Consider the following 72,089-nt stretch of genomic DNA (forward strand, 5'->3'; position numbering starts at 1 on the left):
GGATAAGGACAGAAGGCTAATGCGTGTATGGGTTGTAACTAGTAGTTAGGGAGCTCTTGCGTAGTCGGGTTAGGAACCCTAGGACTGTGTCCATTGGTAAGAGCCGCTAGTGTATGCTACTACTAGGTGGGTGACCTTTTCTTATTCCTTATTTCCTATCTCTTATTTTCGTATTGCTCCCATTTTTTGTGTCTCTCTTATTTCCACTTTTACTATTTCCTATTTCTTTTTCGATTACGCTACCCATCCAGTTTCATGTTTTACTATGACCTTGATACCTATTCTTCATCTTGAGCCGGGGGTCTATCAAAAACAACCTCTTTATTTCTTCGGAGGTAGCGGTATGAACTGCGTACATTCTACCCTTCCCAGACTCCACTTGGTGGGAATACACTGGGTTTGTTGTTGTTGTTGTTGTATTTCATTATATATAATCACTTTTTTATTGTAGTTTTTATTTATTTTTCCCTTTAAAGTTATTTTATCTAGAACTACTTAATAAAGTTTCAATTATGTAGGATTTTCATTATATGCAAGGTTTAAATGTTTGTAGCAAAAATAGGAATAACATTTCTAGGGAATGTAACCGTAAGATTTTCATAACACAGAAGATTTAAGTGTTTAGTGTAATTGACTAGGGTCAATAATTATAAATTATATGATTTTTAGGATGTGTTGATGTCTGCCATTTCTAAAATGTTTTGAGCTTTGATTATCTTTATTGATATATTTTAAAATTAAATATTTAAATATGCAGTTTTTAAATTTATTTAAACATACTCCCTTTCGTTTTATTTTATTTTTCACAATTTAACATGACACATTAATTAAGAAAAATAATTAATAACATGGCTAGTTTACGATTGTATCCCTATTAAATAATATTTATATTTTAATTTGAAGAAAAATAATTAATGAAAAAGGTAAACATGGAAAAAAATTATCTCTTTTTGATTTGTGGAAAATGATAAGTAAAATGAGAAATCAAATTAGAAAATTTGTGACAAGTAAAATGAAACGGAGGGAGTAATAAATAATAAAATTACTTAATTAGAGGTCTCATTAATTACAATTTTAACTAGTGATTCACAAGTTATCAAATCGGCTTAGTATAGGGGCACAAGACTACAACATTAGTCCGTGAGTATTCTTTTAGGTTGATGTTAACCAGGGTCATCAAATTATTTAAATTTTTATTTTATTTTTTAAAAGATGATAGCTAAGAAATATGTAAACTTTCACATTTTTTTGGTAAATAAACTATTTTATTTAACCAAGTGAACATTTACAACCAAGAAGCTATAAAACTTCAAAATTAATGCGTGACTCTCTTGGGTTGTTATAAAATAGGATTGACACTTATGAATCATATGAATTTTATGATTTATATAGAGTGATGATTTCTACCATATCTAAAGTGTTTTTAGTTTCAAATGTCGTTATTATATTATTTTTAAATTATTTTTAGATATTTATTTAAATATATATTTTAAATTTATTTAAACATGATAATTTATAAAATTATTTAATTATAAGTCATAATAATAACAAATATAAGTAACGATTCTCAAATTATCAAATCGGTGTAACATATGATCGCAAGACTACAATATTAATGTGTGACTCTCTTGGGTTGTTGTGAACTAGAGTCAACACTATGAATAATTTGATTTTTATAACTTATTGATGTCCACATCTAAAGTGTTTAAGTTTTGACTACTGTTATTAAAATATTTTCAAACTATATTTAAAATATCATTCAAATATGCAAAATTTTAGATTTAAAATTGAACTAATAAAATATGCCCAAGTATAAGTAATGATTCACAAATTATCAAGCCAACCTAGCATAGAGGTGCAGGACTACAATATTAATCACGACTTTCTTAGATTGATATGAACTAGGGTTGATACTTATGAATATATATTTTTTACGATCTCTAAGATACATTGATGTCTTCCATGTTTAAAGTGTCTACAATTTTAACTTTCGTTATTAAATATTTTCGATTAAAATTAAATTTTTTGTTATTATGTTTACATAAAATTAAAATAGGTATTTAAATAATTGTCAGACATAATTTGTAAGATATTTCAATAACAACAACTCAGCATACTTTAGACCTGATAAATGTTGTCACATTATAGAAATCATACATATAGTTCACATCTGTCGAACCAAAGATAGTGAGATATAAGTGTTGACCATACAAGTCTTTCGCCTTTATGTTACGCCAATTTGATAAATTGCAGATCGTTATCTATATGTATTACTAAATTAACCTCCAATTAATTAGTTTTTAATTATTATATTTAAATAAAATTAAGCTATATAATTAAATATTTTTTAAACATAATTTGTGAAATATTTCTATAACTACAACTCAACACTCTCTAGAATTTGTAAATGTCGACACATTATAAAAATCATGCATATAGTTCATATGTGTCAAACCAAAAAGAGTGACACATAAGTGTTGATCGTACAAGTCTTTCGCTTCAACGTTACGCCAATTTGATAAATTATGAATCATTACTATATTTGTTACTAAAACGACCTCTAATTAATTAGTTTTTAATTATTATCTTAAAACAAAATTAAACTATATATCTGAATAATTTATAAAAATAATTTGTGAAATATTTCAATAACGACAACTCATCATACTTTAGAACTGGTAAATGTTAACACACTATAAAAATCATTCATATTGGTCATATGCGTCGAACAAAAAAGAGTGAGACACAAGTGTTGATCCACAAGTCTTTTGCCTCTATGTTACGCCGATTTGATAAATTATAAATCATGACTTATATTTGTTATTAAAATGACCTCTAATTAATTATTTTTTAAGAATTATGTTTCAAAATTAAAATATACATTTAAATAATTCTCAAATATAATTTATAAGATATTGTAATAACGACAACTCAACATACTTTAGACCTGATAAACGTCGTCACATTATAGAAATCATGCATATAGTTCACATCTGTCGAACCAAAGAGAGTGAAATATAAGTATTGATCATACAAGTCTTTCACCTTTATGTTACACCAATTTGACAAATTGCAAATCTTTACTTATATATATTACTAAATTAACCTCCAATTAATTATTTTTTTATTATTATATTTGTCATACCCTATTTTTACCTAAAGTCAAAACGAGCACGACATTATGGACTCTAAAAGAATAAATTTTGTACAGAGTTGCCACCTAATTTTTAAGGAAAATTAGAAAACCTATTTAATTATTAACAATTATGACATTATTTTAATCCGTAAAACCAATTTAGATTCTAGGTAAGGGTTCAAATTATTTCGAAGGGAAGGTATTAGGCACCTTTCAGAATCCACAAATGTAATTCCCGACCAGACTTAAATTTTTTACAAGGCGAAGGAAAAAATCAATGCTTATAAATAAAATCTAAAATATACAGTAAAATAATATAAACTATTTGCATATAAAGAATGTATAAATTACATAAATAATTGTATATAAAAAATGTGTGAAGATGATCGGAAGTATATAAGAATATGTATGGAAACAAAAAAAAAAATGAATAAAAAAAATATTTTAAAGAAAAAAATTACGCAATATTTTTAAATGTATAAGTATGAATTAATTGATTACATATCTAAATTAATTTAATTTTTTGATAAATATTAATGACCTAAATTTGTCTAAATACGCGGTAAAGATTGTATAAGTTAAAGCATTCCCGCCCAATGCCCCAAAAATAAAGTTTTCAGTATGATAATATTTGTACAAATATAAGAATATAAAAATACAACACAAAATTTAAAATCTTCCTTGAATGCCACTCCCAATGAATTCTCCTAATAACCTGTATAAATAAACACTTGTAATAAAAATGTTAGTAACAAATAAATAATTATCAAACAAATAAGAAGATGTGTGTGCATATATGTATAAAAAATAAAAAATTTCAGTAAAAAATGTGGGCTCAGAAGATTTTAGGTATGTCATGGCTACAAAGTGGTTGCTCGATTTATTAGCCGTCCTAAATCATCTTGCCAAGATACGAATCATAAAACTTTTACGTTGTTATAAAAATTTTGTCATAGCCCAATTTATTTATTTTATTACGTATTTATATACTTAATATCCGTCTTTTTATTTGTGCAATCCTCAAAAATCGACGAAAAATTTCTTGATCGGTCAACTAGTGTAGTATTTTATTCATTATCAATATAACCGCAAAGTCAGTAAATAAAATGGATGAAATCCTCCAAATTTAGGGTCCGTTTGGCCATGGATATATTTTTTTTTTTTTGGAAATTTTTTTTTCGGAGTTGAAAATTATGATGTTTGGCCATGAAAATTTGGAAAACAATTCTGAAATTAAATTCCGAAAATGGAAAACAACGTTTTGTTGTTTTCCATTTTTTTCACTCCAATTTCAACTTCCATTATTATTACATATAACCCCAATCTTTAATTTTTTACACAAAACCCTCTTATTAACTAAATTTCATATTTTTTTAAAAAGACCAAATTCATTAAAATAATTAATTCAAGTGAAAATAATTAAGAATTTTTATCAACAAATTTAATAATATATAAAATATATTTATATCTATCAATCATATTTATCAAAATATATTTTTTCTCTATTCAATCGATTATGGTTAGATAAACTTATTTAGTTCGTGCTTGTGATATTTTTTTTTTCAAATTATAGAAGAATAACAATCATAATAATTAGTTTGTTGTTAATTATTTTATCAATTGAAGACATATATAAATTATTTTCTCAACATTTGGTTGTGTATTAGAAGGTAAATTAGTAGTTGAGTGATTTTGATAATTTTTAAAAGTTGACGGTATAAAATCATATTTTAAAAAGATTTTTCAAAAGTTTAAATTTTTTTAAAAAAAGACATGATCAAACACAACTCCAACTCCAACTTCATCTCCATCTCCATCTCCAACTCCAACTCCAACTCCAAAAAAAAAATAATTTTCATGGACAAATGGTTACTTAATTCCCAAAGAATGCGAACCAGTAGCAGAATATATAAAAAATTATGCCAAATCAATCCAAAATAATTCTGATAAAAAGGAAAATAAACTAAGTAGTCGTTTGGCCATGAAAACTCAAATTTTCTGGTATTGGAGTTGAAGTTGGAGTTGAAATTGGACTTGGAGTTGGAGTTGTCTTTGGCCATGTCTTTTTTTTAAAAAAAAAAAATTGACTTTTGAAAAAACTTTTTTAAATATGATTTTATGCCTTAACTTTTACAAACTATCAAAATCACCCAACTAAAATTTACCTACTCATGGAAAAAGAATATAATTAGCCATTATTACAAAAATAATTACATATACATGGCCATATTTAATGAATTTCAATTATGGCATATATAATATTTACATTAATAGCCGTTTTCTCATATTTGAAAATTTTAAATATGAATGTTATATTAACAGATAATAGCCGTTTTCTCATATTTGAAAAATTTAAATATGAATGTTATATTAACATATCACTGCTTCCTGTTTTTTAGATAACAAATATTATCTTTCAAACAAATTTATTTTTTTTAGAAATTTATTTAATTTATTTCCTTCATTTTTCGTTCCTAAAAAAATAGGAAATGATGAGTTGTTATTAAATTTTAGGGTGCCGCTAATTTATTTCTTTAATTTTCTTATAAATGAAAGATTTTACTGTGTGGAATAAATTATTTCTATGTAAAACATGTTTTGCATATTTATGGTATATTATATCATATACCATAAATATATAAATATGTTTAGTATGTTTCTTTTACTTTATATTTTTATATAGATATACATGGTATAAACTTTATATATAACATACTTTGTATATTTATATTATAAATATACTTAATATTTTTCTTAATACTTTGTATATTTATATACGTGTGTATATGGTATATACATGGTATAAATTTTAAATATAACATACTTTGTATATTTCTATTATAAATATAATACTTTATATATTTATGGGTATAAATATAATACTTTATATATTTATGGATATAAATATAAATTAACAGTAAAATAATGTCTTAAATAAGGGATAAAAATAATGATGAGAGAGAAAAAGAGATATATATTAATTAAGATAGCATTAAGTTTGAAATTATAATTATCTTATTCTTTAAAACTGCTACATACGTAATATTGAAAAAGTAATGTTATAAGGAGAGTTTTATGTAAAAATTTAAAATATTGGGATTATATGTAATAATAATAAAAGTTGGAATTAGAGTTGGAAAATTGTGAAAACAACAAAAACCTGTTTTCACTTTTCAGAAATTTTTTTCGAAATTATTTTTCAAATTTTCATGGCCAAACATCACAATTTCCAACTTCAATTTTTTTTTTTGAAAAAAAGAAAAAAATTCATGGCCAAACGGGCCCTAAATGAATTAGCAGAAGGCAACTCATAAAACAACAACAAACATGTAGTAGCTGTTTGGCCATGAAAATTAAAATTTTTCGAAGTTGGAGTTAAAATTGGAGCTGGAATTATGTTTGACCATGTCTTTTTTGAATTTTTTTTTTGACTTTTGAAAAAACTTTTTAAAATATGATTTTATGTTCTAACTTTTACAAATTATCAAAATCACCCAACTAAAATTTACTAACTAATGAAAAAGAACATAATTAGTTATTATTATAAAAATAATTACATATTTATGGTCATATTTAATGAAATTTAATTATGACATATATAATATTTATATTAATAATCGTTTTCTCATATTTGAAAATTTTAAATATGGATGTTATATTAACAGATTACTGCTTCCTGTTTTTTAGGTAACAAATATTATCTTTCAAATAAATTTATTTTTTTAGAAATTTATTTAATTTATTTCTTTCATTTTCCAATCCTAAAAAATAGAATATGATGAGTTGTTATTAAATTTTAGGGTGCCGCTAATTACTTCTTTAATTTTTTTATACATGAAAAATTTTACTGTGTATAAATAAATTATTTCTATGTAAAATTTGTTTTGCATATTTATGGTATATTATATCACACACCATAAATATATAAATATACTTAGTATGTTTCTTTATACTTTATATTTTTATATATGTTTTTATATGGTATATACACGATATAAACTTCATATATAACATATTTTGTATATTAATATTATAAATATACTTAATATGTTTCTTAATACTTTGTATATTTAATATGTGTATATGATATATACATGATATAAACTTTATATATTTCTATTATAAATATAATACTTTATATATTTATGGATATTAATATAATACTTTATATATTTATAGATATAAATATAAATTAGCAGTAAAATAATTTTTTAAATAAGAGAGAAAATTAAATAGGAGATAAAAATAATGATGAGAGATAAAAGAAGATATATATTAAATAAGATAACATTAAGTTGGAAATTATAATTATATTATTCTTTAAAACTGTTATATACTTAATATTGAAAAAATAATGTTATAAAGAAAATTTTACGTAAAAATTTAAAAGATTAAGGTTATATGTAATAATAATAAAAATTAAAATTGAAATTAAAAATTTATAAAACCAACAAAAATCTATTTTCTCTTTTCAGAATTTTTTTTTGGAATTATTTCTCATCATACACCACAATTTTCAACTCCAAATTTTTCTTTTTGTTAAAAAAGGGAAAGATTTACATTTCCAAACGGGCCCTTAGTGCACTTACCAGATCATCAGAGCACTATTCTTTCCGAAAATAAATCAAAACACAAGAAATAAACTATAGCCAACCAAATCAGGGTAACAAGATATGCAATAGCACATAAACCAGTAGAAACTCAATTCAAGGGAGTGTATTTTCGACGAACAACAATTATAAACGGAGAAGGAAGTGGCGTTGCTTCCATAGCTTTGGCCGGGGCAACGCCATATGTACAAAGCTCCGGTCAGATCGGGCCCAACAATGGTACAACAACAATGAGGGGGAGCAGCGGGTGGTGGAGGAAGATCCGAGGTTGAACTCCGGTGGTTGTTTGGTTGTGATTCCGGCCATATTTGGCCGGAGAAGATAGAAGAAGAGATTGGGGTATGTTGGTATGGTTGTCGGAGCCGTTTGGGGATGGAGAAAGGAGGAAGAGAGTGGTAATTTATGGTGGCTGGTCGGCGGGCTGGTGGATGTTTCGCCGGTGTTGGTGACTCGTGGTGGTGCGGCGCGGCTGGAGAGGGGGAAAAGAAGAGGGAAAGGGGAGAAGGGGACTGGTTGGTGGAGGTTACCGTGGTGGCCGGAGCTCCGGCGGTAAAGGGCGGCAAGGGAAAGGGGGGAAAAGGAGAAAAAATACGGGAGATGAGAGAGAGACTGACGTATGGAATCTGATATTTGTGTGTGTATTGTGTGTGTATATTGTGTATTTTTATTTTTTCTCAAAAATAATAAATATCCCTCCCGTTCTTTTATAATATAAAGTGACCCCTTTTATTATCCAAAAAAATGAAGAATTAACTCCTTTTTGTCTCCCTAATGCATGATTTAAACCACGGATTATTATCTTATGGATTTTTCACCTTTTAAACTAAAATATAAAAAAAAAATTATCCAAAAAATAAAAATCTCAATTCGCCATCTTAAGTGTCACCTTTTAAAAGTAACGAGACCTTAACTTGATTGATTTGTTTCTCTGTATATTAAAATAATTAAACTGACTCACATTTGCATGCAGATCATATTAAATAATGTATAAAGTAATGAATATCGATATATAATTACTGAAAAATATAAACAACAAATAAAAAGTATAATTATCTTGAAAAAAATATATTATGCTATAAATAATTAAAATTATATTATGCAATAAAAAATTACAATGCTGTGTACGTATGTAAATAACTGGGCAAAAAAAAATTAAAATAATAATAAAATGATAAGAATTCTAAAATTTATGAAATTAAAGATAATTATCAATAAATTATGTAAAATTAAAATATGAAAATAAATGTGTAAAAAATTTTAAAATAATGATGATTATCAATAATTTATTAACAATTGCAAAAATAAGTGAAAAATTGTATATTGTGCCATGTAACGATCAGAGAGCCTATATACGTTAATTTAAGTATGGAGAGTCAAAATTAAGTGTCAACAGTTTGCCCCTTTTCGTTTGAAGATAATGTAGAAGTCTTCAAACGAAAACGTTGATGTGTAGCCAATTTTGCTCGACAAAAAAATATTTTTAATAAAAAAATTCTAGTGAACTCCAATTTGGATTTGCCTACATTTTTTGAGTTGCTTGAGAAACAGGTTGGGTATAGCTCAAAAGCTATCCCAGTATGTCCTACTTTTGGTTGGACAAACCCAATACTTTCGCGAATTCTATGCTGCAAAAATGTACAAAACTAAAAAACAACAGATAAACTGGTAATTAAGCTGAATTTTATTTTTCAAGAAATGTAAAAATAAATAAACAAAGACATTACAAGATTTTAACCAAAGACAAGTAAAATATTCAATTAAAAATAAAAATTACATAAAGATCTTATTAGGGAGCAGATTAACCCAAAATATTTTATTTTAGGGTGGACGGACCTAATTTATCATCAAATGATATACTTGCAAGTGCATCAAACTAGGAAGTACTTCTTAATAAAACATAAACGAAAAATTTAACTTGATTTTCTTTTTTCCTTTTTAAAGAAATTAAAGATAACATGCAGTGCTTAACTAATTAAGAAAAATTGTACAGAAAAAGATAACATTTAGTGCTTAAATTGTAAAAATAAGTACATTGCAATATTTACAGGTAAAAACAAAGCATGCAGTGTTTAAATAAGAAGGTAAACGCATTGCAATGTGCAAATAAATGTAAAGATGACATGTGGTGCTTAAATTATAAAACAAATACATTGTGATATGTGCAAGAAAAAGCCAAGATGACATGCAGTGTTTAAATGATAAAATAAATATATTACGATAGTTGCGAGGCATGCGGTGCATAAATGATAAAATGCATTGTGATATGTCGTGCAGTACTTAAATAAAAAAAATAAATGCATTGCGATATGTGTCAGCAAAGACAAAATGATATGCAGTGCTTGAATGATGAAAATAAATACATTGCGATATTTACGAGGCATGCGATGCTTAAATGATAAAATGCATTGCGATATATGCGTGCAGTGCTTAAATAAGAAAAATAAATGCATAGCGATATGTCAATAAAGGCAAAGATGACATGCAGTGTTCAAAAGGTGAAATGAATGCATTGCGATATTTGCGAAGCATGCAGTGCTTAAATGATAAAACGCATTGTGATATGTGCGTGCAGTGCTTACATGACGAAATAAATGCATTGTAATATTTGCGAGGCAACAGTGTCCAAATGATAAAATAAATGCATTGCATTATGTGCGTGCAGTGCTTAAATGCAGAGCAATATGCGATGATAAAAGCAAGAATGGGATGCAATGCTGAAATGATAAAATAAATATATTGCGATAAGTGCGAGTAAAGGTAAGAATGACATACGATGCTTGAATAATAAAATAAATAAATACATTGCGATGCGTGCAAGTAAAGATAAGAATAAAATGCGGTGCTTAAATGACAAATAAATGCAGTGCGGTATACTGCCAACAAAGACAAAGATAACATGCAGTACTTAAATAATGAAATAAATGCATTGCAATATTTGCGAGGCATGCAGTGCTTTAATAACAAAATGCATTGCGATATGAGCCAGTAAAGACAAAGACGACATGCAGTGCTTAAATAATAAAATAAATGTATTGCGATGTGCAAGTAAAGATAAAGCTAGCATGTAGTGCTTAAAAGATAACATAAATGCATTGCAATGTGTGATGCATTGCAATGTGTGCAAATAAAGATAAAAAAAATGTGCAGTGCTTAAATGCATTGCAATGCGTGCAAATAAAAGTAAGAATAAAATGCGGTGCTTAAACGATAAAATAAACGCGTTACGATGCGTGCAAATAAAGACAAAGATAAAATGCAGTACTTAAATGATAAAATAAATGCATTGCGATATGTGTCAGCAAAGGCAAAAATAGCGTGCAGTGTTAAATAATAAAATAAAATACATTGCGAGATGTGCAAATAAATAAATACAGTGCTTAAATAACAAATGATTAAAAAAATACATTGTGATGCGTGCAAGTAAAGCAAAGATAGCACACAGTGCAAAAAAAAAGTAAATATGTGTAAGTAAAGACAAGCAAGTATAAATATTAAATTAAAAAAAAGCGTGTACACTGTCTTTTGGAGGGCAGACCGACCCGATTATCCTATTTTAGGGTGGATAAATCCATGTAAAAAAATAAATATTAAGCAAAGAAATATTTGGGAATGAAAGTATTCACATATTCTCGATGCTGCTTTCAAAATTGCCCCAGTATCAAGTTGTAAGATGCTGGGGAATGCAAGATCGTGTACTTGCTGGGGAGAAAGAATATTTATGGATTGTGACGACCGAACTCTGCGTAGAACTTCCTACATATCTCGAATGTTATGAGAATCAGGCCAATGTAGTTCGAAATAAGAAAATAAAGTAAATTTTGAGGTGGATTCTTAAAATTTGCTCCAGTGTATGATATATGGCTAACACTGTCTCTTTGAAAAAAAAAAACTTAAAAAGATGTACGACGTCTCCTGATTGTCTATGGGGACTTGAAAATGAATGAAGTCTTTGATTATCTATGAAGATTGAGGTACTCAGCTAGTGAGGTGACTGAAATCTAATAGCCTCTCGATTGATATGGCTATAAAAAATGTAAAAAATACTTAAATGGGCGCCTAACTACAAAATAAAATGCCGGTATTTAAAGGCATGTGTTTGAAAGAAAAAATCAAATATCCTTATTTGAAAATTAGGTACTTTAAATAAAAAGTAAAAATGCATTTATGTTAAAGTCGACACCTTGAATGAAAGGTAAAAAAGGATGTCCGTATGTTAAAGCGGACGTCTTTAAACAAAAGAAAAATATTGTATTTTTTAGTTAAAAATGCTAAAAGATGAAGAAGACACAATCGTGTTTTGACTTCAGTTGGTACCAATAATTAGTAGTGTGCATAAGAATTCTCCCATCTCCTTTTCAGCTAACCGAGATCAACTTCAGGGTAACTTTTATAGTTTCAAGTGGTACCTCAGATACGCCTAAGTATCGACAAGATTTGTTCGTCTTGTTCCAAATAAAGATTTTAAACTATGTCTATTCTTATATTTCAAGTGCCCAATCCAGAAAGAAAGTCTCATTTCGTACATATTTGAGTAATTTTCTTTTTAAATTTGGACAAATCTAGAGAAATACACTCACACACAGAAAGAATTCAATGCATGTAATTGTGATACTATAGGCTTGACCTCCATGTAAGTATCCACTAATGTGAGAACGCTTGAAATAGGATCTCGTAGTACTTTATATCAGCTTGTAACGTAGGCTTGAGGACGGGTAGAATAATACTTGGGATAAAAGTGACTAATCCCTCAATGAGCATTACACTGCATTTGTGCTTTCAACATTTGTTGTGCTTTGACGCATGATCTTTTAGTTGTGCTTCGTTGTCTCTTGCTTTGCATTTGCTTCGAGTTCTTTTGAATTTTGCGTTGGAGTTTTCCCCCACTTTTCAAGAAATTATATTTTTTTTATTTTTTTCTCTTTTTTGGGGGATTTTGCTCTTTTCGAAGTCATTTTTTATTTTTTGTTCATCTAATAACATATTCTTTGTCTTTTGCGTCTTCGATCTTGAATCTTCGTTCGTAATTTGCACGTATTTAATGCGCTCAAGGAGGTAGGGCAAAGAGAGGGATAGTGCATGTAAGCACTCAGAAAAGTATAGTCTTAGATGCGGTTGTCCAAATAAAAGGTCTTAGGCTAAAAAAGGGGAATGCTAGGGATTAATGTCATTTGGTGGGCTATGAAAGGCTCAATCGGGTCAAAAAAGGCCTACGGTCCTTTTTTAAACTAAGTGCAACTCAGAATTTTGCTTCAACAGACATCAAAGTCAAGTTCTAGATCAACAATGTAATGCAATAAATTAAGCTAAAGCTCGCCACATAATGCACATGAAACAATGAGGTTGGCTTCGTATTTGTCTTAAATGTATGCAAGAGAATTTTCAAGTGTTACTTAGATGTGATAAAAGGTACCAAAAGAACCTATGACTTACCATAAAGTCTACTCCTCCTACCCTATCAATCTGCTCTTTCTCATGCACACTCCTAACTGTATTGATATCAACTAAGTCAAAATTTTATTTTATTTTTTTAAAAAAGAATGGGATCGAACCCAAATAAGGGTTGCCTACGTATCTTATGAAAACAAGAATCAGGTCTGCGTAGTTCAGGCAAATTTGTGAATTAGTATGCGCCATGTATGATAAGAAAATAATGGTCATTAATAAAAATAATGTGAAAGACGATCAGGAAAGAACTGCTGGAAAGAACTGCTTTTAGCATCAAAATTATTCTGATCAAATGATCGAAAGAATGGATGTAAAGCATGAGAGGAGCTTGGACACAACTTCAGTATGCTGACAAAATTAAAAAGCTGAATATTGAAGGAATTATGACGTTATTTTATCGTAGTTGGCAGAATTATTATAATTGAAAAATATTAAATTCTTGCTTTAGAGAGTGGGGATCAATACGTCATAAATTTAATGGTTCACGACGTTCGAAAAAAGAAACTAGGTAAAATTGAGTAAAGATCTAAAGATAGGCCGGCTAGGCACTAATGTCAATGAGATTTGAATTTTGAGGAGCTATTAAATTGCGCTCTTGAAGGCTTTTTGAGAGCGTCTTTGAACTGTTTCAGAAAATTGCCCCAATTTGAATACCGGAGAAATTATTCTGAAACAGTGAAGAGCCCGAACCCTAATGCAGGGTTGCCTACGTATTTTGTCAAGACAAGAATCAGGTCAAAACGTAGTTCAAACGTATACGCAATTATTGACAATGTTACCAAGGTGCATCTTTTAACTAATTCGCACTGCAAAACAAAGGTTAAATTACATCTTCTCACTAAAGTATAACCAATTAATAGTAAATAGGCATAATTATTCTTTAAATATGTACAGAAACTATGATAGTGTGTTACTTTGGGTCGTAAACCCTTCGGACATTTGGATAAAACTAACTAACAATGCATGTACCTAAAAAGATGTTATTTTAGCTCTATTCTATGCTAACTAAGAGTGGGTAAACAAGGACTTGGATTTCCTATATGACAAGGTACATAGTCCCACGATAGTAAAACTCCCGCTTACCCCACGTATACGCCAACTCTCTAAAATAAGGTGATTTAATTTTTTTTTGAGAAAGTACAATCCACGTGTACAATGTGTGACAATCCACGTGTACAATGTGTGCTAGTGTCAGTTTTCCAAAATGGAGAAAATATGAGCGGAATGATAATTTATATAAAGCAATAAACAATCTATAAACAAATAAATAATTTAAGCCATATAAACATGATAAATCAAGACAATTAGTATGAAACAAATAACAATGTATAAAAACATAAATAATTACCTAAATTTGTAATGGTTAAAACTTTGTATTTCCCAGTAGAGTCGTCAAACTGTCATACCCTATTTTTACCTAAGGTCAAAACGAGCACGACATTATGGACTCTAAAAGAATAAATTTTATACAGAGTCGCCACCTAATTTTTAAAGAAAATAAGGAAACCTATTTAATTATTAGCAATTATGACTTTATTTTAATCTGTAAAATTAATTTAGATTCAAGATAAGGGTTCAAATTATTTCGAAGGGAAGGTATTAGGCACCCTTCAGAATCCACAAATGTCGTTCCCGATTAGACTTAGATTTTTTATGAGGCGAAAGAAAAAATCAATGCTTATAAATAAAATCCAAAATATACATTAAAATAATATAAACTATTTGCATATAAAGAATGTATAAATTACATAAATTATTGTATATAAAAAATGTGTGAAGATGATCAAAAGTATATAAGAATATGTATAAAAAGAAAAGAAAAATTGAATAAAGAAAAATTTATTTTAAATAAAAAGATTATGCAATATTTTCAAATGTATACGTATGAATTAATTGATTAAATATCTAAATTAATTTATTTTTTTTATAAATATTAACGACCTAAATTTGTCTAAATACGCGGTAAAGATTGTATAAGTTAAAGCATTCCCGCCCAATGCCTCCAAAATAAAGTTTTCACTATGATAATATTTGTACAAATATAAAAATATAATGCAAAATTTAAAATCTTCCTTGAATGTCACTCCCGACGAATTTTTTCAATAACCTGTATAAACAAACACTTACAATAAAAATATTAGTAACAAATAAATAATTATTAAAAAATTAAGAAGATGTGTGTACATATATGTATAAAAACTAGAATTTTTCAGTAAAAAATATAGGCTCGGATCAAATTTTAAGTACGTCATGAAATATGGGCTCAGACCAAATTTTAGTTACGTCATGTCTACGAAATGATTGCTTAATTTATTAGCCGTCCTAAATCGTCTTGCCAAGATATAAATCATAAAACTTTTACGTTGTTATAAAAATTTTGTCATCGCTCAATTCATTTATTTTATTACATATTTATATACGTAATATCCATCTTTTTATTTGTGCAAGCCTAAAAAATCGACGGAAAATTTCTTCATTGATCAACTAGCGTAGTATTTTATTCATTATCAATATAACCTCAAAGTCAGTAAATAAAAAGGATGAAATCCTCCAAATTTAATTCCTAAAGAATGCGACCCAGTAGCAGAATACATCAAAAATTATGCCTCATCAGTCCAAAATAATGCTGATAAAAAGCAAAATAAACTAAATGCATTAGCAGTAGGCAACTCAGAAAACAACAAACATTTAGTGCACTTAGTAGATCATCAAAGCACTACTCTTTCCGAAAATAAATCAAAATACAAGAAATAAACTATAACCAACCAAATCAGGGTAACAAGATATGCAATAGCACATAAACCAGTAGAAACTCAATTCAAGGGAGTGTTTTTTCGACGAACAACAATAATAAACGGAGAAGGAAGTGGCGTTGCTTCCACGGCTTTGGCCGGAGCAACGCCATATGTACAAAGCTCCGGTCAGATCGGGCCCAAAAATGGTACAACAACAATGAGGGAGAGCAGCGGGTGGTGGAGGAAGATCTGAGGTTGAACTCCGGTGGTTCCAGATTAGGCCGGAGAAGATAGAAGAAAAAATTGGGGTATGTTGGTGGGGTTGCCGGAGCTGTTTGGGGATGGAGAAAGGAGGAAGAGAGTGGTGGTTTGTGGTGGCTGGTCGGCGCGCTGGTGAATGTTTCGCCGGCGTTGGTGGCGCGTGGTAGTGCGACGCGGTTGGAGAGCGGGGAAAAGAAGAGGGAAATGGGAGAAGGGGGCTGGTTGGTGGAGGTTGCCGGAGCTCCAGCGGTAAAGGGCAGCAAGGAGAAGGGGGAAAAGGAGAAGAAAAACGTGAGATAAGAGAGAGAGAATGGCGTATGGGATCTGATATTTGTGTGTGCGTATTGTGTGTGTATATTGTGTATTTTTATTTTTTCTCAAAACTAATAAATCCCCCTCCCATTCTTTTATACTCCCTCCGTTTCACAAAAATAAGTGAATTATTGGAATAATTTTAGTGTTTCAAAATAAGTGAATGATTCACAATTCAAGGTAGATGTTGAATTTTTTTTTCAAATTTATCCTTCATTAAATGTGCATTGAAAATGATATATCATGTGCCTTTATTTTTTGAATAAGGTAAAAAATAAAAAAACATGATAAATTTATGTTTTTGCTTTTTTTCCTTAACATGTGTGTTAAAATTTAACAATTAATTCATTGTAGAACGGAGGAAGTAATATAAAGGGACCTTTTTATTATCCAAAAAATAAAGAATCAATCCCTTTTACCCCCTGATGCATGATTTAAACCACAGACTATTATCTTATGGGGTTTTCACTCTTTTAATCAAAATATAAATTTTTTTTTTCAAAAAATAAAAATCTCAATCTATCACCTCAAGTGTCATCTTTTAAAAAGTGACGAGACCTGACTTGATTGATTTGTTCTGTGTATTAAAATAATTAAGCTGACTGACATTTGTAGATCGTGTTAAATAATGTACAAAATAATGAATGTCGATATATAATTACAAAAAAATATAAACAACAAATAAAAAATATAATTATCTTGAAAAATATATTATGCTATAAATAATTAAAATTATACCATGTAGTAAAAAATTACAGTGCTGTGTTGTGTATGTATGTAAATATGCAAAAAAAATTAAAATAATAATAAACTGATAAGAATTTTAATATTAATGAAATTAAAGATAATTATCAATAAATTATGTAAAACTAAAATATGACAATTAATGAGTAAAAAAATTCTAAAATAATGATGATTATCAATAATTTATTAACAATTGTAAAAAATATGTGAAAAATTGTATATTGTGTCAGTTAACGACCAGAGAGTCTAAATGCGTTAATTTAAGTATAGAGAGCCTAAATTGAGTATCAACATTATGTATTGGTTATATAATTACTCATCAAACACGCTATGTGGGTCTTTTTACCGCTACATCTCTCCAATCGATGCATTGAATCATTGTTTCCTGTTTTCATTTAATTAAAAGCTATAAAAACGTCTGTTCTCAAGAAAAACCGTTGGTATACGCTAGGTAAGCCTTTTCTATTCCCACACATCGACTGACCATTGGGTGGGAATATAAAATACCACCTTCTATAGATCTATAAATACAGTGCTTATTTCTATGTAAGCCTTTAGTTATCCCTAAACCTTGGATAATCACATGTTATGGGGTTGGTAAAAGAAAATAATTAAATTTAAAAAGATTTTAACAGATAATAACATGTTTTGGGGCTGGTGAAAGAAAATAATTAAATTAAAAAAGATTTAAATAAATAATCTTGAACTATTGGTGACACTTAATAAACTGCCATCAATGTTGACCCATGTCAAATTCACGTAAAAATATACTTATTCTTTGAGGGTCCATCGATTCTTTTGATCTATCGTAGACTTACATCGTTAGGAGTGCATCGATTGATCTCCTGATTATTTGTAGACCACGGAGATCTATGTACACTGCTATAGATCATCACTTGGATGTTGTTCAAAAATGAATAAATAAATAAAAAGTAAATGTATTATGAGTTTCTACACATATGAAGAAGTGTAAACAAGTTACGTAATCATATTAGAGCTTATACAAATTAGAGATGGTGAATTAAGGAGTGTGTGAATGGATAATGGTTGAACAAAAAATATCCTAAGAGTAATGTTTGTCAAAGTACAAGTATGTTTTGAGGATGATGATTATTCAACCACTATTCATTCCACATACTCTTTTAGTTTGGGAGTGGTGATTGAAGGAGTATGTGGAATGGGTAGTCATCAAATAGAATCAACATCCTCAAAACATACTTGTCCTTTGACAAACATTACTCTTAGGATATTGTTTGTTCAACCACTACCCATTAACACACTCCTTAATTCACCACCTCTAATTTGTATAAGCTCTAATATGATTATGTGACTTGTTTACACTCCTTCATATGTGTAGAAACTCATAGTATATTTATTTTTAATTTATTTATTCATTTTTAAACAATATCCAAGTAATGGTCTTTACTAGTATACATAGATCTACGTGATTTACGAATAATCCATAGATCAATCGATGCTCTACCTAAAGTGTAGGTCTACGGTAGACCAATTAAATCGATGTACCCTCAAAGCACAAGTATATTTTTTATTGTATTATTTTCTTAAAACATGTTATTGAGGGTTCATCAATTACGAGTGTCTACGGTAGACTTTAGTATCTCGTTGATGACTGACATAGGTCATGATCTACGATAGTAAATTAAGTGTCACCAATAGTTACAAAAACACACAATTATTATTTCAACAGTAACAAATGGCCAGTTTTGTACTCCTTCAGTGTTAACACATCTTTTTACTTCATATATAATGTCCTTCATTCCTCATTATTTTATTGCATTCACTTTGTTTTTATTTTAAAATTCTACAATGTCTCAAGCATCTCAAACATCCAATTCTAAAAAGACTTTAATTAGTCATTGTGGAAATGCGGCTGTTTTGAGGACGTCACGCACAGACTCAAATTCAGGTCGCAAATTCTATAATTATGCAATTGCGAAGGTGAGTCGTGTATGCCTTTTTATATAGTTAAGTAAATCGTTATGTAATTATTATTTTTTTCAAGGATAATGGCGCATGCTCGTTTTTTAAATGGCTTGATGAGCTATCACCTTCAAGCAATCCATCAACGTTGAGTTCGAGACCCGAGACGTCAAATTTTTATGGCTTGACAAAATTTAATGTAATACCCTGCTGATAATGCTCAAATTACACTCTTGAATGGGTGTAAGCGATCGTTGTCAATATAAAACCCAACTAGGTTGGGGTCGAATCCCACAGGGAATAAGGTGTGAACATCAATTTGTTTACGAAATACTTTACTGGTAGTTTATCGTTTCCGAAAGTTGGGGATTTAAAGTTCACAATGTATCAATCTTCACTTTCTGAATTTTTAGAGTTGTTATGAATATAAATGGGAAACCAGGGTTATGATCACCAAAGGTTTCGGGTATTGACAGATACTAGGTAATGCTAAAGAACATCGGAATGAGTAGAACAACAGAATATCCCTGACTATGATACTATCTGACTTATCTCTCGACCTCACAAGACAATTTATTATCTAATTCTCTCAAACTTAGATAATTTATCTATATCCAATCGGATGTTATCTCAGGTAGATTAATCTAGTTACGGCATTAATCATTAAACAGAAGGTTGGTAGTTTCCGAGTCCCTGTTGATAATTCCCGTCCTCAAGTCTATTTCTCCGTTAGAAGTAAATAAAACATAAGGCATAATCTAATCTTTGCAACCACTAGATTTCAGTTAAAACCACAGAATTTTAAGATGTTCTACTACTCTTTGAATCCGTTAAACACTTAGCATCATATCAAACCCTTATCCTTGGATCCCATAACCCCGGCTAATCAAATTAGCCGCTCATGATTTAACGAAGGAAATCACAAGTTGAATTCATGATGATAATGATAAACTTACGAATAGATGGAAAACAACGAATAATTTCTTAAATTAAATCCCAAGTTAGAAACCTAAGAATAGTTGATAAGAAAGAAACTAAAAATAATTGGAAAAAGAGAACAATGTACGTGTTTCTTCCTTCAAAATTCTTGTTTTGAATAATGAAAACTTCCCTCCCTTAAAAACCCTAAAAACTGCTATTTATACTAAAGCCTAATTAAGGAAATAAAATAACAAAATCACAGCTGGGATCGAATTTAGGTGATGCCATATTGGTGTTGGTTGTCAGGCTTCTGATGACGTCTCATATATGTTGTCAGAAGTCATGCCATCTTGACCTATTCTGCCTCACTCTGATGATGTCCTATGAAGGCTTACCACACTTGTGACGGCGTGTAACAAATGTCGTCAGACCTTCAGCTTATTTCACCATGTTCTGCCTCACTCTGACGGCATATTCTGATGGCTTATCACACTTGTGACGACATATTGAGAATGTCGTCACTCTCATCCAGCAACTCTACTCCACTGTTCTTCCTGACGGCTTTTTCTGGTAGCTTACCACATCTCTGACAACTTGCAAGAAATGCCGTCATACTCATATCAGCTCACTTGTACTAGATTTTACTTATTTTGTTCATCTTTTCTATATTTTCCTCCCATTCTTGCGACAACTACAATATCACAAGAAAACGATCAAAAACAACCAAAAATTGCTTAAGACTTCGTAATTATTTAGAGTTAAAAGCCACAAATGTGTTAGCATTTGCTCACACATCAACACCCTCAACTTAAAACAATTGCTTGTCCTCAAGCAACGAAAACACAACTAAGAGAATACAACGAACATTCAACAGTCAACAACCAATTCTTAGCTCAAAACTCAATTTACCACTTCCAAGGTCAACCAACTCAAACTACTGTGCAATTTATTGAAAAGCAACAATGTAACACAAAGGCTTCTACCCATGGCATCACTAAGTGCCAACAATCATGTATGTAATGTACACTACCCAAACAAGCAAGTAACTTAGCAAGATACTAGTGTGCCCTCACAACAAAGAAACTCCCCTTTACTCTCATTATCAACAATCAAGGTATAATCACGGGGATAATCACAAAGACTCTCGCACTCAGAATGAATTTCAACCAGTGTATGCCAAATACCATATGCTTGCCTTTATCATCATTACCGAAGTGTCTAGACAGGTAAGCTAGGATCACTATAGGACTTTCTCAGGCTTGTAACGTAGGCTAGGGGCTGGTATGGTATTAAACGGCATTTAGAGTGACTAACCCCCTTGGCTCTAACTTATCTTGTGGGGTCAACTTATTAACCTCGTTCTCTCTTTTTTTATTTTCTTGATCACACTTTCAGGATGGGTGCACTTCTTTTTATTCCAACAGATTTTCTTTTCTTGTTTTTTTTCACCAACATCCAACCTTTTATTCTTTTTTTTAATTCTTTCTCTTCTATTTTATCCTTCTCCATACCTAACTTATATCACACACCCCTATGATAACCACCCTCAACTTAGGCTGTTTGCCTATATTGAGATACACAATGTCCAAGGAGGATCAGGGCCAAAACAGGTTCATTATGATTTTAAAAGGGAAGGTGATGGGTTTCATAGAATGAAAATGGTCAATTTAGGCTCAAACGGGGATCAAGGGATATAATGTAGTACATGGAAGGTCATTTAGGCTAAAAGTGAGTTAAATTCAAAAACGGCCTATGATCCTTTCCTAACCCCTATCTCTCAACCAAGACAAAACGAACTAGGCAAGTTTTAGATTCAGCAATACCACAGGGAACACAGTAAGATCTCACACACACTTGGCACACAAGCATTTCACTAACTACTACTTATCTGGTTCATGCAGTTATTCAGCTGTGATTGTTAAGCACAAAACTAATGCCCTAACCAGATGCTCAATAGTCATAATTTGAGGCAATTCACACAGTCATGTAAAACAAACCTTTAGAGAGGTGTTCAAAATAAATAAAAAAAATTAGTTGAGTACCTACAGAACTTGAACTACTCCTAGTTATTTGTAGAATATGCTACAACAACATGCTACCCTACACCCTCAACTTAAAATCAAAACAAAATAAAACTAAGGGTTTAGGGTGTACCTGGTAGAGATCAAGTACGGGGATCATGGGGTTTTACCCCCACATCAGTATCTCCAGTTGGGACACTTATATCTGGAGCCTGCTGCTGCGCTGGCTTAGCTACTACTGCATCTGAAGGAGGTGCACTGGATGAGGATCCTATGGATCTAGCTCGGAGCGCCCCCTCCCTTCTCAAGTGGTCCTCTAGGGACGCTTGTATTGCCCGTTTTGCGTTCGCTTTGTCAATGGCTGCTACCTCATCACTTGCTTGCGTCGTCTCTTCTGCTCCTATTTTCTGAGCCTTCTTCTTCTTCTTTGCCTTTTTCTCAGCTTTGCCCTCATTCTCATCATCTCCTTGTCTCTTTCTCTTTCCTTTTCTCTTTTCATCTTTATTTTCTTTATTTTTCTTCTTCTGGACAGGCTCCTCAGTAAGATCAAGCAACTCTAATTCACCTTTGGGCTCCTCAACCACATCTTCTATTACTGTAATGCACTGAAGCTGTCTAATCACTCCAAACTCTGTCTTCATCTGCTTAAACTCAGATCTAAACTGTTTAAGCTATGTAATCGACATTTATCTTTCTCGCACATCAAACCGATTCTCCAAGTCAAAAAACCTAGCAGGCAAGGACTCATAAGGCTCAAGTGCAGCCCTGATTCTCTTATCTACTGCAGTTGCAAACTGCTTGGCAAACTGTTTCAGCTGAGCCTCGCACCATTGAGTTTGTCTAGAAATTTTTCTGAAGGTTGACAAGTTGAAAGCAAGTCCTGCTGGTGCTGCAGAAGCTGATGGAGCTGACTCAGTTGCAGGCACTGAACCTGCCTGTGCTGAAGGTGGTGGTGGTGGTACTGCTGCTGCCTCAAGATCTTGTGCCTCCATAGTAGGCACTGAACTAGAATCTGGAATAGGAGGCTCAACTGCTACCTCTGATCCCCTCTCAAGCCTCAATGCAGGTAGATTTTCCTCACTTTTGATCGGGTTGTGAGTCTTTCTAGCAGCAATATACTCATCTACACCTGCGATCTTGGGCACATTTGCTGCTCTACATAGCTTAGTGATCAGACACGGGAATGGATATACAGTGTTAGGCCTAGACACCCGAATCTTTATTTCCTTAGCAATAATTTCACCAAAATCCAGGGATATCCCAGTCACTAGACTAGCAACTAGTACGGCCCTATTATCTCCTAGTATATATTATCATTTTCTGTAGGGATCAAGTGCGTGCACACTACGCCCCACCAGAACTTTGCCTCAGGTGTCAGAGAAGCTTTGTAGATTTTTTTATTCGGGTTAGTCAACCAAATAGGCTCTCCCTCCGCTATGTGAGTAGCCAACCATCTACGCTGATTCGCCTTATCTTTCAAACGGGCATAGAATGTGGGTGAAGTATCCTGAACATTAAAGTTTGACCCATGAAGAAACTGGTTGATTGTTGAGTCTGAGATACTCACTATCACTCCCGTCACTGTAATTTTCTCTATTAATGTCATGTTTGATATTCTCTCACCTTTCTTGCATCTGTTTTCCAGGTCCGCTTGGTAGTTTGCATAAAACTCCCATACTACTGTTGGACTGTATAAATCTCCTGTTCTGGTAGTCCACTCTAGACCATAATCTTGGAACTTTTTTATCACCTCCGAGTAGTTGATCAACCCTTTGGTAATGATTTGTTTTTCTTCAAATATAGGTCTCCAAACAGGTCTCCGCTGAGTTCTACACAGACCATCAAGATATAGCCTCTCAGCTCCTAGAATGAGCCATCTGACATTATCTTTAACCTCCAGGTTTTTGCATCTCACTACAGCTCTCTAAATTGGAGAATCATTATCACTTTGCTTTTCTGAGGATGGTGGTACTGATTCTATCTCGTCAGACCCCAGCTCTTCAGATCCAGCCTTCTTAGACTCAGGCTGTTCGGACTCGGTTTGCTTGGAACTCTCTTGCTCAGAGGACTCATTCTCAGGTGGGGTAGTAGTTTCAGTATCATCACTATCCTCCACCTAAACAGGTTTAGGTGGAAAAAATGCCTTTGGGCTTGGTTTCTTTCTCTTCCACCTGAGAAGTGGTTCTTCATCTTCATAGTCGGAGTCCTCATTAATAAGCTTTCGAACTACTTTTGGCTTCGCCACTTTCTTTGGAGTGTTAGGACTCTTTCTCTTGGGTGTTATTTTTATCCCAACAGCAAGTTAGATTCAATTTTCAGTGTTCTAAATCATATAAATAAACAAGATGCATCAGTGGTTTCTTAGAATCCCTGAAAAGGGTTCAATTCAGTTTTAGTTCAGAGGCTTGTCAGCATCTCTGGTAAGTCTTCGTATTTCTAAAATCTTACCATAGACGTCGTCAGCCTCAAGCAGTGACTACTGAAATTTCTCAACTTTTGATGACATTGTCTGGTAAGACGACACACCTATGACGACGTATCAGATATATTGTCAGACCTTAACAGAACCTCATCTTTTTTCCTTTAACGTATGATGACATTTGTAGTAAGCCATCACAGATGTGACGTCTACCATAAATGTCGTCAGCTCATAACACAATCCTTCAACTCTCTTTTTCATTATTTTTTTGACTTTAATTTTGACTTGATTTTAACTTAATTGAGTGCTTGAGCTGCTCTTTAGATCTTTTTTAGTTAGAACCCAGTGAAACCCTAGATTCAAAGTAGCTTGTAGTTCTTTAATCTGCTTAAGCTCCTTTGAACCAAGGTTGAACTTCTCCTGTAATACATACCCAAAAGAAAGAAAAGTTTAAAGCATCGAGCATACCTGATTGTCGACTTGCACACTTCCTTAACAATGGAGCTTAGTTCGTATGCAGTGTGAGCTTGAGGTAAGAGAATGTGGATGAGATAAGAAAGTTGGTCACTTTGCTTTCAATCCAATCTCTCAAGGGAAAGGTTTTTTTTCTTAGTTGTGATCAAGTTGGAGAAGGAAGGAAGATATTATGTATTCTAGCTAAGGAAGGAAATAACTAAACATGGAAACCAAATAAACTATCGGGAAGGTGAAAAGTTTAAGCCTGGGCCGAGTTGGATCCAACTTAACATCTGGGCCCGTAATACCTGACAACATAGAAAAATGCCGTCAGAGTTATGGTAACCCATGAGGCAATCTCGTCAGGGTTAGGTAGACACTTCTTCATACTAGACCTCTCTGACGTCATTTTTTGGTAAGCCATCACATGTGTGACATCTTACCATAAAGGTCGTTAGGGTCCTTTTTAGCAGATAATCTTGATTTCACCTTCCAGGTATTAAAAGCCTAACTATAAGAATAAAAACTAACCTAAAAATGAATGAAAATAAAATTTTGGGTTGCTTCCCACTAGCGCCTGATTTAATGTCGTGGCACAACTCAGTTATCTTGGCTACTCAGACTTCGCCAAGACATCATACCAATACCTTTTGTCATCTACATAGAATACATCCATGACTGCGAATATACTCATCTCTTTTTGATTCACTGTGGATGAGTGCATTTTAAACTTTGCTTCATTTTCGCCAACTCGAAACTTGAGCTCATTGAGCTCCAAATCAACTAGCACTCTCCCTGTGGCCAATAATGGTCTTCCCAGAATAATAGGTACCTCAAAATCAATATCACAATCTAGAACCACAAAATCCGCAAAGAGAATGAAGTCGACCACTTTCATCATCACGTCATGTAGAATACCCATAGGTCTTTTGATTGACCTATCTGCTATCACGAGTCATATATTTATAGGAGTAGGTGCCCCTACATCAAGCCTTTTATAGATGGCCAGCGGCATCAAATTAATACTTACGCCAAGGTCACACAAAGCTTTCTCAAATTCACGGGTCCTACTGTGCACAAAATAGTGAAAGCACCAGGATCAGGTTTTTTCTATACTAAGGACTGTGATGAAACAACACTACAGTGGTGGAGATTGTCACCGTCTCACAGCTTACTTTCTTCTACTTCATCGGCAGATCCTACATAAATTTAGCATAGCTCGGTATTTGCTCAAGTACCTCCATCAATGGCACCGTCACTGTCAGTTGTTTCATTATTTCCATGAACTTGATAAATTTTTCATTATCTTATTTCTTCTTTAACCTCTGCAGAAATTGAGGTTGTGGTCTTGGCATTTGTTTCCATACCACTTTCTCTTTCTTGTCGTCTTCTTTCTCTGACATGTCAATAAAGCCATCCACCTTCTCAGACTCCATTAGATTTCTTTCTTCTGATTCATTAATACTTACCTCCTTCTCCATGGCTTTGCCCATAGAAGGGCCAGATAATATCTTACCACTCTGAGTGGTAATCGCCAAACAAGAGCCATCAGTCCGCGGGTTTTGAACCGTATCACTAGGTAAAGTGCCCACTTTTCTCTGGTTCAGAGTAACCGAAAGTTGGCTCATCTATTGCTCCAACTGCTTAATAGAAGCAGAGTGTGAGCTAACTAACTTACTGAGGGTAGAAAAGTCACTTTTCATATTAGTTACCCCTAAGTTAGTAGCTTCAACTCCCTTCAACAGCTTTTCCATCATGTCCTCCATGGACATCTTACCAGAACTAGTAGATGCAGCATCCCGACTTCCAGGAGGAATATATGAACCAATCCTATTATTATTGTTTCTCCAATGTCCCTGATCCCTATCTTTATAATCAAGCTTGTCATAGAAAGTCCAACTTTGGTTCCCTTGGCTATTGCCTCAGAAACCCCCCTGATTACTCATATAGTTGGCCTCAGCATCAGCACCTGCAGATACGGTACCTTGAGCATCCACAACCTTAATCATTTTAGTCTTTTCGGATAGAAAATGCTTAGCCAGTAAGTCTATCTGCGTCTTTAAGTGGGCCATATCCTGATCTCGCTCCTCATCCCTTTTCGCTGTTCTGCAGTAATACCACCAGCAATCGTAGGGCTAGCCACTACAGAATCCCTAGTGTACCAAGCTCAACTTTTCTTGGTCATTCTATTTAGCATGTCAGAAACATCCAAAAAAGAGAGGTCAATGAATGAACCACCTGCAGCATTGTCGACTATTGGATTTGTCACAGAGTTGAAAGCTCTGTACAAGGTCTCCATCAAATGCAAGTCTGTCATATTATGGTTCGGACATTGTGCAAGTTTCTTCTTAAATCTTTCCCAAGTCTCGCACAGTGCTTCAGTTGGAAGCTATATGAAGTTGCTGATCTCGTCCCTCAAATGTACCCTTCTGGAGAGTGGAAAGATCCATTCTAGGAATGCATCTTTCAACTGTCTACAGTTGGTTACAGAATCAGGCTCTAACTTATTCAACCACATTGTTGCCTTTCCAGACAGAGACAATGGAAACAACCTCAATCTGATTGCATTCTGACTTACTCCCGGATTGTCAAAGGATTTGTAGATGGTGATAAAGTTCACCAAATGCATGTTAGGATCATCACCAGGAAAGCCTTCAAATAACCCCTTCAAATTCAGGAGTTTGATCATGGTACTTGTTATGCTGAACTTTACACCTTGTGCCAACGATGGCGGGATGATAGCACCCGTTGCACCAGCTCCGTCCATTCATTCATCATCATTATTAGCCTCATAGTGCATAGGCTGTTGACTATATCTACCTCGAGTTGGATGATTTCTATTGACGTTTCGCCGCACTAGTGCAACAACTTGCTCCGCTCTCCTTGGGTTTTGAGGATTCAGTAATTCCTCATCACCCAAGTCCTCATCATCAGGGTTTTGGTGATGTGCTTGTTGACTAAATTTTTCACATTCACCTGAGCCCTGGCTAAAGCAGCTGATCTTTCTGCTTCTTGTTGTTCAACCATTTTTCCAATTAGTTGAGGTTCCGGGTTGATTGGTAATAGTGGTGCACTGAAAATTCTCATTTTTGGCATAAACAACACAGTACCTACAATAAACAAAAATAACAAATAAACGTAAATCAAGGAAACTTAACTATCAGCAAATTTTTTCGCACACAATTTTCAGTCTACAACCGTATTCCCCGGCAATGGCACCATTTTTGATAATGCTCAAATTACACTCTTGAATGGGTGTAAGCAATCGTTGTCAATATAAAACCCAACTAGGTTGGGGTCGAATCCCACAGGGAATAGGGTATGAACGTCAATTTGTTTACGAAATACTTTACTGGTAGTTTATCGTTTTTGAAAGTTAGGGGTTTAAAGTTCACAATGTATCAATCTTCACTTTCTGAATTTTTAGAGTTGTTATCAATATAAATGGGAAACCAGGGTTATGATCACCAAAGGTTTCGGGTATTGACAGATACCAGGTAATGCTAGAGATCCTCAGAATAAGTAGAACAACAGAATATCCCTGACTATGATACTATCTGACTTATCTCTCGACCTCACCAGACAATTTATTATCTAATTCTCTCAAACTTAGATAATTTATCTATATCCAATCAGACGTTATCTCAGGTAGATTAATCCAGTTACGATATCTCATTAAATAGAAGGTTGGTAGTTTCCGATTCCCTGTTGATAATTCCCGTCCTCAAGTCTATTTCTCCGTTAGAAGCAAATAAAACATAAGGCATAATCTAATTTTTGTAACCACTAGATTTCAGTTAAAACCACAGAATTTTAAGATGTTCTACTACTTTTTGAATTCGTTAAACACTTAGCATCATATCAAACCCTTATCCTTGGATCCCATAAACCCGGCTAATGAAATTAGCCGCTCATGATTTGATGAAGGAAATCACTAGTTGAATTCATGATGATAATGATAAACTTACGTATAGATGGAAAACAACGAATAATTTCTTCAATTAAATCCCAAGTTATAAACCCAAGAATAGTTGATAAGAAAAAAACTAAAAATAATTGGCCAAAGAGAACAATGTACGTGTTTCTCCCTTCAAAATTCTTGTTTTGAATAATGAAAACTTCCCTTCTTTAAACACCGTAAAAGCTACTATTTATACTAAATCCTAAGTAAGGAAATAAAATAACAAAATCACATTTGGGCTTGGATTTAGGTGACGCTATATTGGTGTTGGTCGTTAGGCTTCTGACAGCGTCTCAGATATGTCGTCAGAAGTCATGCCATCTTGACCTGTTCTGCCTCACTCTGACGATGTCCTATGACGGCTTACCATACTTGTGACGGCATGTATCAAATGTCGTCAGACCTTCAGCTTATTTCACCATGTTCTGCCTTACTCTGACGGTATATTTTGACAACTTACCACACTTGCGATGACATATTGAGAATTTAGTCACTCTTGTTCAGCAACTCTTCTCCACTGTTCTTCCTGATGCCTTTTTTGGTAGCTTACCACATCTCTGATGGCTTGCAAGAAATGCCGTCAGACTCATATTAGCTCACTTGTACTAGATTTTCTTATTTTGTTCATCTTTCTTTTTTTTCCTCCCATCCTTGCTACAACTACAATATCATAAGAAAACGATCAAAAACAACCAAAAGTTGCTTAAAACTTCGCAATTAATTAGAGTTAAAAGCTTCAAATGTGTTAGCATCTGCACACACATCACCTATACTTTCCTAATTCAGATCAGCCCCTAGAATGTGTCCATAACACTTAGAACCTAAAAATAAAGTTAAGTGTTGAAGGATTTAGTCACTTTCGACTCCTTTAAACTTTGAGGATTTTTAAGTTGACCTTCCAGGCCCTGAGACAACGATTTTTGAGTTGAAGTATATTCAGGGGTGTAAATAGCATGTCTAGGGCAAGTTTTGGAATTTTTGGACTTGGATTGGAATTTCTGCAGCTCACTGCGATCCATCGTGTCATAGTGAGTATGGTGTCAAGAGGTCCACCGCATCGTGGTGGAGTGTAAAAAATCATTTGTCAATTTCCAGTGAGTCATCGCGATTCCACTGCACCCGGTGGTTATCATGATGACCTGTTTGGCGCGTCACGGTGAGGTCGTGATCGACATTCCAATTGTTGGATTTAAATCTCTAAGCGTAGTTTAGTCTTTTCCTAATTCCCCAAGTCATGAAAAATAGAAGATTAAACCTATTTTAAGCATATTATACTTATTTTTTACCAAATTGGTCTCAAAGAAAACCCTAGAGCTTCAACTTTAAACTTCAAGAAATCCAAAATTCACCGTTTCTTTTCCAAGATAACCAAATTTAAGATCTTCAACAAACTATCTTCAAGAACACAAATAGGAATTCAAAGTCAAGTGTCTTCATCAATTTAGTCAATTAAGGTATGTGGGGTTATGAACAAGGATACTCCTTTCATCCTTGTGCCCAAAACTAGTTTTTAAAGTTGAATTTACATGATTTACAATTTAGGGTTCATACCCAATTATCATTATTTGAAGATTATGATGTTATAAGTGATTTAAATATTGAATTGCATCTCCATTTTGTATGTTATGCGTGTGATGTGATTGTATATATAAACATTGAGAATTGAATTTTCAGTATTTTGACTAGAATTATTACAGAATTTCAAGATTTTGATTATTGAGCATGACTTGGTAATAATTTCACATGAGTTTAAAGCAAGGGTAATTAATTCCTAGTTTGAGTATTGATATTTCAAGAAGATAATGCTTTTAAGCACCTGTGATTAGTTCATAGTCAAATTTTGAGAAAAGATTTGATCTTTTGATCCTCAGCTTAGATATGGAATCCACATTATAATTTTATTACAGTTTACAGTAAATAGATGCAGAACTAGTTTTTATTATAAATCCTTATGCTAGTTTTAAAGGGAATTTCCTACAGATTGAGAAGTGTGGGTTTAGTGCATCCTACTTTCCAAGAATTACGAGCCAACGTAGGCACAGATTCAGATTATATTCCATTTGTATATGGATACAGATACAGATTGTGATCACCTAGCTTAGGTTATACTCCTTGACAAGATTATGAAACCTCTCCCCAGTGTGAGGTTTTTCCCTTAGGTGAACTAGATGTTGGACTCTATGATAGCTCACATGGTTTATGTCAGTTAGAAGAACCTCCATAACATCAAAATCTTATAGAAAAACTTTAGAATTTAAGTGTGAAGGCTCACAGTTTCATTTAGATATTATTTTACATCAGATATTAGTCATGAGATTTCAACTTTCAATTTACAGATATAAAAGTGAGTCCTTTTTACACTTAGATGCATGATTTAAAGATAGAATACAAGTACAACTTTTAAAACTAAATGTAATGGCTCACAAGACTTACACAGTATGCTTTATCATTTATGATTTATGATTTTAGCTTTTAGTTATTCAAGCCAGTGTGAGTCATTACACTTAGTATGGATTCTTTCATAATTTTTTATGAACATTGAGATATTGTCTTACTAATGCATTCACCCCCACTTGCTTAGTACACTCCAAAAGTACAGATCCATATATATTTTTATATGCTGCATTATTTAATAATGTAGGCTCAGGTGCTCAGTTCCAGCAGCATGATCGACCATGAGCATCTCTATCTATATCCCGACAGTTGGTGAGTCCTCACAGCTTGGGGACCCAGTTATTCAGACTTTCAGTTTATTAAAGTAGCCTGTTAAGTTATTTTCAGTTAGATTGAGTTAGCTAAGGGTCTGTCCCAGGGACTCTCTAGTTGTTAGTAGTAGAGGCTTGTCAGAGTACTACTTATAACTCAGATTTCTAGTGTTGACTGTCCAGACTTTTAAGTCAAGTATTCTCAGATATTATGCTCAGTTAATTCCAGTCTTGATAAGACATAATTCAGCATTCCAGCATTGATTATATGTTTATATTTCTCTATTATGAGTTTCAGATTTAGTAGAAGGCTTGCAGGGTTAACTTGAAACTACTCGTAGTCTTGAGCACCGTGTGATGTCTCGGGACCCGCTTTCGGGGCGTTACATTTAATCTACTACAAAGGATCCAAGAATGCAAAAAAAATTAGAAATTTTCTCATGACTTTGTTCAAAGAAGCCGAAGAGCAGAGGGATAATTCTAAAGTATTTCTACATTACACCCAAAAAGAGAGGGATAAACTAAAACATAAATTGGTTTTGGTTGAAGAAAGGGAGAATAACCTAAAATGATGTTATGTGCTATAATGCTAGTATTCCTTTTTTTGGAAAAGTGTAACATGGATGTAGTGATATTGAATAAATAAAAATACTTTTATTTCCCTATAATGTTAATACAGTTTTTCATAGAATCATAGTTGATCAAACAACACATCAACTTAAAATCGAGTAGCATGGTAATATAGACTATGCAAACAGTATATGAAAAATTAAATATGTATTCTGTGATGTCAACTATACACTATACCAATTATGACAATGCATTTCAAATTCCATGCAACAATACAGTTTGATAAAAGCAGATTCAGCACAGAATCATAACAACTTTCATAAAATAAAAGAATGTTTGTCATATCCTACCAACAGATCATTCAACTCTCATATTTGTGAAATAAAAAATAAAATGGTCATATCCTAACAATTGATCATTGAACACATTATCAATAGTAGCATTTAAATGTCATTTTCCCTATTTTCCTCATCAACACAAATGTCATTGTTGATTTCAGTAATGATATCCATGACCCTATTTTTTTTTTCACTTCTTTTTTTTCTTATTTCCGTTTATCTTTTCTAACTTCTTCTTCTTCTTTATCTGCTGCTTCTTCCCTTCCATCTTCAACTTCATCTCATTTTTTTTAGTGTCTGCAGTTGCTGTTTCTTTCTCACCTTATTCTGCTTTTTTTTTCAACATCTGCAACAACTGTTGCTTCTTTTCAGCTTCCTTTTCTTCTTCTTCATCTTCTTATTTTTCTTCACCTGCTGCTTCTTTCTTAGCTTCTTCTTCTTCTTCTTGTTCTTCATCAGTTGATGCTACTTTTTTTTCAGCTTCTTTTTTTTTCTTCTTCATCTGCTACTACTTCTTGTTCTTGTTCTTCTACAACTGCTTCTTTTCTAGTTTCTTCTTGGCTCTTATCTTCTTCTATTTCTTCTTCTTCTTCTTGTTCATCCTTCTTTTCCTTTTTTTCCTCTTCTTCCACAACAGTGGCCAACTCATCTATTTTGCTCTTTTTTTCTCCTTCTTCATTCCTCTTTGATTCACGAAGGTCCACATACACTGTATCATAATATTAAAAAGTGTTACTAATAGATAAAGCTGAGAATACATTAACTATATCAATTATTAAATGAAGTTACCTCGCTCATGTTGTTGCTCATCCTTTTTCTTTTTCTTCAGTCTTTTCTCTTTGATATAGGCAACAATATCCAACATCGATTCCTCGAGCATAGTAATACTCTTATGAAGATCCCCATCGATAGAGGTGCTCGCTACACCTTTTGAGGTGCTCGGAGAATCATCATCACCAATACGTACTCCAATGGGGTTACCACCCAAATCCCCGTTATCATCACTGTCCTTATTTGAAGTAAGAACAGTCACCTTTTGTAAATATTTCTTCAAGACATCGAGGACGTTATTCTTCACCTTGTCTGTATATGTCTTAAACGTAACCATGTAATCTATCTCCGTCTCACGAATAGTAGGGATGATGTACAGGTGCACGTTCTATAAAAAATCAATTAATAATTACATAACATTCGATACAACAGTAGTATTATTGCATAATAAAAAATAAGTTCATACCTCGGTAACTTTTCCTTTATACTTGAATGAGTCTCCTTCGATTATCTTGTCACTTTTTGTAGTGTGCCATCTGAGGATGCGAGGAATGGGAAAGGGTTCATCCATTAATTTTTTAGCAAATTTTTCAAGATAAGGAAAGGCCTCATAGATCCAAATCTGTAAGCAGTACAATAGTGAAAAAATGACTAAGAGTCTATGACAGAGTATAAATAAAACAAGAATCTATGATCATCTCACTAAAAGGTTGATGGTAGATACTATGAATGTCCAGGGAAATCCGAATAGAGAATAGGATGCCTTTTACTTCTCATCAAATACTTCTCTCGGCATCTTCAGGTCACTTTTCTTCTTTAGATAGTCCATGGTCAGTTGAAATGTCTCTTTCCCCCATGGATAACTTTCAAAGAAACTCAAAGAATCGACCATTCAAATTAGTTTTGTGTCGACAACCTTCGTCAAATCTTTTGCAAGCAACATTGCAAGAACCACTGTAAACAACATTTAAACTTTTGCTCCTCGTTCAGCTTATTTCCTCAGATCAAGTTAATAAGTTGGCCACCGTAATATTTTTTTTTCGTCACCTTAAAACAAAAATGCTCCTCCTTGTCTAATACCTTCCTTATTTTTGATTTACTGGGGTATGATGAGCAGTTCAGTCCCGCGATCAAACAAAACTCTTTCAAGCCAAAACAAATAGGCTTGTTGTTCACACTGAACCACATCTCATGACGAATCTTATCATTCTTGATGCATCACAATAGAAAATAATGGACCAACTGCCCATTGAATTTGAGATGTTCCGACAGGTTTCTCAAGTGTCCAAAACTGGACCGCTTGAATCTTTTCTTCAAGTCCCGGTCGACAAAAACTTTCTTAAATTCTCAATAAGCATCCATTCTTAATCTGACCAATATCTTTACCGAAAAAGATCCAACCTCGTCTATTATCATTCGAAGGTCATACCACTCCATGAAAATGAACCTTGAACAAGATGGAATAGAGAAGGGATCATTATCCCCATTAGCACTATTTCTTTCACTCCCTCGCTCTCTTTACTGTCACCACTAGCACTAAACTAGGTAACATCTTCACTGGAATCGACATATCTACTTATCTCTTTTAACTTTGAATCTGATTCGGGCACTGCCTCTTCAATTTTCTTTTTTTTTGAGACATTTTCAGCTGCCTCAGTTTTTCTTTATCTACTGCTACCAGAAAAATCAGATGCAGTACCAGCTTTGTATTTAGCAATGGGTCTTTTTTAATCATTTTTAACAAAATCTACACCTACAGAATAAATTTGCCATTTTCAGTTCATAGACCACAAGTTTGTTAACAGAAACTACTCAATGCTTAAATAAAAAATCTAAAAAAACTAAAACATACCCCACCATTAAAAAGTTCACCAACTAAAAATACCATAACTGAACCAAATCCCAACATGCAGTATCAAAACTCAACTATTGCTATAAATAAAACTAATTAGCTATTAATCATTCAATTTTCACTATTTCAGCAATCATATTTTAAAAGAATTTTATAAGTCTAAAAATTGATTTCAATCTAGCGCATTCTCATTTCATAGACCACAAGTCTACGGACAAAAATAGGTTACTGTTTGAATCAAATCACCAAAATAACTTATAAAATAACAATTATCCCACCATTCAATACTTCATTGCTAAAAAGGCAAGAACTAAACCAAAACTCCTTAAATAGAATTTCAAAATTCAACACCGTGATCGACGAAAAAATTTGTAAAAGCTATCGAATCAAACCCCAATAATTGCTTTGGGATCAAACTAATTACCTATAAAATTCTCATAGTTTAACTACTTAATCAACCAAATTCGAAAAAAAATTCCTACATCACTACGAATTAATTAGCAGTGAAACCTGTTTAAATGGATCTAAAATAATTGAAACTTGATTTTAACTAACCTTACAAAGCAACAACGAGATCTTAGCATCTGGAGAAGAAGGAAAATAAAAATGGTATTTTGGGAGGAGCTTGTTGGGAATAGCAGGAGTTAAGAGAATTGAAGAGAGGAGAGAAAGTTTTTTTTGATATTAGAAGAAGTTGAGTGTGTTAGGTGTATTATATTAAATTTTCAAAATTTTAAAAATGATGAAATGGTCCCTTGGCCATGGGTGGGCCCCACTTTTTTAACCCTAACCCTAAAAATTAAATGAAAAAGAGTTCGAGCAGAGAGGAATAATTTTTATTATATCAACAAGAGTACAATAGAGAGATTATGAAATTAGAGTAGTCACTCTAATTAACCCAAATATCCCAAGAGAATAACCTCACAAGATCACTCCAAAATAAAGGGCTCATAAAAGTGTTTCCCGACACCCACTCTCTAACTAAATACTCTAATAGAAAGGAAGAAATACAAGAGAATGAAAGAAAGCTCTTGAAATTGATGTGTTACAAATGAGAAAGAAGGTCCCTATTTATAGAGATGAAAATGGGCTTGTTGATGTCATCCATGATGAAAATAGAAGATGTAAATTTGAATATTTGCATGTGAATGAGAGAAATTTACAGTAAAATCTTTGGTAGCAAGTTTGTCTGACAAAACCAAAAAATAATCTTCCAAAAGTCTTTGGTAAGCTTTTACCAAGTGTGAACCAAAGAAAAACCAAAGGCCACATTACAAATCTTTACCTTGGCTTGAGTATTGTTAATATCGTAAATTTTCTTCCTCTCAAAAAAATCCCATATGGGCAAAATCATTCTTCAGAAACGGCAATTAAGTTCAAGCAAAGCTTGAACTTACTAACCGGAAGAGACTTTGTGAACATGTCAGCAGGATTATCTCTAGTGTTGATCTTCTGAATAGAGACCTTTCTTTCAATAATAGATTCCCAAATAAAATGATACTTGATGTTAATATGCTTCGTCCTCTCATGATACATTTTATCTTTAGTTAAGTGGATGGCACTTTGACTATCACATAAAATAATAATACCACTTTGGTGTGGACTGAGTTCAGCAAATAGACCCTTCAACCATAAGGCTTCTTTGATTGCCTCGGTCACTGCCATATATTCTGCTTCAGTAGTAGATAAAACTACTACGTGTTGTAATGTAGCTTTCCAACTGATAGCACAACCACTAATGCAAAATATGTAGCCAGTCAGTGATTTTTTTTATCAAAATCACCTGCATAATCTGAGTCTATAAAACCAACCAAAGTGTTAGTATTTCTTACAAATTCTAAACATGCGTTAGAAGTACCACACAAGTATCTAAGAATCCATTTCACCGCCTGCCAATGTACTTTTCCAGGATAATCCATATACCGACTTACCACACTTACTGCTTATGAAATATCTGGACGTGTACATACTATTGCGTACATAATACTACCAACTATACTAGAATACGGTACCTATGCCATATACCTCTCTTCTTCCTCTGAATGCGGTGATTGAGCAGCTGATAACTTAAAATGAGCAATAAGAGGAGTACTTATTAGTTTAACTTCTTTTATGCCAAACCTCTCCAAGACCTTCTCAAAGTACTTCTTCTAGGTCACGAATAGTCTGTTGGATTTTCTATCTCTTTTGATCTCCATGCCAAGGATTTTCTAAGCTGCTTCTAAATCTTTCATTTCAAATTCACTTTTCAGTTGACTTTTCAAATTGTGAATTTCTGTCAAATCCTTAGCAGAAATGAGCATGTTATCAACATATAATAGTAAGTAAATGAATGAACCATCATTTAACTTTCGAAAGTAAACACAACTATCATACATTCTCCTTGAATAACCATGAATAAACGTAAAGGAATCAAACCTCTTGTACCATTGTCTTGGAGATTATTTTAATCCGTACAAGGATTTCTTTAACAAGCAAACATGATCTTCCTTTCTTTCAATTTTAAATCCTTCAGGTTGATGCATGTATATTTGTTCCTCAAGTTCTCCATGTAAGAAAGATATCTTAACATCGATCTGTTCTAATTCAAAATCATGCATGGAAACTAAGGCAAACAAGATAAAAATAGAGCTATGTTTAACAACAGGTGAGCAAATATCATTAAAATCAACTCCTTGTACCTGACTATAGCCCTTTGCAACTAATCGTGCCTTATACCTTACATCTTCAACCCCTAGAATCCCATCTTTTTCTTGAAGACCCATTTGAAACTAATAATTTTACTTACTAACGACGACTTCACAAGTGACCAAGTACCATTTTTATGGAGAGATTTAATTTCTTCATTCATTGCAATCAGCCACTTGAATAAATCAGCACCAGAAACTACTTCTGAATAATTTGATGGTTCTCTAATTTCTTTAGTTTTCTTTGCAACTGAAAAAGAAAATACAACATAATCTCCATAACTTTCTAGTTTGTGAATTTGTCTTCTTGGTCTATGTGTTGCTATGGAATACTCATTTGGTTCAACTTCAGAAGTCACAAATTCTGGCTCAACTTCTAGAGTTTCAACTGTATTTTGTTCCACAGTTGATGAGCTTGGCTCAGAAGGTATGTCAAGTTCAACCTCCACCTGTTCATACCTATCATGCTCTATGTTCTTGGTACAAGAACTAGAAGACTCTTTTCTGGAATGTAACATAGATGATTCATCAAAGGTTACATCTATGCTAATTATAAATTTTGGTGACTTAGGATCAGGGTACCAAAGTATGTATCCTTTCACCCCAGATGCATATCCAAGGAAAATACACTTTTTAACTCTTGGCTCTAATTTTCCATTATTTATATGCATGTAAGTAGGACAACCAAAAACTTCTATGTAAGAATAATTATCAGGTGTACCTGACCATATTTCCTCCGTATTCTTAAAGTTCAAAGGTGCAGAAGGAGCACGGTTGATAATATAACAAGTTGTAGAGATAACCTCTGTCCAAAAAGCATTTGTCAACCCAACATTTGAAATCATGCATCGGGCTCTTTCCAAAAGAGTCCTGTTCATCCTTTCTGCAACACAATTTTGGTGAGGTGTCATCCTCATAGTGCGATGTTGAGCAATTCCTTCATTTTTGCAAAATTTGTTGAACTCGTCATTACAAAATTCCAAGCCATTATTTGTTCTAAGCCGCTTGACCTGTTTTCCTGTCTGTTTCTCAATCAAAACTTTCCATTGTTTGAAAGTTAAGAAAACATCACTTTTGTTTTAGAGAAAATAAACTCAAACCTTCCTTGAATAATCATCAATGAAGGTTAACATATATATGGCACCACTTTTTGATGGGGTACAAGAAGGACCCCAAAGATCTGAGTGAATATAGTCCAAAGTACCTTTTGTTCGATGAACTGCTAGAGTTTTGAAGCTGACTCTTTTCTGCTTTCCAAACACACAGTGTTAGCAAAACTCTATTTTTTCTATACTTTGTCCACACATGAGACCTCTTTTGCTGAGGATAGAAAGACCTTTCTCACTCATATTCCCCAATCGTATATTCCATGATTTGGTGATGTCAGGATCAAATTTATTTGAAGTGGAAACTACAACAGCAACACCTGTAATAGTGGATCCCAATAAAGTGTACAACACACTTGATTTGCTTGCTTTCATGATCACAAGAGCACCTAGAGAGACTTTTAAAACTCCACCTTCACCTATGTATTTGTACCCAAGAGATTCTAGAGTACCCAATGAAATTAGATTATTCTTCAAGTCAGGAACATATCCAACATCGATGAGAGTTATAACCACACCATCATACATTCTAATTCGAACTGTACTTTTACCAAAAACTTTTCAAGGAGCATTGTTTCCCATCAAGACAACTCTACCTCCAACAGATTCGAATATGGTAAACAAATCCCTATTGGGCACATATGATAAGAAAAATCTGAATCTAAAATCCACTCATTGTTAGATTTAAAATTATTATTAGTTGCTAAAAATATTGTTCCCTCAGACTTATCAACAGCTATACTTGCTTCAGCGGAGTCAGCATTTTGGTGCTCATTTTTGTTTTCCTTATGCTTTTTTTTGTTTTTCAACTTATAACATTCAGAAATAATATGACCTTTCTTGTGATAGTATTTACACACTATATTTTTGTTTTTAGACTTTGACCTTGTTTTAGATGTCTCACTATTTGATTCTTTCTTATTAGATCTACCTCTTATAAATAATCCTTCCTCATGGGTTTCACTACTTTTCCCTGTAATATCTCTATGTATCTATTCCTTTCTATTTAAGATAGATTTAATTTCTCTATAAGAGATATTATCCTTTCCATAAAGCATAATATCTCTAATATGCTTAAATGATTGAGGTAAGGAAATAAGTAATAAGATGTCTTCATCTTCATCATTAACTTCAGCATCTATATTACTCAAATCCATCAGAATATAATCAAAAGCATCAAGATGTAAGAGTTTAGAAGTACCTTCAACCATATGAAATATGTAAAGCTTTTGCTTTAGGTAAAGTGTATCTTCCACTGTCCTCTTCATATACAAGGTTTTTAATTTTTCTCACATACCTTTCGCTGTGGTTTCTGCAGATACTTCATTTAAAACCTTATTTGAGAGATTTAGAATGATACCTAATTTTGCCTTTTTATCTATGGCGGAAAACTCTTCGTTCGTCATATTTTATGGCTTCATCTCCTTTCCTTCCAGTGCCATGTCTAAGCCATCCTGAATTAGGATAGCTTCCATTTTTAATTTTCACATTCCAAAGTTTGCACTACGATCAAATTTCTCAACGTAAGTCTTTGTTTTAGTCATTTTGGCTACTAAAAATAACCTAGTTAGATACGTCTCTGATATCAATTTGTTAGGATCGAGAACCCGGTTATTGCAAAATTTAACCAAATAATATTATAAAGACAATAACAAGTTGATAATAACGACAAATAAAGAAAATAAAGGAGGCACAAATTTAATGTAGTTCGGTCAGTGTGACCTAGTCTACAAGCGGAGAGAAACAATTTTCACTATATCCTTTTGGCCATAATAACAAAAAATTTTGTTCACACTATAAACCAGTTCTTTTGGACATTTTTACCCCTTTACCTTAAAAATTGAATATATTCTTCTATCCTATTTTTAATACATTGATTACTATTAATGAGCTTAATTATAGTTAATTTCCATATTCATTGGAAAATGTTTATTGCATAATCATTACTTTTATTGTCAATTTTCCTTAGCCTTAAGAATTCCAGTTAGGTAAATATGTTTTCATACGTACTAATTATTTGTTAATTTCAGTATAATTTCATAATTTGAAAACATAATCATTATTTGTTAATTTTAGCTTAAATCTATGTGAACACATTTTCAAATACATTTACTTAGGTAGAAATTCATAATTATAATTTACACCTTTTCAAGTTAAGAATAAATAATTAGGTTGAGATATCAATATTTCAGTTCGATCTTAGTCAATGCTTATTCTTTCATAGTAAGAATTTTATTTGTGACAGTAAAAAACAATCAGTACTTTTGCTCGCATTTTCTATATTTGAACATAACATCCTTGACTCTAGCTATGACTGTTCAAAATCAAACTGAAATCAATAATCCGTAATGATAATTTGGTTATTGAACAAGTGGTTCGACTTATCGAATTACTAGGCGTAAAGTGTGTTGAATTGTTGTTATCGCAATATTTTATAAATTATGTTTGAAAATTATTATATATATATTAATTTTATTTAGATGTACTAATTAAAAAAATAATTCATTAGAGGTCATTTAGTAACAAATATAAGTACTGATTCACAATTTATCAAACCGCTGTAATATAGAGGCGAAAGACTTGCACTATCAATACTTACGTCTCACTCTCTTTGGTTCGACACATATGACTATAGAATTATTTTTATAATGTGTCGACATTTACCAGTTTTAAAGTGTGATGAGTTGTCGTTATTGAAATATTTCACAAATAATTTTTATAAATTATTCAAATATATAGTTTAATTTTATTTTAACACAATAATTAAAAATAAGTAACTAGAGGTTGTTTTAGTAACAAATATAAGTAATGATTCATAATTTATCAAATCGGCGTAACATAGAGGCAAAAGACTTGTATGATCAACACTATGTGTCACTCTTCTTGGTTCGACACATATGAACTATATGCATGAATTTGTAATGTGCCAACATTTACCAGTTCTAAAGTGTGTTGAGTTGTCGTTATTGAAATATTTCACAAATTGTGTTTTAAAGTTATTTAAAATAAAGTTTAATTTTATTTAAATATTGTCATACCCAATTTTTACCTAGGTCAAAACAACATGATATTATGGACTCTAAAAAGAATTAATTTTATAAAGAGTCGACACCTAATTTTAAGAAAAATAGGAAACCTATTTATTTATTAACAAGTGTGACTTTATTCTAATCTACGAAACTAATTTAAATTTTAGGTAAGGGTTTAAATTATTCCGAAGAAAAGGTATTAGGCACCCTTCAGAATCCACAAATGTGGTTCCCGGTCAGACTTAGATTTATTAAAAGAAAGAGAAAAAATTGATATTTGTAAGTACAAATATAAAATGCATATTAAAACAATATAAACAAATTATATATAAAGAATGTGTAAATTGCATATGTTATCGTAAAAATATGTGTATAAAAAGTGTATGAAAATAAATAAAAATACATGAGAATATGTATGAAAAAAATGAAGAGATTAAATAAAGAAAAATTTGTTCAAAGGAAAAGATTACGTAATGTTTTTAGTGTAAAAATATAAATTATTCTATTAAATATCTAAATCAATTTAATTCTTTTATATAAATAGTAACGGCCTAAATTTGCCTAACGCGTGATGAAAATTGGGTAAAAAATAATATCCCTCCCAACACCCCAAAAATAAAGATTTCACTATAATTTAATATTGGTACAATGATAAAAATAAAAGAAAATACAAATACAAAAAAATTCAAGTTTTTCTTTGAATATCATTCCCGATGAGTATTCCCGAGAACCTGTACAAACACTTGTAATAAAAATGTTAGTAAAAAATAAATAGTTATCAAAATAAATTGAACACGTATATGTGCATATATGTATAAAAATATATAATTTTCATCAGAAGGTGGGCTCAGATTAAATTTTAAATATGGCATGGCTACAAAGTGGTTGCTGATTTATTAGCCATCCTAAATCGTCTTGCCAAGATACGAATTATAAAACTATTGCGTTGTTATAAAAATTTCGTCATCGCCCGAATTTATTTATTTTTTACTACGTATTTGTATGTGTAATATCCGTCTTTTAGTTGAGGAGGCCTCAAAAATCGACGAAAAAAATTCCTTCATCGGCCACAGTGTTTATTTTGATGCAAAATAAGTAACCTTGAGAAATAAAAATCCATATCTATTTTTGATATAAAATAAATAATTTGAAAAGTAAAGATATGTCTTTATATTGGGGTAGCCTCAAATATACAGACGGAGAGATAATTTCATTGGCCAACTAGTGTAGTATTTTATTGATTATCAGTATAACCTCAAAGTCAGTAAATAAAAAGAATGAAATCGTCCAAATTTAATTTCCCAAAATGCGAACCAGTAGTAATTCCACCCAAAATATATCAAAAACTATGCCAAATCAGTCCAAAATATTTCTAATGAAAAGTAAAATAAACTAAGGGCATTAGCAGTGAGGGAACTCAAAAAAACAACAACAAACATTAGTGCACTTAGCATATCAACAGTAAGAGAACAAATTAAACTAGATTAAAACACTGCTCTTTCCGAAAACAAATTAAAACACACGAAACAGATTATAACTGTGGGCGATTTTATTAAATTACGGTAGCAATTTTACGAAACACACACACCAGTAGCAATTTTATTAAATTTAAATCCGTACAAAATTCGAATTATATTAAATTCAAAATATATTAGTCCCGAATAAATATTACGGATTAATATAATTGAATTAATTATTTAAGTCCAAATAGGTATGGATTTAAATAAGGCCCAATATTTATTGGGTTAGTCCATTAATTTGGTCTACAAATGATGAGCCCACTTTACTAAGCCCAAAATATTGTCATATTCTAGAGTCCAAATAAGCGCCACGTGTCAAATGACGTGGAATGCCAAGTCAAGTGAAGGAGCCAATAGGACCGTACCATATGTCAAACTGATACAGCAGACCCATGAAATAAAAGCCCATAAAAGGCGCCACATCACTTAAATCTAATTGATCAAAGGAAGTCCATATTCATAATGACTCTTCCTTTCCTACAACTATAAATAGGGGCCTCATAATTCAGAAAAAGGGACCCTTAGAACTCTAACAAGTATCAAGAGAAAACTTGTGGATCAAACTCCGCAATTTTTCTAAAAAGCTCAAGCATTCAAATCAAGTTCATCAAGATTCAAGATCAAGACCGCAATATTCAAGAACAAGCTCAAAAGCCCTTGAATTCAAGCACAAGTCAAGATCAAGCCCCTCAAATCAGGAAATCAAGTTCAAATTCAAGATCAAGCTCGAAGCCCTTGAATTTATATTTGAAAAGACGAATTAGAGGATTCATAGAGATTGTAACACTCGCTTTGAAATTAATAAAACGATTGTTGTAATGTTTTTTGTCTCGATTATTTATCTTTTGATCTCAAAAATTTTATTGTCCAACAATAACAAACCAAATTAGGGAAACAAGATATACAATAGCACTTAAACCAATAAAAACTCAATTCCAGGGAGTGTTTTTTGACGAACAACAATAATAAATGGAGATGAAAGTGGTGTCGCTTCTATGGATTTAGCTGGAGCAACGCCGTATGTACAAAGCTCCGATAACATCTAGCCTAAAAATGGTACAACAACAAATGAGAGGAAGCAGCGAGGTGGGGAGTTCATTAGGTGATGAAAGAAGGAAGAAGGGGATGGAGCCGGTAGGTATGGGTGGTCGGTGATGCTGGTGAGGTGGTGGATTTCGCCGGAGTCCGGCCATGCTCACCGAAGAAAGAAGGAAAGAAAAAAAAAGAGCAGATGATATTTTTTTAGTGTGTGTTTTAGCGTGTGTATTAAAAGTGTGTTTGTGAGAGAAACAAAGTCTGTGAGGGAAGTCATTCTAAACTGTAAAGTGTGTATTTTTTGTAGGCAAAATGACCTTCTGGACCTCTGTACTATGTTGGTTTTGTAAGTTGGACACTTTTACTTACATGTTTGTCATCTGAATTCTTGAATCCACTAAAAAGCAACACTTTAAACTCTTTTTTGGTGAGTGTAATAGACTTTTTCCCACGTCAGCTGCCACGTCATCTGTCACGTCATTTAAAAAAAGTATTACATTAAATTCCAAGTCATTTTTAAAATTCTACATAACAAATTAAATATTAAAATTAATTTAATTAAATAAGAAAAAATTAAAAATTTTAGAAAAATTTGAATAATCATGTTTTTATTTTTGCTCACAAATTAAACATCAAATCCATTCCAAATAATTAAAATTATTCTCCAATTAATTTAAATTTTTAATTATAAATTCATAAGTACAAACATGATAAATTTTTGATTTTTAAATTTGAATAATTTTAACAAATTCAAAAAAAGTTTAATTTTTTCAAGCGAAATTCACTAATTTTTTTCAATATTCACTATCACTAACTTTCAATTTAAATTTAAATTTTAATCTAAAAATAAAATAAAATAATTTCAAATTTAAATTTTAATTAAAAAATGAAAAGAATTAAATTGTGAAGAAAAATTAAAATTAAAAAGAAAAAGTGAACGTGTGTGGGGTGGTGGGGAAGCGGGATGGAAGAGTGTTGGGGTGGGGTATGAGGGCTGGAAAGGGCTGGGGATGGGGTGGGAATAGGGTTGGGAGAGGTGGAGGAAGGGTCTGGAGGTGGGGTAGGAAGGGTTGGACGGGGCTGGTGGGGTATGAAGGGTTAGGGATAGGCTAGGGTGGGGGTGGAAAAGGGCTGGACGGGGCTGAAGTGAGGGTGAGGAAGGGCTGAATGGGTGTTGGGGTGGGGTAGAGGGGCTGGGGTGGGATGGGCTAGGTGGGGAGTGAGGGTAGAGGGTAGGGACAGGCTGGGGTGGAGTGGGGAAGGGTTTTAAATTTTTTTTATTATTTTAAAATTTTTAAATTAAAAAGATGGAGGGAAAAAGGCCTTTTTTTAATTTTAATATTTTGTAAAATTATTTTATGGAAGTGGCTGGCGGTGGGGTGGGATGGGCTGGGTGGGAGGTGGGGGTGGGGACGGGATGGGGTGGAATGGGGAAGGTTTTTTTTTTTTTTTTTAAATATATTATTTTTATATTTGAAAAAATTTAATTTAAAAAAGATGGAGGAAAAAAGATTCTTGTTTTATTTTTTTAATTTTAATATTTTTATTTTTTTAATTATTTTAATGTAAAATTGGCCAAAAATTGACCCTCACTCACACCCCAGGCAAGTGACTGCACTTTCCTAATTGACCCTCACTCACACCCCAGGCAAGTGACTGCACTTTCCTTGTCTTAGTCACCATTTCAATGCCACATAGGCGAGGTCAACAGTCAAAGAATTCAAAATATTGCTTTTTAATGGGTTCAAGGGTTTAGATGACAAGCATGTAAGTAGAAGTGTCCAACTTACAAAACCGACATAGTACAGAGGTCCAAAAGGTCATTTTCCCTTTTTTATATTAAAGAATTGTTCCCCCCCTCTTATTATTTATAATGATAAATAAATACCAACATACCCAACATCAACATACCCAAATCAGCAACATACCCAACATCAACAACATATATTTTTGAATCAGCAAACTTAAATTCTTGCATACATTATTTATAATAAAAGTGGTGCTCATTATTAACTAAAAAATAAAATCATCCCTTTAACCATTAAAATATATCTTATTAACCAAAAAAATAAAGAATTAAACTAGTCATTTCAATTTTCATCTTTAAAAAAGTTGATATAATTTTGACTCGATTGATTTGTTACTATGTACATTAAAATGATTAAGCCGACTCATATTTGTAGGTCGTATTAAATAATGTACAAAAGTGTAAATGCGATATATAAATACAAAAAAAATATAAACAACAAATAAAAAATATAAATATCTTAAAAAAATATATTATGCCATAAAGAACTAAAATTATACTGTTCAGTAAAAAATTACAGTGCTGTGCTGTGTACGTCCCCAAATGATAGTGCAAAAATATTAAAATAATAATAAACTGATAAAAATTCTAAAATTTACAAAATTAAAGATAATTATCAACAAATTATATAAAATTAAAATATAACAATAAATGATTAAAAATTCTAAAATAATGATAATTATCAATAATTTATTAATAATTACAAAAATGTGTGAAAAATTGCAGTTTGTGCCATTTAACGATTAGAAAGTCTAAATGCCTTAATTTTGAGTTTGGAGAGCCAAAATTGGGTGTCAATAGTTTGCGCCTTTTCGTTTGAAGATAATGTAGAAGTGTTCAAACAAAAATATTAACGTGTAGCTAATTTTGCTAGATAAAAAATGATTTTTGATAAAAATTCTAGCAAACTATAATTTAGATTTGCTTACATATTTTGAGTTGTATGAGGATGAGGTCGGGTATAACTCAAAAGTTATCCCAGCATGTCCTAATTTGGGTTGAAAAAATTCAATGCGTCCTCGAATTCTATGCCTACAAGATTTATAAAACTGAAAAGTAGAGGACAAATGAGTAACTAAGCTTGATTTTTTTTTGTTGTGGTTAGTTTTTCCTTTTTTCCATTTTTTTTCAAGAAACAAAAAATTCAAAATGCAGTGCTTAACTAATGAAGAAAAAATTATACAAGCAAAGATAACATCTAGTGCTTAAATGGTAAAATAAGTGCATTACGGTATATGTAGGTAAAGACAAAACATGCAGTGCTTAAATAACAAAATAAGTGCATTGCGATGTGCAAATAAATATAAACATGACACGCAGTGCTTAAATTACATAATAAAAAAATGCATTGCGATATGTGCAAGAAAAAACCAAGATGGCATGCAGTGCTTAAATGATAAAATAAATGCAGTGCGATGTTGCAAGGCATGCAATGCCTAGATTATAAAATAAATGCATTGCGATATGTGCCAATAAAGGTAAAGATGATATGTAGTGCTTAAACAATAACATATATGCATTGCGATATTTGCGAGACATGCAGTGGTTAAATGATAAAACAAATGCATTGCGATGTTTGCGAGGCATACAGTGCTTTAATAACAAAATGCATTATGATATGAGCCAGTAAAGGTAAAAATGACATGCAGTTCTTAAATAATATAATAAATGCATTGCAATATATGCGTGCAGTGCTTAAATGAGAAAATAAATGCATTGTGATGTTTGTTGGGCATGCAGTGCTTAAAGGATAAAATAAATGCATTGCGATATGTGCGTGCAGTGTTTAAATTCATAGCAATATGCGTCAATAAAGGCAAAGATTACATCCGATGCTTGAATAATAAAATAAATCCATAGCGATGCGTGCAAATAAAGACAAAGATAACATGTGGTACTTAAATGATAAAATAAATGCATTGCGATGCGTGCAGATAAAGATAAAGATAACATGCGGTGCTTAAATGCATTGCGATGCATGCAGATCAAGATAAAGGCAATATGTAATGCTTAAATGATAAAATAAATAAATACATTGCGGTACGTGCAGTAAAGGCAAGAATAAAATGCAATACTTAAATGATAAAATAAATGCATTGTGATACGTGCATGTAAAGGAAAAAATAGAGTGAGGTGCTTAAACGTTAAAATAAATGCATTGCGATGCGTGCAAATAAAGTCAAAGATGAAATATAGTGCTTAAATGATAAAATAAATGCATTGCGATATGAGCCAGCAATGGCAAAAATGACATGCAATGTTAAATACTAAAATAAATACATTACGAGATATGCAAATAAATACATACAGTTCTTAAATAACAAATGATAAAACAAATACATTGTGATACGTGCAAGTAAAGGCAGAGATAACATACAGTACAAAAGGAATAACGAAGTACGATATGTGCAAGTAATGATACAAGTCAAATGGCCGTCTTATCTTTTGATGACATCTTTAGAGGTCAACACCTAGAAAATAAAGATGTGGTCACCTCGAGGACACATGGACATGTATGGAGAATCCATTTTGAGCATAAACAAGATCGTGAGTGGAAGATTTCTTGGAGCATTGAAGACTTGAGGACTCACGGATTTGGATTACACTTAATGGCTCACAGTTTGGTGACCTTATTAAGGGCATTTTGGTCACTTCATTTGGCCCAAATGCACTCCATGGCTACCCCACCTATTAAGGGTATTGTTGTCTTTTTTATCTTGTCTTGTAATAATATAAATAGAATATTTTAGGTCTTTTCTCATTAGATTATTAATGATGAAATATTAAAAGTCTTACTATCTCTATTGAGAGTGTTCCACCTTAGTGTAGTTCTTAGTTAGGGCTTGGAATAGCTATTGTAGTTTAGGAGTTGGAAAAGCCAATATTGACCCTTGTTTGAAAACGGTGGATCTTGAGGTGAGTTGATTTCCTTGGCGGTCACCGTAAGAGTGTGGTTTAGATTATTACATTCATTAGGGGTTAGTGTTGATATACACTTGGTTCTTAATCTTGTAATAATCTTTGTCTCATTATCTATCCTTTACTTTTATTGTAATCCTGTTGTGTTGTTCTTGTTCCCATTTTCTTGGGTTTGGGGTGTTGTTGGAATCCAAAATTATTGTTCATCTTGTATTCATCTTGTGTTGTTAATCTTATAGTTTGGTTGGCTGTTTTGGTGTGATAAACAGCTTGTAAACTCTTCATTTTTGTTTTCATTGTTGAATCCGAGAGTGGTCACCAAAGAGGTCCTCAATTTCTTGAACTTGTGGACTGATTTTGGTGTATGTTTTGTGCCTTCCGTTGTCTTTCTTGTATCATTTGGTATCAAAGAATGGCTTGATTTTGTTCCCACAAGATCAATCTTGGGCTTGCTTGCTTGAAAATTAAAAAAAAAAGTTAAAAACTGAAGATTCTAAAAAGAGGTAAATCTGTCCATTTTGTTGTCTTGGCCAAAATTGTGTCTTGACCGAGATTTGTGTCTTGTAAACTTAGATCTAAGAGTCCTTTTTCTGTGTTATGTTGTTGGTAGTGTTAGCTTATTCATCCCTAACACTAAAGGAGTCTAAATCTAAGTTTGAGCTTTAAAAGTTGATCTTGTTGTTGTGAATCCCAAGTGTGGCTGATTGTGTTGGTATTGTTGTTGTTGGTTCAAGTTTTGAACGTGTATTGTGGGGATTTTTTTTGTGGATTTTAAGCTTGAAAAGGTGTTTTTGTTGTTTAGAGGGTCCAACTTGAACCTTAGAACTTCAAGACTCAAAGTTTGTGTTCTTAGTGTTCTTCACCATCTCCATATATTGTTGAAGAAAAGTGGTTGTTGATCTTAGAAGTTGAAGAAAAGTGGTTGTTGATCTTTTGAGTCAAACTGAAGTGGTGAGATTCCAAACTTCGAAAGACCCTAGTTCATGCTATGGATTTATTTTTGTCTTTACTCTTTCTTTGGTCTTAGTTTTGGCTATGGTCGGGGGCATATCCCAACTGGATATTCTTTGGCTTTGATTAGAGGCTTTATCGGACTACGGTAGGCTTGAGCAGTATCATCATTGGTATTGGTTGGTATTTTAAATTATGAAAGGTTGGTTTTGGTCATAGACTGATTATAATGTCTTTAAATTGATATTCTCTTATCTTGTTATATGTTCAAAATTCATTTGACATGAGGTGTAAGATGGTCAATGGTTTGGGTATTGGGGGTGGTCTCTAGTCCAGGTTGGACTTAAGATACCCGACATGACTAGGTCCTGGTTCGGGTCATGTCAGATTGGTATTAGAGACTAGGTTCATGGTTAATTGGGTGTCCACAAAGCTGTGTCAAATAGAGTCTCTTTTATGGGTATGTAGCATACCACATTCATAAGGGAGAGGCTATGAGGCATTTAGGAATGTTTCTCTTTCTTGTGTTTTATTTTTGGGCTGTAGAGTCTAAGGTCTAGGATCTTTCTATTTCCTATTTGTTTGCCTTTCAGATCATGCCTCCAAGAAGATCTGATATTTATAGAACCTTTCTGTTCTATCTGAGGATAATAGAAATAGAGCTCATTCTACTTTAGGGGTTCAGACTAGGTGTAGGGACACTGTCTCTGATGGTCCTAATAGAGATCCACCGATTCCTCCTATCCCTCCTCAGACACCTTAAGATGACGTGTCTAATGTTGAGTTTTGCCAATCGATCCATCTGCTTACTCAGTTGGTTGCCTCTCAGACTGAGCGTGCAAATTTTATTACTCCACTATCTGAGGCCACTAGAGTTGGCTAATTTATGAGGATGAATCCCTCTATTTTCACTGGTACAAGGTTGAGGAGGATACTCAGTGTTTCATAAATAAAATGGAAAAGATTTTCTATGTGATGCATATTACTGAGATAGAAGGTGTGGAGTTTGCAGCCTATCAGTTAAAGGATATACCACATTTGTGGTATGAAGAGTGAGAGTAACTCAAGGGTGTGGATACTGAGTATGCCTTGTAGGAGTACTTTTCTAGAGCTTTTCTTGATTGCTTCTTTTCCCAAGAGTTAAGGGCGAAAAAAATTGAAGAATTCGTGAATTTGAGGCAAGGCAAGATGACAGTCAAGGAGTATGGTTTGATGTTTCATCAGTTGTATCGGTATGCTCTGGAGTTAGTTCCTAGCATGAGGGCTAAAATGAGAAAATTTACGTCTGGGTTATCCCATGATTTGATTCTAGAAAGTAAGGCTACCTTGTTGAACAAGGATATGGATATTTCTCAGCTTGTGGTTTATATGTAATAGGTTGAGAAAGAGAAGAAGAAGCAGGCTGAAATAGGGAAAAAGCAGAATAAGAAGTTTAGATTTTCTGATCAGGGTGGAGGTCAACAGCAGAGTGGTAGATATGGTGGAAAGTGGTCTAAGAAGAAGTGGGGGATTTCTAGTTCCTACTTTACGGCTAGTGCTACTTATCCAAAGTCGTCAGGTGATCGTTGTTCACAGCATGATAGTGGGTTTAAGGAACATGGTGCCCAATCTCAGGCTAGCAGGGCCCAATCAGCTTTATCATATCCTCTTTGCAGATTGTGTGGTCGATTGCATTAGGTTTTTTGTGATAAAGGAAGGGACAAGTGTTTTAATTATGGTTAGCCAGGGCATATGCTTAAAACTATCCCTTGGGTAAGGTTGCTTCTAGGGAAAACAAGGTTTCGATTGCCTCTTCATTAGTTTTCGTACCAAAGGGTGCCCCATCTGGCTTCGGCACTGGTTAAAATTGACTTTATTCTCTCACAACCCATCAGGAGTCCAAAATATCACTTGATGTACTTACTGGTTTGTTGAAACTCTTTTCTCGTGATGTGTACTATTTACTTGATCTAGGGTCCACTCTTTCTTAGGTGACCTTATTTGTGGTTGTGTATTTTTGGTTTTGGTCCTGAGTGTATTTTGGACCCCTTTTTATATTTCTACCCTAGTGGGTGATTTTGTGGTGGCCAAGAGAGTCTATAGAGGTTGTGTGTTATGTTTGGGTGGTAAGGAGACTTTGGTGGATTTGTTTGAATTAGATATGGTTGATTTTGATGTCATATTAGGGATGGACTGGTTGCATTCGTGCTATGTCTCTTTAGATTGTCGGCCTCATAATGTCATTTTTAAATTCCCTAACGAGCCGGTCATTGAGTGGAAGGGGGTTATGTAGTGCCTTAGGAGAGATTCATATCATATCTTAGAGATCGAAAGTTGATTTCCAAAGGATTCCTTTATCATTTGGTCTGGGTTAAATATTCTAACTCGAAGGTTCTTCCTTACAATCTATCCTGGTAGTGAATGAATTTCTTAAAGTTTTTTCCTGATGACTTTTCTAGTGTCCCTGCTGATAGGGAGATTGATTTTGGGATTGATCTAATTTTGGACACTCGCTCGATCTCTATTCCCTCATATAGAATGGCTCCAGCTGAGTTAAAGGAGATTAAGGAGCAATTAAAGGATCTTCTAGACAAAGGTTTCATCCATCTTATTGTGTCCCCGTGGGGTACACTTATTTTGTTTGTGCGCAAGAAGGATGGTTCCCTTTGGCTATGTATTTATTACTGTTAATTGAACAAAGTGACTATAAAGGATAAGTACCCTCTTCTAAGGATTTATAATTTGTTTGGTCAACTTTAGGGTGCTAAGTTTTTCTCCAAGATCGATCTTCAATTTGGGTATCATTAGATATAGATTCGGGAGGTCCCTAAGACTGCCTTCTGTACCTGATATGGATATTTTGAGTTCTTAGTCATGTTATTTGGTCTGACTAATGCCCCGATGATATTTACGGACTTTATGAATAGGGTCTTTTATCAATTTTTGGATTTGTTTGTCATTGTATTTATAGATGATATTTTGGTGTACTTCTAGAGTTAGGCGGATCATGTCAATCACCTCCGTATAGTGTTTTAGACCTTGAAAGACCAACATTTTTATGCTAAGTTCTCTAAGTGTGAGTGCTGGTTGAATACTATTATTTTTTTGGGTCACGTTATATATGAAAGGATCATGGTGGATCGACAAAAGGCTTCAGTGGTTAAGAAATGGCCTAGACCCCTGACTCTAATTAATATCTGGAGCTTCTTGGGTTTAGCTAGTTACTAAGGAGATTTATGGAATGTTTCTCTTCATTAGTTGCCCTGTTGGCTAAGTTAACTCAGAAGAAGGAGAAGTTCTTATGGTTTGATGATTGCGAGGGTAGTTTTGAGAAGCTGAAGAATAAGCTGACTACGACTCCGATCTTGACTTTTCCTGAAGGAACTGATGGTTTTATGGTCTATTATGATGTATCCCGTGTGGGTCTTGGTTGCATTTTGATTCAGCGTGGAAAGGTGGTGGCTTAGGCCCCTAGACATTTGAAGGTTCATGAGAAAAATTATTCGACTCATGACTTGGAGGTGTTGGTTGTGGTGTTCTTATTGAAAAAATGGCGTCACTATTTTTATGAAGTGCATATGGATATATTTTCTGATCCTAAGAGCCTACAATATGTGTTCACTCAGAAAGAGCTAAATCTCAGGCAAAGAAGGTGGCTTGAGCTACTCAAGGATTATTACATGAGTTTTTACTACCATCCAGGTAAATCTAATATGGTTGTTGATGCTCTTAGCAAGTTATCCATGAGGAGTCTAGCTCATGTGCATAGGGATAAGTGGGAATTAGTGAAGGACATTCACCATTTGGTAAACCTCAGAGTTCGTCTCTTCAACTCAAATGTTGGTGGTGTGTTTGTGAAAAAGGTGGCACAGTTGTCTCTTGGTACTGAAATAAAAGAGAAATAGGTATTGGATCCTATACTAATGAAGATTAAGGAAGATGTTGGTCATCAGAAGATGATGACCTTCGAGATTGGGGGTTATGGTACCTTAAGGTTCCAAGGGAGGTTGTGTGTTCCCAATATTGATGAATTGTGACAGAGCATTTTGGCTAAAGCTCATGAGTCGCGTTATACCATTCATCCTATTTCAATAAAGTTGTATCGTGATCTTAAGAAGATCTATTAGTGGAACAATATGGAGTGAGATATGGCCAGTTTCATGGCTAAATACATGGTGTGTCAACAGGTAAAGTCAAGAACTTGAGGCCTAGAGAGTTGTATCAAGAAATTGAGTTACCTATGTTAAAGTGGGAAGTGGTTAATATGAATTTTGTTATCGATCTTCCTCGATCTCAAAATTAGTTTGATTCGATCTGGGCCATCATGGATAGGATGACTAAGTCTGCTCACTTTTTGCCAGTAAGGACTAACTTTTTGGAGGAGGATTATGCACATTGTTCATTGAGAAAATTGTGAAGTTGCACGGGGCGCCTGTTTTCATCATATCAGATCATGGTGCTCAATTTTCATCATACTTTTGGTGCTCGTTTCAAAGGGGTTTAGGGACTAAGGTGAGCTTAGTACTACTTTCCACCTGCAGTTGGATGAGAAAGCGTAAGGACTCTTCATGCATTGGAAGATATTCTTTGAGCTTGTATGATTGACTATGGTGGTAATTGGGTTGATCAGTTGTCTTTTATAGAGTTCATGTATAATAATAGCTGCCACTCTGGTATCGAAATGGCTCTGTTAGAGGATTTGTATGGTAGAAGGTGTTGGTTTTGTTTTGGGTGGTTCAAGGTTGGTGAGGCCGAGATGTTTAGCCTGGAGTTGTTTCACCAAGCCATGGAGAAGGTGAAGGTGATTCGGTATAGATTGAAAGCCACCCAAAGTCCTATGCGGGTATGTTGCGTAGGAAGTTAGAGTTTGAGGTTGGTGATTGGGTGTTCTTAAAGGTGTCTCCTATGAAGGGAGTAATGATGTTTGGGAAGAAGGGGAAACTCAGTCCCCGGTATGTCGGCCCGTACTTGGTCTTAAAGAGGGTTGGTAATGTTGTATATGAATTAGAGTTGCCTTCTAGTTTGATCTCCGTTCACCTGGTATTCCACGTGTCAATATTTAGAAAGTGTGAGGGTGATCCATCCCTGACTGTGCCTATCAAGGATATTAGTATTTCAGATTGCTTGTCTTATGAGGAACTCTCGGTTGAAATATTAGATTGGTAAGTTCGTCGATTGCGGAGAAAATACGTAGCTTTGATAAATTCCTTGGTTTTCTTATTTTCTCTCTTAAAGGTAGGAGTAGTGATGTTTGGGGTTCAATCGTGCTGGTAAATGCCTTGTCCCATCATTTAAGGACGAATGATCCAAGTAGGGGAGAATTGAAACACCCGAATTTTGGCCCTTAAAAATTTCTTGAGCTTTGAGCTTACTGCCTTGGTTACGACTTGACCTCATGAGTTGTAGAGTGTCTTGGCGGGTTGGATGACCCTAGTCGTAGGGTGACCAAAGTATGGTGTTGAGTTTTTATCCTGGGTACGATTTGAGGGAATGTGTCGTTGGGAGAAATCATAACTAAATCATGTAAGTTTGTGGCTTGATTCTGCTCTGAGTATGATTTGCTCACTAAGAGCCATAAGGATATGTTACGAGTATTGACATGAAATCGTAGGATGTCCAATGTTCAACCTAATTGAGTTCTATTTTGACTACGACTTGACCTTACGAGCCGTATGGTCCTGTTATGAGTAAGCTTGTTGAGTCATCAGATTGCCAGTGTATGAGAATCTTTGTCACTGTCTTGGTCATGACTTGTGGTTATAAGTCGTAAAGAGGGGTTACTAGTCAATGGTTGACTCATAGTCAAAGGCGTTTTCCAGATTTTAAGTCTAGGGCATTCTGGATATTTTCCCTTTTACCCAACTTGAAACCCACGTCTTATAACCTTTTAAGGGTATCCTTAGCTCTCATAAACACATCCAATAGACTCTCAAATACTCTCAAATCCTCAAGGCCTAGAACATTTTGGGTTTTCACGAGATTAATAAATTTGGGCTTCCAAGTGTGATTTTTCTCCATACTACTTGGTGTTTAAGGCATGTTACTCTTCCCTGATCGTTAATTTTATAAGATCATGTTTTTTAAAGTATCATTCATGAGATATTAATGTTGGGTTTTGAACTATGGGTTGAGGGTTTTTAATATAATTTTTTTAAATGCTTCTTCCATGATATTTATGAAACAATTGTGCTTAAATTGATGATTGATAAATACATTGGGGTGCGTGGGAATGGTGGATGGAAATAGGGGTACGATGGAGTCCCCAAATTAATTATTTTGGTATGGAAATTTGTAATAAACTCAACTCACTTGCGTAATTGATTTTGGTTTATGCATTATCACCTGGCTTGGCTTGTTTCTTGAAACTAATGCATGGTATAATTGGTTAAATGGTTAAATGGTTTAGGATAGTTTTGAAAATCTTATGGGGTACAATGGAATTCCCTAAGTGAGTGATTATGAGAACCTTGCAGGGTACATCGAAATCCCCTAAGTGATTTTAATAATGGAGTCTGCAAGATACTTGGGAATCCCCTAAGTGTTAGCTAATGACATTTCTTGCAAGCTATAGTCGGTATGACTATACCACTTAATAATGCCTTATTAATTGACTCCTGGGATCGTGGTTTGGTTATGTGCTAAATGTTTTAATTGGGCAATAATATGGGTTGGAATAGCTAGCCGTGAAGGTGTGAGTCTGAGGGACGGACACTGGAAACTCATGTTTGCCGAAATAAGGGTTGGTCTTGATGACCGTGAGCTTGTGGGGTACAAGGGAATCCCTCAAGCCTAAACACGTGTATATGTATCATGGAAGGCGAAGGGTACAATGGAATCCCTATCCATTTATGATATCTCTGATTCATGTGGCTAACACGCATTAGGTCCCATTCAGGGGATAACACTGGACCATATAGACCGTGGGTGGACATATGATGGTAAATCTACACAGCCCAGATTACGATTTTAAAATGCAAGCTAAATCTTGTACCCTATCCTGAGATGGTATATATATGTATTTATTTGCATATAGTTATGTGAATTGGTTTGACTTGGTTTTGGATTGATGGCATTACTTTATCTTTATCCCTGAGTTACATGCTAGTATTCACCCAGCTAACCATCTTCAAAACATGTATCCCACGCGATGCAGGAACCGGCCATTCTCCCACTCCTTCTACTCAGTGACTAGGTGATTCGTGGATAATTTTTAAGTCAGACCTAAGTGGTAAGCTTCCATGCTTTGGAAGACCCCAGTTTATGCTATGGATATCCTTATGCCTTTACTATTTCTCTGGTCTTGGTTTTGGCTATAGTCGGGGTCATGTCCTGACTGGATATTCTTTGTCTTTGATTAGAGGCTTTGTCGGGCTTTGGTGGGCTTGGGCGGTCTCAGTATTGGTATTGGTATATGCATTGGTATTTGTATTGGTTGTCTTTTTTTTGGTTGTGGAAGGTTAGTTTTGGTTGTAGACTGATTATAGTGTCTTTAGATTGATATTCTCTTATCTGGTTATATGTTCGAAATTCATCCAATGTAAGGTAGTTAATGTTTTAGGTATTGCGGTTGGTTTTCGGTTCGGGTTGGACTTGAGATACCCAACACGGCTAGGCCCTGGTTCGGGTTGTGTCACCTTATGTGTTTTTAGTAGAAGTTATGCACTTTTGATACTCACAAACATATTTTGATTTCGAGATTCAATTTTGATCTTGGAACTCTCTTGTATTAAATTCAGTTGATTAATTCAATTACAGTTGTGGGTTTTCTACTTCTTATTATTGTGATTTCATCTATGCTTTCGATCATGAACTTTGTTTATTACTTCACAAGTATAAGCGGTAAAAAACCCATAGCTAGGGTTGTGGAAACTCTAGTAGATTGATGAAGTAGAGGAAACTCTATTGTTGTTCTAAACCGATACCCATGCATGTATTGCTTTATCTTCAACCCCAGCCTTTATTGGGTTACTATATTTGGTAGCGACCGTATCATCTTCTGAGAGAAGGTATAGCTGGGACGTCACCAAATTTTGGCACCGTTGCCAGGGAGTACGGTGTTGATTATTGAATTGAAGTTGTTGCAATTTTTGAGTTTTTCTTTTTTATTTTTGTTCTTAGTTGGGCATTCACCGGTGTATGCATAATACACGGAGGAGAGGAAATCCCTAACTCCCAGTAAATTCGAATCCATAAAGGATCCTACAAACATTTAGTAGGATGGTGGAATAGAAAAAAGATGATAATCCTGAAAGGGTTCATGATATTGTACCTCTTCCTCCTTATGAAGAAGGGCAGGATATTGTTGATTGACAGACTGGTAAGCTTTTATCTAAAGTTGAGAACAAGAGGAGGGCAACGGAATAAGCTCAGCGGGTAGCTAGGGAGGTAGATCTAGCTGAGCAAAGACAAGAAGCAGCCCATCAAGTTGTAGTAGGTGGAAACCAGAACAAAACTAGAGGTGCCCGTGTTTAAGTGATCCCAACATATATATGTGCGACCATATACAGATGATGAAGAAATCTAATATACTGAGCTGGCAGAGACTGAAGCCATTATTCCTCATGTTTTACCCCCAGGCATCAAGTTTGACATAATGAGAGTAATGATCCAACTCCTAAATCTAAAGGGTGTGTTTGCAGGTCTGCCTAAAGATGATGCAAATTTGCACCTTGCTAATTTTATTGGGATCTGCAGTTCGTATACAAATCCAGGGGTGAATAGAAAATGCTTAAACTAAGGTTGCTCCCCTTCTTACTTACAGGAGAAAAATCTTTATGGTTAAGGGAGCTACCAAGAGGCTCTATTACTACTTGGAATGAGTTGTGCAATCAATTTTTTCCTCCAACTAGGATTTTAAAATTGAGGATGAGATCTATAATTTCATGTAGTTGCAGTCTGAATCTATTGATAAGGCATGGTTCAGGTTCAAGAAGAAGCTGAGTATGGTTCCCAACCATCAGATGTTAGGGACGAGCTTATTATAGATATTTTACCGATCCTTGACCATCAGTTCTAGATCCATGAAAGATACCATCTCTTAAAGAGTTCTTATGAGATTACGTTGGGGAGTAACTTCGAAGATGCTAGATAAATTATCACTCACTAACTGAGGGTGGCAAACTCGAGAGGCTGAGAAGGGATCTGGCACATATGTTATTGGTGCCTCCTGTGAGAAAAAAATTGTTGATGATTCAGTAGCATAAGAAATTATGCTACTAAGAACTAATATAGGGGTACTAGTAAAGCATCTTACCATAACGACTTCTGAGAAAGTGAATGTAGTAGCAGCACAGGGGTCGGCTTCAATAGCTTAAGAGTCAGAACTGAAGGAGGAAACAAGTTATTTGGATCTCCAGTTGGAAGGTTTCTAAGCCCAAGGGCAAGGGAACCAAGGTCAGAACTGCTATAAAAGATATAAAGACCGTAGTAGAGAGTGAGATGGTGACCGGAAGAAGATGGATGACTACAGAGAGAAGAGAGATAGGAACATTCCACCTAGTAGAAGAGATGCAAAATCAAGAATGGAAGAGATACTAGCTAAAATGGTTAAGGGTCAAGAAAATCAAGAGATCAACCTTAAGTAGATTAAGGCCGACATTTTAGGGTCAAACTAAAAGGTCGAATCACATGTCACTACTATGAAACAGTTAGAGCACCAGTTCGGGTAGATGTTAGTAACTGTAAACCAGAGGATGCAGGTACTCTTCTAAGAAACACTGTGCAGAATCCATAAAATAATGGTCATGTTCTTACTATTATCACGTAGAGTGGTATGACTATTATGGATCCCCTACTACCTGCTGCGAAAGCTACTATTGATGAGACATCTTTTGTGGTGTAGAAAAAGCAACAGGTGGTGATGAAGAAGTTGTTAAGGAAAAAGGTAAGGTTTTGGTTGTTGAGTAGGAAATAAGACATACTGAGATTGCCCCACCTTTTCCTCAGCGACTGAAACAGAAAAGAAAGGAAGGAAAATTCAAGAGATTTATCGAGATATTGAAAGAATTAAGCTTGAATATTCCTATTCTTGAGGTGTTGGAGAAGATGCCTAGATATGCTAGGTTTATGAAGCAGTTGGTCACAAAGAAGAGATAAGCTATGATTGAGGATGTTGATGGTTTGTACCACTGTAGTGCAGTCACTACAAGGTCTTTGTCTTAGAAAAAAGGGTGACCCTATAGCATTTACCATGTACTATTAGGTCATCCCAATTTGATAGAGCCTTATATGACTTAGGTGCCAGCATAAATTTGATGCTAGCCGTATTCAAGAAATTGGGCTTGATTCCTCCTAAACCGACGTTAATGCGGCTATTAATGGCTGACCGTACGGTAACAAAACTCGTGGGAATCTCTTTTGAAGTGATTGTGAAAGTGGATAATTTCATATTCCCAGCTGAATTTGTCATTCTGGATTGTGAGGTTGACACCGCGATGCCCATTATATTGTGGAGACCATTTAGGGCCACTTGTAGTGTGATAGTTGACACAAAGAAAGGAGAGCTAAAATTCAGAGTCAACGGCGAGGAAGACACCTTCAACATTCAAAAATCAATAATGTCAGTGATCAAATATATTGTTGACCATGAAGGGTACTCCTACGGGGTATCTTGATGAATTATCAGTAATCAAGATACCCACGTCATGCTGTAACATTAAGTCAAGAGTTGCAAAGGAAGAGACCCATGGGCTTGTTGGTGAAGTCTGAGTAACCAACATAGCCACGTCATGTCGCGATGTTAAATCAAGTGCTGAGTGGGAGGCAACCTACTATTTTTGTATTCACTCTTTGTTGTTTCTCTTTTTATAGGTTTTTAGCTCCTGGACTTACCCGAAATATGGTAAAATTGCTACATTCATCAATTTCCATGTAAGAGGACTATGTGACTAACCCACCATGGTCATAAGTACCACACAAGCCAAGTAAGTTGAACAATAAATTGAAAAGTTGAAATTTTAAGGAGGAAAAATGAAAGGTGTGGACTTTGGCACCTATTTCATGCTTTTAGGACAATAACTTTACGTTTTGGAACCATTAATATTTGGAAAAATATTAAAAAGCCAAGTCTGGAGTGCAGGAAAGTAGGCCAAAATTTTTAGTCCTGCACTTGCGCCTTACACCTACTGGCCGTAGGTGGCAGGCGCAAGTAGCTTCCATAGCTAGGTCATGAGTGGGACCAAATTTTGATTAAAATTTTAGGCCCGCCAACACATATATATGACCTAAAACAGCCCCCATCCTTATTTAAACACATTTAACCTTATTCTAACTCATTCAAATCCTCAAAACTTCACTTTTCTCCTTAAATTCAAACTTTTCTCTTAAAACATAAACTAACCCCACACTTAGGTAAGGCTAAATTGACACTTTTTTGAGATACCAACTTGTCCCAACACACTAAAAACATGTTCCAACTTTGATTTTGCTTGAGTTTTTCTTTGTTCACTTTTGGTTCATCATAAAAGAGGTACCTTTCTCGGATGCTAATGATTATGTATCGATTTATTTATTTTTTAAACAAGTTGATATGTGTATTTCCATACAAAATATGTAGATTCCATCATGCTTGTATGTAGGAGCCTTAAAGTAGCCTAAAATTATAATGTAGGGCCTTGTTTTGAATTAACTTCTAATGTTAGGCCCTAACCCAAAGTTGAACTTGAAGGAGTAGAGTAATATCACAAGTTGAGCATGTTTAGTTTGCCTTGAAAATCATGATTCCTGACATATGTACGTATATTAGACATGCTGGGATTTCAAATATGTTATAGAGGTATGAAAATTGAGGAAATTTGAATTTTTCAAATTTGAGTTTTTCTTCAACTTTGTTATCCCTCATTTTTGTTGGAAACTAAAAATTAGGTTTTCAGGTACATATGGCACCTAAATTTGCTAAGATGAAGAAGGTCAATACCTCGAGGAGATGGGTAGAGTCTTTCGAGCCTAGTAGTTCAGTGGAGGAGTACCCGATGCAACGATGTAGAGATACTTCTGTTGGGGTGACACGTAGAGTTACTAGATGGACGATGTGCTAAGCTACTCAGTAACATTCAGCCTGACCATGGATAAAATCCACGTGAATGTCATCCCATACACTCCTCTACAAGATGATGACAACGATAAGGATGAGACAAATTCTAAGTCTACTCCACAGGTTGTAGCTTAGGACCCCCAGTCTGAGGAGGGATCCTAGTATTTCTCTGAGTATGCTGAGTAGAAAGAGTCATCAGTAGTACCCCAGTCTAATGAGGGTACCGCTACATAGGTAGAATATCAAATGTACCCCAGTTCGAGGAGGGTATAAAGTAGGCTTCCCACAAAGCATTAGTACAGTAGGGGCAGAGCCCTACACCCACACATACTATTAAGGTACCTCTGAGGTAGTGTGTAGAGAATATGATGGCAGTTTATAATATAGATAGTCATATCTCAGATAGTAGCAGGCCTAAGGGTCTTATTTATGAGAAACACCAAGTTGATCTATCTGTATTGGGGTGAGTACCACAGTTATGAGTTGCATTCGATCGTTACTAGTTAGAGTGGATGACTAGACCACTCAGTTCTGATAGCTAGACCATGGTGTGTGAGTTTTATGCATTATGTTAAGCTACAGTAGATCCTTCCATGCATAAATTTTTAGGAACAATGAGGCACATGGAGCAGCCACAACTTGATCATACACTTGTGAGAGGGGCCAGTGTTGATCTTTCAACAATGACTATCCATCAGGCCATCTTTTGTCCAGATTAGATCACTCCCGCATCTATAGCTGAGCGTGACTATAGATTAAGAGTCATACGTGATCGATATATTATACAAGAGGCTGAGCACAAAAGAGAGATAGTTGAGATGGCTAGGTAGATAGCTAGCTATATTTTACCTTTGGATGACACTACCCCATGTATTAAGGGTTAGGGTATGATCAAGAAGGGCCAGTTGACATTTGAAGCCAAGTTTTGGTGGTTACTGATCAGATATCGATTGTTCCCTACTACTTCAAATAATTTGTTGACTTGGGAGGGAGTAGCCCTAGTTGCTAGTATGATGGCCATATATTCTATTGATTTTGCTGCTATTGTCCGATGTGAGATCCATGACAAAACATTTGGGGAGATGGCTAATCTACCATTTCCTTTCATGATTTAGAGACTATGCAATAAGGACAATGTGCTTGAGATATTGGGAGTAGATCAGAGGGTACATATGATGGTTACTATGCAGAAAAGAGTATGAAGGATCTACATGCCCAGGCCTTACCAGGAGATTAATAGAGCCAGTCACAGTACCTAGGGCCAAGAATGAGGTCCCAACAGTTTCCATAGAGCCTGGTGATACACATGCAGACGATCTGGGTGTTAGTGTTAATATAGAGATAAGGGAGTAGAGAGAGGATCCATATTCGAGTATGTAGATAGAGGGGACACCAACCACCTCTACATCAACCCAGTTTCGACCTCAGAGTCAGGTTGTGTATCTTTAGAGCCTACTCGGCCATCTACTACAACTCTTTCTCTAGGTATGATTACTATATCCAGATTGTTCTTGGAAAGCTTAGTGGACAGTTAGAGGGCCACTAATGCTAAATTGAGGGTTTTTGAGATTGAGATGGCTACCCTATAAGAGAAGATGAGATTTAGGGTTCGGACTAGATTTAAGAAAGTAGAGGCTAGATGGGAGGCTGCATGGAGAGCTGCACTGTCTAAGCTATGTGCTGACTTCCAGATAATTCTTAAAGAGTTTAAGAGATGGGTTACAAATTGATTTATAGAGACAGAGATGCCGTATCTAGCCAAATGGGGTAGGATTTTGATATACTATAAGCAGATGTGTGCTTTCTCACAGAGAGCGGTGTATCATGCACTCCCTCAATTATAGCCCCAATGGTCCAGATATTACCTCTACGCGATCGAGATAGTTTGATTTCTTTGCAGATGATGGTGAGAAGGTCCCAGTAGTTGGGGTCAAGAGAGGCTACATTGGAGACTTCAAGGATCCTGATTGCCATATGACCAGGCCGTTAAAAGGGCCAGACATGATTTGATGGAAACTGTAGTCGTTGACAAGCTGATACATATAGAGCTAGCAGCGGTTGCATCATCTAGTAGTGCACCGCCACCATCACCGCCTCCTCCAGCTGATATGCCCCCATCTGGGGATGCTCATGACACAAGCGCCTAGTGCATCCCAGGTATGTTCTCACTTACCTTTTTTGTATTATTTTTAGCACAAAGAGGATAGTGCATAATTTTTTTAGTTAGGGTTGGGGTATACCATAGCCTCCATAAGTTTTTGTTATCGTACTTCATTTCCTGTCGGCCGCGGTATGGTTTTAGAACCACCATGTCTAGGATTATTTGTGTCGTATTATTTTTTATTTTGTATTGTGATGTGTTTTTGTGTAATTAGTAGATCTATAAGTATTTAAGGTAGTAATCATATTTCGATTGATTTTTGATACCCCTCTAAATTTTATATTTTAGTACTGTGTGAACAACATGGATCTTATTATGGCAGTGAAATTAGGGCATTATAATCACTTGCTAACTATTGCATGAAATAGATAAGTAGTAGCTTGTAAAATTAACTCTATGCTATGTGTGTGTGAGATGCTACTTAGTTCTCTTTTTGTGTTGAATTCAAAACTTGCCCGGTTAGTCTTACCTAGGTTGTAGGATAGTCGGTTAGGAAAGGGTCATAGGCCGTTGTTAATTTTAGTCCACTTTAAGCCTAAATTACCTTCCATGTGTGAAATAGTATCCCTTGATCCCTGTTTTGAGCCTTATAGCCTATTTTTCTTGTTTCACATATTCACATTCCCATTCGTGCTATAATGAACCTATTTTGGCCCTAGTCCTACTTGGACATTGTGCATCTCAACTCAAGTAAAATGTCAAAGTTGAGGGTAGCTATCATAGAGGTTCATAGTGTAAAGTGGGTATAGAAAAGTGTAAGATAAGAGAAAAATTTAGTAGGGCTAGGTGTAGTAAAAAAAGTAAAAGAAAAAAATTGTGAAAAAGTAAAGAAGATAGAATAAAAGACCACACCCAACCTGAATGTTCAATAAAGTATAAAAAATGGAGAAACAAGGGTGGAATAAAAGAAAATTGGCTATTAAGTGAGAACCCAAGGTTATTGTAGTGGCAAGGAGGCTTAGTGACTTGATATGTCCATATATACCATATCAGCCCCTAAGCCTACATTACAAGCTGAGAAAAGTCCTATGGTGATCCTAACTTGATTGTCTAAAAACTAAGGTAAAGAAAATAAGGGCAAGCCTATGGTATTTGATGCACATTTATTAGAACTTCTCTTTTGAGTGTGAGCGTCTCTTGACTATCCCTACTTTTGACATGCATGATTTCATATAAGTGAGTGGGACATCTTTGTTGTGAGGGCACATAAATCATATTACTAGCTATTTTGTTATTTTGGGTAGTGTAACTTGTACATATGCGTGGTTGTCTGTTGCTAATGTAATTCCATACCTTGATCCCATTGTGTCACATTGTTGTGGTTCATGTTCATACATATTTGGTTTTAAAAAATAATATAGAAAAGGGTGTTATGTTTCGAGCTTAAAGTCTTGATTGACTGCTTTGAATAGCTTAAATTCTCCTAGTTAAGTGTCATTTTTGTTTTGTTGTGTTTGTTTGCCTGAGGACATGCATACGTTCTAAGTTGAGGGTTTTGATGTGCTATATAAATATAGCACTTTTGATGCTTAAAATGAAAAAAATATGCAAGTTTTTGAGGTTATTTTGTTAGATATAATGTATTTTGGGTAGGGGTGCGCATCGTTCGGTTTGGTTCAATTTTATATATTATTGATTCGGTTTATCGATTTTTAGATTTTAAATATGCTAAACCAATAACCAAACCAATAAGATATTTTTTATCGGTTTTTGATTTATTGGTTTTTAGTCCTTAACGATTCGGTTTAACCGATAAGAAAATACTCATAAAATAGAAATAGTAGTAACTAACATGAAAAAAAAATCTAATCTTAGTTGCAACCAAAAATCCTACATAATGTGTTTTAATTTAAAAGAATCTTTAAGTTTGAACTAAATGTTGTTAGGAGAAATTAAGAGTTTGTATAATTGAAATAATAGGTTTGTTAATTGGTAGAAATAAAAGAGAAATTAAAAGAAATATATAATAAGTCATATATATATATATATATATATATATATATTCGTATTGGGTTTTTGGTTTACCCAATAAACTAATAATAAAAAATTGAACCGAACCAATAACCCAATAATTTTTTTATAAAATCATTAACAAACCGTTAATCCAATAACCCAATAACAATAAACCAATAACATTTTTATCGGTTTGATTTATTGGTCGGTTTAATTTTTGCACACCTTTAATTTTGGGTATGTTTTGCAGGAAATCATGGTTTGGGTGCTAATTTCATGAGAAAATGAAAAAAGAATTTTTGGCTACTTATTAGAGCAATTATGGATGTTCGAGACACTTTCTGGCTTGTTCGTGATCAAACTATGTGCGAGAATTGAAGAAGAGATGAAAAGATGACTCCCGACACTTGCTAAGTCAACATATGGACCGTAAATAGTACTTATGAACTGCATATAGGCAAAGCAAGTGCCAAAAGTCCAAAATCCAAAGAGTTGACTTGTAGGAAAATTTTGGTCTGGCATGTGCGATCGCCACTTACACCCTCCCTGCTAGCCGCAAGTACTACCTACGCCCATGGACAGGGTGCAAGTAGAGATCATAAGTGGCCACCGAATCTTTTTTCTCTTTATTTGGTATTTGATTTTAGGGTTTCCTCATGTACTATAAATACCCCTTATGTGTTTTTTAGTAAAAGTTACACACTTTTGATACTCACCAACATATTTTAATTTTGGGATTCGATTTTGATCTAGGAACTCTCTTAAATTAACTTTATTTGATTCAATTTAGATATGGTTGTGGGTTTTCTAATTCTTATTATTGTGATTTCATCTATGCATTCGATTATGAATGTTTATTTTGCTTATTTTGTTGCTTGTTTCCGTCTTGTTTGTCCTTATTTTTGCTCTTGTTTCTGGTTTCTTATTTGTCTCCTGTCTATTTCTTGTAGCTTGTTTATTGTCTCTGTCTGTGCTTAGTTCCAGCTTCCTGTGAGTACATTGGGGACTGGTTACGGTGCTTATTAGTGATTTTTGTGGTGTGTGTTTTGGCTGCTAGGTTAGGTAGTATTTTATGTGAGTGCCTTTTTTCTAATTTTGTAAGGTTGTTTTATCTGTTAAGTTGTTGGCTTGGGGCTTTATTTTTGATGTGTTAGGTGTTGAGTAGTGGTTGGAGGGGTCAATTGTGAAATAGGGTCATGTTTGAGGGGTTAGGAGTGAGGGCAGGAGTGGATGGGGAGTATAGGTTAGGTGTTAGGGCTGAGTCGGGAAGGGGTGGTAGAGGGAGGTAAGAGATGAGAGAAGATAGGTTGCAGGTAGGGTCGTGAAATATTGGTACCCTTCAGGGTAAGTCCATAGAGTTGGTAAAGATTCTTAAGAAGAGGAGGGTGAATATTGTGTGTGTTTAGGATACTAGGTGGGTAGAATCTAAGGCTAGGGATATGGATAGGTTCAAGCTTTAGTACTTGGAGAGGGATGGGTGTCGGAATGGAGTTGACATCTTAGTGGATGAGGAGATTAAAGGTCATGGTGGAGGTTGAGAGGGTCAGTAATTGGCTGGTGAAGATTAAGTTGGTCTTGGGGGGTTTTACGTTGCATGTGTGTAGTATTTATGCGCCGCAGATGGGCTTAGAAGATGAGGTGAAGGCTATATTTTGGGAAGATTTGGACGAGGTGGTGAGAAGCGTGCCTAGCGCGGAGAAGATCGTCAAAGTAGGGGGCTTCAATAGGCACATTGGGGTCCTACCTTGACGCTATGATGATGTGCATGGTGGTTTTGGCTTCGGTGTTAGAAATGGCAAGGGAGCAGCCCTGTTGGATTTTGTAAGGGACTTTGAGCTGGTAGTTGTGAACTCGAGTTTCCCGAAGAAGGAGGATCACCTGATTACCTTCTGAAGCGTGAAAGCCAAGACTCAGATTGACTTTCTGCTGCTTAGGAAGGGGGATCGGGTGATATGTAAGGATTTTAAGGTAATTTCGAGCGAGCACCTCTCGACCCAGCATAGGCTGTTAGTGATGGACTTATTTATCAATAAGAGAAAGAAGAGATGGGTCGGGGAGGGTCAATATCGAATTAAGTGAGGTAGCTTGATGCCAGAAAGTGCACTGGATATAGGGGAAAAAGTGGTGGGTATGAGGGCGTGGGAGTGCAGGGGGGACCCGATTTCTATGTGGGATAGGGCAGCCAGCTGTATCACAGAGACTGCTAAAGGTGTGTTGGGTGTTTCAAGGGGCCGGGCAGATCAGTATAAGGGGAACTGGTGGTGGAATAAAGAAGTAAAGAAGAAAGTGGAGATCAAGAAGAGGGCGTATGTTGAGTTGATTGAGAGTAAAGATGAAGAAGGGAAACGGGTGAATAGGGAGGTGTACAAGGTAGCTAGAAAGGAGTCTAAGTGGAAGTTACGACTGCCAAGTCAGCGGAGTTTAAGCATTTGAATGTTGGTTTAGAGGAGAAAGGAGGGGATAATAGGTTGTATAGGCTTGCAAAAGTTAGAGAACGGATGGGTCGTGACCTAGATCTAGTGAAGTGCATTAAGAGGGAGGATGGTAGTGTTCTAGTGGAGGATGCTCACATTAAGAAGAGATTGCAGGACTACTTTCATAGACTTTTGAACGAGGAAGGGGACAGAGTCACTGAGCTAGGGGAGCTAGAGCAATCGGAGGAGAGCTATGATTTCAGCTACTGCAAGCATTTTAAGGTAGAAGAGGTCAAAGAGGCTATTCGTAAGATGCAGAGGGGTAGGGCAATAGGGTCGGACGAGATTCTGGTGTATTTTTTGTAGTATGTGGGTGGGGCAGGGCTTAGGTGGTTGACAAATTTGTTTAACAGTATTTTCAAGACTGCGAGAATGCCTAGGCTTGGAGATAGAGTATGATGATTCTGCTTTATAAAAACAAGGGTGACATTTAGAGTTGCAACAACTACAGGGGTATTAAGCTGTTGAGTCACACTATAAAGATTTGGGAGAGAGTGGTTGAGCGGAGATTGAGGAGGGTTGTGTTTGTTTTGGAGAACCAGCTTGGATTTATGCCTGGTCGTTCAACGATAGAGGCAATCCATTTGGTGAGGATATTGGTGGATCAGTATAGAGAAAGGAAGAGGGACTTACACTTGGTATTCATCAACCTAGAAAAGACGTATGATAAAGTTTTGAGGAAGGTTCTTTGGAGGTGTTTGAAGGTGAGAAGGGTCCTGGTGGTGTACACCAGAGTTATTAAGGACATATACGGTGAAGGAAAGGCCAGGGTGAGGACGGTGGGAGGAGACTCAGACCATTTTACGGTTGAGATAGGGTTACATTATGGATTGACTCTTAGTTCATTCCTGTTTACGATGGTGATGGACGTGTTGATGCGTAGTATTCAAGGCGATGTGCCTTGGTGTATCTATTTGCAGATGGTGTAGTGCTGATTGATGAGAGATCGATGGGCGTGAATGACAAATTAGAGGTTTGGAGGCAAACCCTTGAGTCGAAGGGGTTCAGGTTGAGTAGGTCCAAGACGGAGTATTTAGAATTCAAGTTTAGTAATTTAAGGTAGGAGGACGATGTGGTGGTCAGGTTGGACTCCCAAGATATTTGTAAAAGGGATAGTTTTAAGTATCTTGGGTCTTTGATCTAGGGGAATAGTGAGATTGATGAGGATGTCACCAATCGTATTGGAGCAGGTTAGATGAAGTGGAGGCTCGCCTTTGGGGTGCTGTGTGATAAGAAAGTTCCCCTTAAGCTTAAAGGCAAATTCTATAAAGTGGCAGTCCGTTCGGCCATGTTGTATGGAGCGGAGTGTTTTTCCAGTCAAGCACTCCTACGTCCAAAAAGTGAGGTAGCAAAAATGAGGATGCTGCATTGGATATGTAGGTTTACTAGAGGGGACATAATTGGAAATGAGATTGTTCGGGAGAAGACGGGAGTGGCGTTGGTGGAGGATAAGATAGGGAAGGAAGGATGAGATGGTTTGGACATGTGATGATGAGGGACGCAGATGCCCCATTACGTAGGTGTGAGAGACTAGCATTGGATGGATTTAGGAGGAGTAGAGGTAGGCCAAAGAAATATTGGAGGGAGGTGATTAGACATGACATGGAGTAGCTGAAGCTTACTGAGGACATGAACCTAGATAGGAAGGTGTGGAGGTCGCGGATAAGGGTAGAAGGCTAGAGGAAGGGTGTGGGTTGTTGCAAGACACCAGGAGAGATCTTGTGTAGCCGGGTTAGTAACCTTAGGTCTGTGTCTATGGGTGTCTATGGCGGCGAGTATGTTTTACTTATACGTGGATGTCCTTTTCATATTTTCTCAGTTGCTATCTGCTTATTTTGTGTTGCCGTATCTCTTGTATTTTCGTATTGCTCTGATTTACTTTTTATTATTCCTTACACCTTTTCTGTTATGTAATCTATCTCTTTGTCGCCTATTCTCTATCTTGATCTGGGGTTCTATCGAAAACTACCTCTTTACGTCTTTGAAGGTAGCGGTATGGACTGCGTACATCTTACCCTCCCCAGACCCCACTTTGTGGGAACACACTGGGTTTGTTGTTGTTGTTGTTGTTCGATTATGAATGTTGTTGATTATTTCAAAAGTATGAGCAACTAAAAACTCATAGCTAGGGTTGTGAAAAACCTGGATTGATGAAGAAGGGAAAGTGATATTATTGTTCTGAACTAATACCCATGCATTTATTTCTTTTTCTTTAATCCTACCTAGATTACTGCTACTTACTGCAAAAGAGGTGTAGTGACTAGGAAAAGATAAATTCAATAGTAATTTTGAGTTTAGCTGTCAATCCACAGTTCTAGGTTTTATTAATGTAAGATGGTTAGATTTAATCTAATAACTAGAGACTTAAAAGGTAATAATTTACTGGGATCAAGATAAAGGTTAGTAAGGCGACATCCTAAGACCTAAAAGGTAAAGGGTGAAATCCTTCTGCACATCCAAAAGACTGTAGAAGGTACATAACTTATCGATTCTGCTTGCAAGGTGTCGAGTTGGTTCAATAATTCACAATAAGCCTACGGAGCTGAGAAGCCAGGGGGAATTCAATCTTAGTGTTCACCCATGACTGATTACAATCGAAGTTCATACTTGCTACTAGTTCGACATTGATACTCAAAACCCCCTCACTTAGTTTTCCATTTTCGCCCGTTGATTACAACAACCGAGAGCCACAATTCCAAGTATTCCCTTGGGATTCGACCCCAACCTTTTTTGGGTTACTATATTTGGCAACAACCGTATCATCTTCTGAGAGGAGGTGTACCTTGGACTACACCAGTGCACCCGTTAAGAAAACTATTAGAGAGAGGATAATACAATGCATGCATAGGTATCGATTTAGATCGGCAATAATACTTCCCTTTTGTTAATATGCTAGGGTTTCCACAACCCTAGCTAAGGGTTTTTAGCCGTTCATGCTTGTGAAGTAATAAAAAACATTCATGATTGAAAGCATAAGATGAAATAACAATAAAAATAAGTAAAAAGCCAAAACCGCAACTGAAATTATCAATTAAAATCCATACAAGAGAATTCCAAGACTAAAATTGAATCTCGGAATCAAAATATGTTTGTAAGTATCAAGAGTGCGTGACTTCTACTAAGGGTATTAATAATACCTGAGGAAATCCTAAAACCAAAGCCCAAAAGAAAAACAGGAGAAACAAGGGTCGGTGGCAACTTGTGCTCCCTGCATGTGCCCTATCCTTGGGCGCATGTGG

This window comes from Capsicum annuum, chromosome 3 (assembly GCF_002878395.1).
Source record: "Capsicum annuum cultivar UCD-10X-F1 chromosome 3, UCD10Xv1.1, whole genome shotgun sequence".
Lineage (NCBI taxonomy): Eukaryota > Viridiplantae > Streptophyta > Magnoliopsida > Solanales > Solanaceae > Capsicum > Capsicum annuum.